Consider the following 66148-nt stretch of genomic DNA (forward strand, 5'->3'; position numbering starts at 1 on the left):
CTAGAAATCTCTCTCTTTCCTCCCAAAGAAGGGGAGAGGTACGCACGCACACTACGAAACTCCGACGTACCAAACTCCCTCCTTCTTCTTGTTACCGAAGAAAATATTAATGTCGGAGGTTGTGATAAATGAAGCCCGTCGAGCTTTAGACTATAGAAAGCGGTCTCGAGGGACTTGTAGGCAAACTCGAGTTTAAACTGTCAGTATAAGCCAAAATGAATTGCTCAGGTTTCTTCAAAATTATAAAATCAAAGCTGGGGCAAACCAGCGGCTTTTGACATGGCTTGACATTAGAAATAGTCTATTGACAACCTAAAATAAAAAGTGGAAGGCCCACAGTCTTACTGTACTTTGAAATTTAGATCGGAGTATTTTTATTAAAACCAAGTAGGAGGTCAAAAGTATTAAAAGACTGTAACATGTAAAGACGATTAAATAGACAGGGCAAAGGCTGTCTTTTAAGATTTAGAAGACAAAAATAAGGCTAAAGTCGTGTTCAGTGGAGACTGAATACAAAATGAAGAGATTTAGGTTATTTTTATCATAGAGTGTGATAAAAATAAAAATATAGTTTTAGGCCATATAATGTGGAAGACAGAACCGAGGGCTTTCCACTAGCTAAATAAGAATGTTAGCTAGCACCGCATTATGGAGTTCTCGATCAGGTACGGGTTTTACTGCAGTATGCAGAGGTCAAATAATTCAAGGTTGTAGGCCTACCCGTAATAGGTCAGCGGATGAACGTGACCCGTGCTGCTCGTGAGGTACATCCATAACTTATTGCTGAGTCCCGGAAGTTGAGCGGTGAACGGTGAACGAAGATACCCATACAGTACGTACGCACGTTTACGAGATGATTACTTGCTTACACACCGTGGACATAGATTGTATCGGGACTTCGCTTGAGGTAGCTAATCTTGGTATGGACGGTGTTACAGTCCGAGGAGCCGAACCCACCTGAGGAACCGAACCCGGACTCGCCGCTTATGGGCAGGCGAACCGCGACTAGCTCAGTGGAGGCCGACCGCGCCGTAGTCACGCGCAGGGCGACTATGTCCTTGTATACCCCGGGGAGGTACTACTCCGCCCCCACGACCTCAGCTGCGCCGACTGCCTCATTTGCTCCGGGAACAACCTGTCAGCGCCGAATACACGGGAAGAACAGGCGTCAGCATTGTAAATGGAACTGCAACGAATGTGACGCCGCGAGCTACTGGGGCCGGAGGTGTCTATTGCGTAACGATACCGGGTGCCGGGGTGCTGACACTAGCGCCTATGAAGCCCCCGGAGGACCTTGGTCTAACAGGGGCGCTTGGTGGCGTGCTATCGAAGGAGGGGAACAGAACCCCCAGGTCGGTCGTCGAGTGCAAGGAGGGCGTGCACCCGTAGAGGTACGAGACGGGTGTCTCGAGACAGTTTCTGAAGCCGCTTTCAGCACTCGAACTTGTTGACGTGACGGGCTATATAGGTGCCAGCTTCAGGGGCGTTCTTGGTAAGCCGGGACAGGGGCAGTAGAAATTGGTGCAGACCCTGTGTCAGATATGATACCCTCTTGAGGACGAGCATCAAACGATGGCTTGCTAGGGGGACAGAGTTAAACGCTTTAAAGAGGAAGTTGAAGGTGAAGAGCCACAATCCCTTCATCAAAGGTTTGTGAAGTAAGAATTTGAGGAGGGTCTCGTAACCACCTTCCAGTCTCCCGGCTAGGGCGAAGTTGACGAAGGTGGTATGGAAGCGACGGAAGAGCTCCGTTACCCACCGCTCCCCATGGAACAGGACGAGGTTCCTTATATCCCCAGGAGTTTCTCCCAGAGGTATCTCAGTTAGATCCTGAGGTGGTGGCTGCCGAGGTGGAAGGGGGGAAGTTTCCAACCACCGAATTTGAAGTACTTAAATTAATCTTTGCAGTCGCGTGCGAGGATGAGGTGAAGGAGCCGGCAGCAAAGCCCACAACGGCTTGGGCTTCGACAGCCTCCGCGTGAACGGCCGCCCCCTGTCCGTCGGTGGTCTTGGCGGTGATATGGGAGTGGGAGTCGGCGATGGCCGCGCGCGCGGCTTCCACGCCCACCTAGCGCCGAGAGACAGTGACAACGCCAGCGGCGGCGGCGGCAAACGGCGAGGTGCTTAGGGACCTCGCCGAGCTTGACCCGGAGGATCGCGACGTAGCGCGGGTTGTAGCGTCGCTGGACGAGTGCGTCGAGGACGTGAAGGAGGCTAGAACCGACGAGCCCGATGCGTCTTCCGCCATGGCCTTGTCTGGATGCATACATTGCAGAACCCCTGTAAACGAGGACTTTTCGTTGTTGAGCCAATCAATAGAATTAGGCTATTGAAGAATTGCAAGTGTTTTAATTTGCTGAGCTGCTACTTTAGCCCGCCTTCGTGTGTTCACAAGATCAAGACCTGAGAATCGCAGCGCAGCAGCCGGCGGTTGTGTTGGTGATGCTCGGTTCTTTGCTCACAGTGAATCTAGGCAGATATAAGTGTCGATCTCTGTATTGTAGTAGAGGCTGTGTTAGCTAGTTGAAGGCGGTGGCGGCACCCAAGTGCAAGTGAGTGCGGGGATATTAGAATCCCAAATGGTTGGATCCCAGAGGATCCAGTAGGATATGAGAGAGAAATGAACGAGAATGCGAGACTATGGTGAAATAGACAGTGCGGGGCTCTGGCGGTGGTTAAACCAGGCCAAGCCCGTGCAGCCTGTCTGCGACTTGCCTGTCCTGGAGGGGACAGGCGGGTTCCGATTCGGTTGTCTAGTACATATTCTTAAATGGGTCCTTTAGTTAAGTATTTATGTGCTAGTGTTCCTCGTGGTGGTCACGGTTGTTTATTCTCGTTCTATGTTCATACTATGTATGTTCATTTATTTCTCTCTTTCAGATAGATAATGTAAGTAAATTGAATTATGTAAATTAAGGTAGAAAATGTAAGAAGGTCTTGTATACATGTTCGTGAGAGTTTGGAGTGGGGATATGTAGTAGATGAGAGTTTATCTTTCCTACTGTCGATTACGTTTTTCCATCTATGGATTACGTTGATCCCGCGATCCGGGAATGGCGCTAGGAGTGCGAGCGGTCCCTGTGAGCTTGAGCCTGGACATTTTTCACCCCACTCTTGATAGAAGGTATCAAGGGTCACCCAAGCCGGCGGCTGAGGCGGCCAGAGGGGTGATCCAGATTCATCCGTGTTCATCTATTTGTCTATCTATCTAAACCTTTCGATACTTTTGTCCTATCATTTCGATGGGATGACACGGGCTTAGTATATATACATCTTACGTATGTGTTGTTTCATCTATTAGTTGATCGGGCAGTATACAGGTTTTTCATTTCGATAAATGAACAAGTAGTTAGAGCACCGAGTGAGTGATTAAGCGGGTGATGAGCGTATCGGTAGAGCTGCGCATCCCTCTGATTGAGTTTGATGCTTAGGCTCTGGCAGACGCCCTGGGGTGTATCCGGTAGGGAGCCCTGGGGTTTATCCGGTAGGGCTAGGGTACCCTGGGGTTTATCCGGTAGGGAGTACTGGCTGAGGCCTCGCGTGATGAACACACCTCGCTGGTAGTGTTCAACCCTTGTCTGTTAATCATGTTAGGTTAAGAGGGTGGAGTTCCCATGGGATAGGAGATCCCGATGATAGTGGTATTCAGTTACACAAATTATATGCGATGCTGAGTGTTACGGTGAGCAAGAAACAAATAATTGTTGATCTACGGTGAGCAAGAAAACAAAGTTGGTAACGTAGTAAGAAAGTAGCGATGTGATATCCTAATGTTCAGAGCTGGGTTAGGAATAATTAGGTGATATAGGGTGTTGATTTTGTATTATACTATAGTCTATCCTTTCGTATTCCTTTCCGTTACGTGTTAATAGGATATTACGTACACTTGTGTTCTACGTTACAGAGTTTTATGATTCTGTATTCTCCCTCGGGCTAACGAAGCTCTACCAGTGGTGGGTGGAGAACCACTACGGCGCTACCATCTTTTGAGCTAGAGCGACGGGAACCAGCTGCGAAGCTGAAGAGCCCAGCTAGGCTTGGGAATTCGAGAACCAAGCCGCTATAAAAGTGTGGGCGAACAGCATAGCTGCTTGGCAGAAGTGGCTGCGCAAGGCTCTGGATCGTTAAACTAAATGCTGGATAATTTTATCTAGTTTTGAGATCTAAAGGTTTTTAGGGCTTAGGCACGGGATCCAACCTTTGCTACCCCTTTAGGCACCACGCTCGAAGTTTACGCTCGAGTTTGGTAGCGGGATCGAAGTTATCCAAGGTAAGTTTGGTAAAGATTCGTTATTTTGGGTTAGAGTTCTTTAGGTGGTACCTACTCAAACTTCGAATGGAGTTATGGTTCGAGGTTCGTACGAGATCGAACTTCCTCTCTCCCTTCTTCTGCTAGAAGAAGAAGAAGAACCAGAAGAGGAAGGAGAAGAAGAAGAAAAGGAAGAAAGGGAAAAAGACGAAGAGAAGAAAAAAAGGAAAGCAAGATATCTCTCTCTCTCCCTTTCTCTCTCGTTTACTCTGTTTACCCTCTCTCTCTCTCCAGGGGGTGGACAGTATATCCGGTAAAATGTTTATCCGGGGAGTTGAAAGGTAGATAATTTGTCGAAAGTGACCCGACTAAAGCGTCACTCCCTGGTCAGGATCGAGCCCCTCTGGCCAGGGGCTCTCGGAAGGTAGAGCCCGTCTTCCCTAAAGCGCAAGCCCTTGACCAGGGACGGACTCTCTGGCCAGGGGCCCTCTGACCAGGAACAGGCTCTCTGGCCAAGGGCTCTCAACCTAAAAGCCCTGAATCGGTTTAAAGCCGATAAGAGCGACCCGATTGCAAGCCCCTGGTCAGGAAGGGACGGTTCCTGGCCAACGGAGTTCTTAGGGGCGTTAGGGTCGGACTACCCTGGCCAGGGAGGGACGGTCCCTGGCCAGGGGCTCTCGTTAAAACGAGATCACGTCTAAAACGTGACGACGAGAGCGCCTGGAAAGGAATTACGTGGAATGCGTAAAATTAGTGGAAGCCTGAAAGGTTTCGGATGTGCGAGCTGTTAATCATCTAAGATTCGCTTCAGATTAGGAGTCTAAAGCTCTTAAGTGAAAGAATGTCAGCGCAACAAAGCGTTAACACCGCCTCAATCGCCCAATTCCACTAATTGGTTCAACAACACAAAGTCCTCGGTTACCGTGGTTCCTCTGTGATGCACACATCTAGGCAAGGCCGTGGTGGAGGGCACCACGGTCTCGTCCGACCTGGAGGCCACCACGGTCTCGGACGACCCGGATCGCTCCACGTCCTCAATGCTCACGTTCATTGACTCGATTGGTCAGTCCAGTTCGCCGAGGTCCTTGAAAACCTCGCCGTCCACCGCCGCCGCCGACGCTGCCGTCAACTTCCGGCACCAGGCGGGCACGGGAGCCGAGCGCGCGGATTACGCCGACTCCCACACCCGTAACGCCGTCGAGGCCGCCGCCGCGTAGGGGGCGGTCGTTCACAAGGAGGCCGTCGAAGCCCAAGCCGCTATGGGCTACGCCGCCGGCTCCTTTACCTCGCTCTCGCAAGCAACTGCCGAGAATATTCTAAGTTCTTCAAGTTGGGTGGTTAGAAACTTCCCCTCTTTCACCTCGGCAGCTACCACCTCAGTACCTAACTGAGTTACCTCTGTGAAAAAACTCCTATAGATATGGAGCCTCTTTCTGTTACACATAGAGCGGTGGGTAACGGAACCCTTTCACCGCTTTCACACCACCTTCGCCCACTTCGCTCTAACCGAAAGACTGGAAGGTGGATACAATATCCTCCTCAAATTCTCCCGCTACAAGCGTTTAATGAAGGAGCTGTGCCACTTCGCTTTTGACGTCCTCTTCAAAGCGTTCAACTCCGTCCCCCTAGCGAGCCATCGCCTGATGCTCGTTCTTAAGAGGGTGTAGTATCTAACACAGGGCCTCCAACAAGCTCTACTGGCCCTGGCCCGGCTAACCAAGAACGCTCCTGAAGTCGGCTCCTAAATATTCCGGCACGTTTATAAGTTCGAGTGTTGGAAACGACTCCAAAAACTAGCTCGTAACACCCGCCTCGTACCACTACGGGTGCACGCTCTCTTCGCGCCCGCAGGCTCTTCCTGTTCCCCTTCTTTGCTGGAACGCCATCGAGCCCCCCTGTCAGTTCAAGGTTTTTCGGAGGCTTCATGGGCTCATCCGTCAGGCTCTCGGTCCCTGGGCACGCTACACATTAGACGCCACCCCTCGTAGCGCGTTCTTTGACACTCGTATTCCGCTCTACCACGAAGTACACACCAGTCCGCCCAGTATAATCGGCAGTCACGGGTCTCCCTAACAGCGGACGGAGCTGACATCGTAGGCGGGGCCGCCGAGGCTCCGTCAAACCATCTCAAGGTGGACGACGGTATAGGTGCCCTGCACGCTACCGCGGCGTAGTCGAACTCCACTGGGCCAGCCGAGGCTCACCAGCTCACAAACGGCCAGTTCGCCTCGCTGGACGACTCCAGCTCCTCGCACTGTAGCACGGTCTATACTCAATTAATTTCGTTAGTATGCGAAGACGTACTACATCTGAATTCTTTAAAGTACGTAAATGGAACATCAGCAAGCGATGATAAACACGTAACCATATCATCCCTGGTTCACTTGCCCAACCACATCTATGCGCTCGTATCAATACACCACTCACATAACGGACGACTTCGTTCATCTCTCGATCTATCGTGATCGTTTTACGACCACTTCTAACAACCTGCTTTTCACTCTGAGCATCATCTCGCTAGCCAATCACCGGTTCATATCCGTGTACCTGGATCATCACGGAGTTTAACTCCACCCGCTTAGCACGGGCACACCGGCCACACGTATCCGTCCCAACGGATTAACATTATGTGACTTGAAAACGTTTAACGCTTCAAGCTCACACACCTTACCACACACCCAGTGAGGATGTACAAGATTTTCCAATCTTGTTCACAAACCTGTTCAAACTCTCACTAACCTTACGTTTTTTATTCTTTTACGTAACTGGACGCTTTAAAGTCGTAAAAGACGAACGACATGGCCATGTCGGTAATGGAACATGGCCATGTTCGACCGTCTAAGCACCGTCGAACCCATAAAACCATTAAAGTGTAACCTATGGATGGATAAACTAGGGTCGTGCCGAGACCCTGAAGTCACCTCATACGTTCTCAAGACCCTTTCGAAGAGAAGGGAAGAAGAGAGAGAGAGAGATCCCAAAAAGAGAGAGATGCAGCTCAAGCGGCTAAAGCGAGCAAAAGCAGCGGCGCACGCAAGAAGCGATAAACTTGTTTAACTCAAATGACTTATTCATGAACAGTAATATGCAATAAAAAAAAAAAAGAGAGAGAGAAATAATACATATTCATCCGACATAGAAGGAGAGGAATCTGCATTAACAGCTTCAATTAGACAATTCGAAAGTTTTATCCGATGACTCCATTTTGCCATTCTGTATCGAAAAAATCTCCTAATATCATCTATAGTCTTCTCGAAAGAGGATAAAAGAGGGCCTTAGACCAAGAATAGTCTCTTTCCTTTTATATAAATAAATAAAATTAGAAAGAGTTCAGAAATTTTGGGATGATATTGGCTATGATAATAATAAAAAGACTCACTTTCTAAAGCAAAGCTTTCTATCCTCCTTTAGGCTATCAACGAAGCTTTAATAACCAAGAGGTCTTGGCTTTTATTACATGCATACCATTATTTATTTGAAGTTTGATAACTAAGAGGTCATTGCTAGCTTTTATTACATGCATACCACTATTTTGTATTTGGGAGGTGAGAGAGGAGCAGTTTTGGGAGATGAGAAGGTAGTAGTTTTGGGGATTCATTTAGTTTTATTTCTTTTATTATGTTATATGCATGGAGTTACATGCTTATATATTTATATTTCAAAACAGTTTTGGGAAATGAAGAGGTAGTAGTTTTGGGATTCATATAGTTTTTTTTTTTTATAAAACTTTTATTATGTTATATGTATGGAGTTACATGTATATATATATATATTTATATTTCAAACCATTATTAAAAACTTTTATTATGTTATATGCATGGAGTGACATGCATATATATATTTATATTTCAAATCATCATTAAAAAATATGAAAAATCTAAAAAAAGGAGAGCTTGCCATGTCATCATTCTTATTGGGGATTCATATAGAGTTATAGATTAATTGAATAGTATGATCTAACGGATGAAAATGATCAAAGGGGTAGATCTAACGGTAGAAAACTCGATATCACCAACGCTTGGTATTATCGATAGTATAGTAACCGAACTCTATGGGTGTGTTTGGTTCGAAGTCGGAGTCGGAATCGGAATCGGAATCGAAATAAGCTGGAATCGAAATCGGAATGACTCATTACCTAATTCTGTTTGGTTCATCACCTGAATCGGAATCGGAATAAATCATTCCTATTATCAGTGTTTGGTTTAAGTGGATATAAAAACATAATCAAATTAATATACTAACATTATCTTTATAATATATTAATTTAAATTCAAATTAAATGTTAAATATTAAATATTTACATCAAAATTTTGAAATAATGTCAAAATTTTAAATCTATTTTTTTTAAAAAAATTAAACTTTGAAGTTGAGTGGATAATTCAAAATATGAAACTAAATTTTGATTTATTCAAATTCAAACTTAAAATTATAATTTTAATTTTAATTTTAATTCATAAATTTAATTTAAGTTTGAAATAAGATTTGAATGAACTTTATATAAATTAAAATTTAATTTAAATTCAAATTCATAAGTTAGATTCGAAATACTTGATTAAATTTTAATTTTTAATTTAAGTTCAAATTAAAATTTAAAATTATATATTTAATTTTTAAATTTTAACTCATATTTTAATTAAAAAAGTTGAAAAAATAAATTTAATCCGAATAAATATCTATTCCGTCCGGATTCAACTTTCAATCCGGCCTTTTAGGCCGGATTGAAAAAAGGGTGATTGAGCGATTCCCATTCCACTCGGGAATCAGAATGGGAATGGGAATGGGACTCCCACGTACCAAACACCCATAAATGGATTCACTCATTCTCATTCCGATTTCATGGTAAAAAAAAAGCGAACCAAACACGCCCTATATATATTTCTTTGTTAGTTGACCAGTTAAAACTAACTTTTCTTTTACTCTTAAATAAATATATCTTTAATCATATTTAATAGCATTTATTAATTTTAATATTTTTATTCCGATGTTTACGTCATTCCACGTGAACATATTTAAATTATAAAAACACTTTTAATAAAAGTTTTTTTGTTTTCTAGGCAGGCAATCTAAACGCTTGCCTAACGTGGTCACGCAATTCGTGCTGTCTCTGTAGTTTGTTTGTTAAAACGAAGCGGACCAAACCAACGTCTAAGCACTACTTTGGGTAGGAGAGAGGTTTAGACGTTTTGGTGTGTGCGTGTATGTATATATTTTATGTACATATAGGTCAATAGAGTTTTAGACACGCAGTTTAGATTTTAGGTAATCGCGGTTTCCCAGTTCCTATCAGCTTGGTAACTTTTGCTCGATAACCTTGCCTCAGGCTATGCGCAGTCTTCGGTAGAGATGAATAACCGGAGAGGTTTTTAGGCGTAATGATAAATGAAATTCACTTTTTATTTCTAGCGCATTTTAGAGGTAAGATTAAGCAAAAGAGGGCTTTGAATTGCTCATGAAAACATTAATTTTATGTGTGTTTTTGTATCAGTCGTCTCTCAAATTGATATGACGGTTTAAGAGTCAGGAATATTACTCTGTTGTCTCGGTGAACGTTTAATCACGTTCAAAAAAAAAAAAAAATCAACCTAATTAACAATATAATAAAAATAATCTAATAACATAATACTTTTAATAACATTTGTAACTACCTACGTCTGAGAGAACTTGTTTTAACTATCTCAAGAGAACTTAACTAACTAACTAACAAAAAAAGAGTAGTATCAAATCAAATAATCTTTATACTCGAGTTGGCAACGTTAAATTATGTGGGCAACGAAAATATCAAAATATTAAAAAACTACGAAGCTTTAAAAAATACGGGATTAATCCATCAAAGGAGCGTTGCAAAAAGATGTAATCTACAAAAAGTTCATAACAAATCGAAAAAACGAGTACTATAAACGTTATTGACAATATGTTATATGTTAGAAATACAACAACTGATAAACGCACGAATACGAGGAAGATTACTAAAACTATCAAACTATAAAACATCCGTAAAACCAACTAACGTCAAATTCAACTAAAAAGAGAAGTACCAAAGTGTATAAGTAAGGAAACAACGTAACTAGTTTTCAGAATATGAAAATACGAAGAAAGAAAAATTTTAAATCAAAACGAAAAAGACCTGTCCGCAAAAACGAACGAAAAAATCAAACTAAAAAAAAAAAAAAAAAAAAAAAAAAAAAAACGAACGATGACAACATATAGTAAACAGAAAGATAAAAAAGAATGAATACACTGAGAACGATAAGGAAGTGGTAAACCACATTCTTACAAACACTTCAAACTAAATATGCGACTAGATTTTTCTAAGTACTCATAGATATATCATTTTTTGACGATACAAAAATAAAAATGATATGCATAAACTAAAGAAGAAAAAAAAGGAGTATTAAAACGAAAATAAGAGAAGAATCTTAACTCCATAATTTTTCTTTAACTTCATCTCAATCCTAAAAAAAAAAGTAATTTTTATTGTAATGTTCATTTTATTTTGTTTTTTTTTAAAGTTTGAGATGTTATGATAGTTCCTTTATTTTCGACAACCGCAGGATATAACGATCCCAACAACTAAAAGGATAGTTCCCGAAACGTTTAGGGAAACGGCCTAAAGTTGTTCTTCTCAATATTCGGTTCATTCCGTTAACAGGTCTCGTGTTTCCTGTAGTTCTTGAAAAACTAAGACTTTTTCTATTATTTGTAAAACGTTAAAAGATGGTTAAATAATAACAGGATAAAATGATATGGTTTAATCCGTTTTTCCATCTTAAAGAAAAGTTGATAGACATGTGTGATCCAAACCCACAACATAAAATGGTCGAGCGAACCGTAAAAAATAAAGAAAGTATACAAAGTGATTATAGATCTTGAGGAAATTACACTGTGTATTTAGTTATTTCTAAAGTATCATTCCGAAAACTTTTCACTAAAGAAGACGAAATAATCCTAATATGAGAAAGTAGGAGTATTAATCTCAAAAAGTATAAACACAAAAATAAAAATAATTAATGAACTTATTTATATACGATGTAACTATAAACACATCGTATAAAGGTAAACTTCAAAAACATTAAGACATTCAACTTTTAAGGATGGGTCTGAAATTTGTTCCTTCGTTAACAGCTCGATTAATTTTCTTCAATTGTCTCGTGACGTTAACGTCTACACTACAAGTTACATCCAAATAAAGAAAAAAAAAAAACAGCAAAGGTTTTCTTACTGTTATATAAACAAATTACAATAAGAAAACTTAAGAAACAATTTAATCACAAGAGAAATAATATAATTAAAGGATTGTTTGAATACTTTTTACTCACTAATGATAAAACTAGAATCAACGTCCTACTTCAATGTGGAAGATTCTTAAATAAGGTAACTAAAGTAAAGAAACAACAACCTCAATTTAGTGTTTCATTTTAATAGTTCTCGTGACTAATTCAACAGTATAACGTAGTTGTTCAATTTATATTATATGTTCAATAACTCAGACCACTTTTTAATTTAAAAATGTTAAATCGCCGTTCAGAATAATTTTATTTTTATTTATCGACTTTGATTGATAAAATGAAAGTTTAAAATTTGTACCGGCAACATATAAGGAAGTATGAAAAAAAAGTTAAAGAAAACATAAGGCATGATTAAGACATCACCATATTAGTAAAACTACAGGTAAACGTTCAGAATATTAGTAACTAAAATTCTCTTTAGACTAAACCTAGTCCTTTCTCTTATCCTGCCTATTTAAAAAAATATACTAATCAATTTACACTTAAACTTGGATAAGTTTAAAAGGAAAACAATAAACAATAAGAAGAAAGCGTTTTAAAGTTTATAAAAAAGTTCTATAGATACGTAGTTTAAAAGAAGAGGATATCAAAAAAGCAAAACAAGAGAAAGAAACAAGAGGTAACCCAACATAAGAGTAAGATTTTGTAAAATTATATAAAAAATATAAAAATTGGTTAGTTTACACCAATATAAGATAACAAAGAATAAATATAAAAACAAATAAATAAATTTAACATTTAAAAATCATACTATTTAAACAAAAACAAACAAATATAATAAGTATTTAAAGTAATACTGTTAAGGATAAGCAGCGTAGCGCGCCCGAAGATGTGATCATAGATAATGAGAAATACTTAAGGGTTACGAAATTCGACTACACAGTATTGGAGGATTAAAACTTTTTTTTAAAATAAATCTTACTCGGTAAAATAAGAGAGAGAGTTAAATGCAGAAAAGTAGAGGTAGTAAATTAAAAATAAATCTTACTCGGTAAAATGAGAGAAAGAGAGTTGTATGTAGAGAAGTAGAGGGGGTAAATTAAAAATAAATCTTACTCGGTAAAATGAGAGAAAGAGAGTTGTATGTAGAGAAGTAGAGGGGGTAAATTAAAAATAAATCTTACTCGGTAAAATGAGAGAGAAAAAGTTGTATGTAGAGGAGTAGAAGGGGTAAAATAAGAGAGAGAGTTGTATGCAGAGAAGTAAAGAGGGTAAATTAAAAATAAATCTTATTCAGTAAAATGAGAGAGAGAGAGAGAGAGAGGTAGCAGAGAGGTAGCAACCCAAATATAGACGACGGATGTCACTCTCTGAAAGCCATCTACATGGTTTACTCTATATGTTTTTTTATAAATTATAAAATAATAATAATTAATGATGATGTCAAAGATGGGCGACGTGTCGTGCTCGGAGAAGTGATCATTAATATTATCACGTTATCTAGAAATAAAAGAAAATAAAATTTAACACATTGTATAAAGAAACAAAAAAAAAGAGAAAAAAGCGATAAGAAAGTAGAAGGGTTAGAAGAAGAAGAAAAGAAAAGAGGGAGAGGGGGTGGTTATTAAAGTAAAGGGAGAAAATAGTGTACGTCCTCACATCTCAGGTGGGGCTGCTGCACTAGTAGTAGTAGTATGAGAGACGCACGAGGTCGGAGTGTTCCTAGTTTTACTGTTGGATTTTCCCCGTGATGATCTTTTAATCAGTAATCATTGTAAATAAATACGACGATTTTCTAGTTGCTTACAGCAGTTTTCAAAATTATCGTATACTATGGTTTATGACAGATACAGTTTTAACGATTTTTATAATCGTCGTGAATATTACTTACGGCGGTTACATTTAACAGTAATCCTTGTACGGCGATTTTCTCTAATTTACAATTAAAATTCAACAAATAATCACGTACCGTGTATTTTTATTACGGTGATTATATTTATAGATTAAAATCTTTGAGTTTAAAATTTTATATGTTTATAGATTAAAAATCCTGAGTGTGAAATTTTAAAACTAAAATAAAATCTAAGTTAAAATTTATAAAAACTCTCTTTCCATCGTACGATGCGCGAAGAAAATAAAAAAATCTTTATTTGAATCGACTTTTACACTTAATTAATCCTAAGCTTGAACTCTGGACCCCATGGGTGGTGGTTCAGGAAACGGTGAATGCGGTCTCTGATAGTTAATATATATAAATTTAAAAAAATTTAAAATTCAGAAGTTAAAATTCTAAAATTTAAAATTTAAAATTTAAAAATTTTAAAATTTAAGATTTAAATCTATGATTTAAATTTAAAAATAAAAATTTATAGTTTAAAATTCAAAGTTTTAAACATCAAAATTTAAAATTTAAATTTTAAATTTTATGTAAATTTTAAAATTTTTGATTTTTGATTTTTAATTTTAAAATTTAAAATTTAAAATTTTAAAATTTTAAAATTTAAAATTTAATATTCAAATTAAAAATTTTAATATTCAAAGCTTAAAAATTTGAAATTAAAGTTTTAAAAATTAAGATTCATTTTTATCCTATATAATTATTAATATATAACTAATCATTGCTATAAATCGTTATTTACGACGATGAAATAATGTAAATCGCGGTAAGTGATTAAATGAGAAGATTAAATAGGATAAACGACCATTTAATAGTTTAAATCGCTGTTAATATTTCATTATAACAATTTATATAATTAATTGTACTGAATTTATTTATAACGCCTTATTTACAGCGTCATAAATCGTTATTCGTGACGATGAAACAATGTAAATCATAGTAAAAAATATTTTACAACTTTTAAAGTCGCCGTAAGTGATTAAATGCGACGATTAAATATGATAAAACGTTGTAATTATTATTTAATGAAGATTTAATAATTTAGATCACTATTAATAGTTCATTACAACAATTTATATAATTAATCATACTAAATTTATTAACAACACCTCATTTACGGTGATTCAGTACTTAAACAATATCATCCCCCACTTAATCTAAAGATTTTATTTTTACGTTATTTTAGTTTAGGTTCTTTAGGCATTATTTATTTTTACTCTTCTCAACCTCTTTAACTTTGAGTTTCTTCGTTCGCTAGTTAAACAGAACTCCAAGCTGTCAAACGGATGTAGGGACGACTGAAGAGTTGTATTCTCTTATAATCTAGATGTTAACTACTATGAAAACACCTGTTCATGACGGTCTGGAAATATGATTCTTGAGAATAAGCGTGTTCTTCTAGAGTGCTAATATGAAAGAAAAGAGAAAAAATATTTAAATAGAGTGATGTTATAAGTGAGATCGAATCTCTCTCATTTCTCAATCCTCATAACCTATGACAATTAATGTTCGAGTCTCTATATCTAAACTTGGTAGTTTCGGGGAGATATCATCGGTTTTAAGTTTTTGGTCAGTAAAGTTGTTAATACTCGAAAATCCGCGGGATTATCCAAAGCCCCGCGAGTGAAGACGTTATTATGTTACGGTTGTAAAATTTTAACGTGGAGTCTCATAAAAATCTGCAGGTCTTATCCAAAGTTCGTGGGCCAAAACCGTTGTTGGAGAATAGATGAGACGTGTCACTTTTTGGTTATACGTTGAAAACTTTAAGTTCGTGGGTTTAGTAGGTTTTGACAACTTTAGTTCTAAAGCCAAGAATTGTCACTCGGATTTTGTGCGTTTGAACAAAATTTAAGTTTAAAATCCTAACTCGCGGGTCCTGGTGAACGCCTGCGTGAATGGTACCCAAGCCCGCCGATCAAGGTTCTCAAGCCTAAAGAAGATGGATAGGCCTGCAGGCTTTGTAATTAGACACGGTGTTTGTGAAGACTTACGTGTAAGCCGTTTAGGTCTAGGATCGACCTACCTAGATTTCAGTCTTATACATGTATAGGATGGAGGCCCTCAAACCAGATATTGAACTTTGGAGATTAGACGACTTTAAATTGGAATTTGTTTAAACCTACAAAAATCTTTTTAGAAAAAAAACCTAAATTCTTTAATAGTAAATACCTAAAAAATCAAATATTTAACGTTATCTTATCCTGAATGGTTCGGCAAGTTAAACCTTAGCTTGAACCGGACTCAACCTTTAAACCGGGCTAGTTCAAGCCGACTTAATTAAGTGTTGAGTTTGAATTTGTTTGAAAATCTGAGTTTTAAATTGAAGTTCGGTTCAAACTTGTTGTCGTTTTGAGTTTATCGCCTTAGGTGATGTAATGGTCATTTTTAAGAGGATATTACATAAAGTTACATAAATCTTAACTTATTCTAAAAAGTCAAATTAATAGATAACAGAATTGAAGAACTTGTTCTGATTAAAAAAAAGAAAATCCATTTATCTTATTGCTTAGTTCTAATCAACCAAAAAGTCGTATATTGGCTGTCTAACCAAACCACACAATCAAACAACCAGGAAGACGCCTGTAGGGCTGGTATGGTATTTTTCCTTTTGTGTTCCCTTATTTTTACCCGAAAAAGTATAAATCGGGGGAGTTTTTATTTTTATAAATGTTTATTGGGATTGTTTAAATATAAACATATATAACCAGGAGAGGAATATCCCTACGTTTCCCCCGACTAGACCCCCACCCTCGGGCGGGGCGGAGGGCGGGGCTCTGATCGTTTTAGGGCGGGGCGGAGGACAGGGCATATGCACTACCCAATTTTTAAAGTAAGGTATTAGGTGGGGCGGAGCATTGACGGAGGGCGGCCGCGGGGCTTAGGCGGGGCGGTTGATTATAAAAAATATTTTAATATTATAATAATTATAAAACATTTTATATTTTATTATTAAAAATTATTATAATATATATTAAATTGTTATAGTTAATATTTTTAGTTTTTATAATTAGTTTTAAGTTTTGTTTTAAGTTTTTAAAGTTTATGTAATCTTTACTCTCATGATTGAATAAATATAAAACTTGAAAAAACATTTATGTAATAAAAAATCTTTATAAAAAAATTTTATATTTACTAAAAGCCCCGCCTAAGCCCCGCCCAGTTTTAAAAAGGGCAAAAGACGGGGTTTAGGCAGAGCTTAGCATTTTAAGTGGGGCAAAGGGCGGGGCTTAGGTAAATAAAAGAGGGTAAATGACGAGGGTAGCCCCGCCTAACCCCGTCCTCGAGGTGGTTGGGCCTAGGCAAACGTAGGGATAGAGGAATGGTGCGCTCACGATGCAATCGTTAAAATTCAACTTGTGCCAATAATATAAGTGTAAAATCTGGTAAAAAATTTAATCTCCGTTATTTTTTATGTTTTTCTTTGTGCCGCACATGTTGAATTTTTACGGTGTATCCGCAAGCGCAACATTTTTCTCCCGATAATACGTTTATATTTAAACAATCCGAGAAACATTTTTTTTTCAAAACTCCCCGGATGTATGATTTTTTTTTCGTGTTATTTTTATTTCCTATTAACGTATACACAGAGAAGTTTCGATTATTGAACGTATAAATAAAGATGTTTTAAAATAATAATATATATACTTCAAAGTTAATAGTTATAGCGAGATTGGCTGGCAGGGATCTCGTTTACCGTTTCTCAAACTACCAACCATGGGCTCCAGGGTTCAAGCTTAGGATTAACTAAGTTTAAAGGTCGATTCAAACAAAGATTTATTTTATTTGCTTCGTCCATCGCACGATGAATAGAGAGTTTCTTTTTATATAGCGAGATTTCGTAGTTTTATACGTTTAAATAGAGATGTACAACTGGTATAAATCAACCAACAATTTAAAAATAGCAGACTTGACAATATAGACCTNTAGTATACTATTATGAGTATTGGAGCTCTCGTACTCATAAGTTGTTTTCGATAATGAAGCTTCCGAATCGACGATCCACTCCATTAAATATGATCTAGAGTATTTGAAACTTCTAGAAAATAAATTTCGTAAATTTTTAAAATAATAATAAAGTCCATCAAGTGGGCATAAAATGAATGGTCAAAATCGAACGACGTCCTAAAAAAGGATGATCGGATCCTTCAATTTAAGATCGGAGTTATTGATCTTTATCTATGTAGTGAATAGAATTTTCTATCAAAAATTCAACAAATTCTGATTCTTTTACATCGTTAAATTAGCAAGTATCCCATACCGGCCGTTAAAAATTGTTAAATTTTTGACCTCTTGATCATAAGGTAAATGATGTCGAAAAATTATAAAATTTGATTTCTAGAAGTTTTAAATGCTGTAAATAACATTTAACGGTGTAGATCGTCGATTCGGAAGTTCTATCATCGAAAATAACTTATGAGTACGAGGGCGATCGTACTCATAATAGTATAGTAGCCGGACCGTATATATATATATATATATAAAATGTTTTAAAAAACTATATATTCTGTTTTATTTGGACTCCTCGTCCTCATCTTCCACTAACTTTCCGACACGTGGCAAAGCTGCAATGCTGTTCGTAGCCGCACACCCTGACACTGCAAGGATCATTTTCATTTTTTCGTCGAACAAATCAAATCCCTCAATCGCTCACACAGGGCGAGCAAAAAAGAAGTACAAAAATTTATATAGAGCCCATCGAAGGGCGCCCGAGGGTTTCCCTTTACTTCCCTCCTCTTCCGAAGCATATTATTAGAGAGAGAGAGAGAGAGAGAGAGAGAGGAAGTTAGGGGTTCGAGATCTGGGGTTAGGGTTTCGCGGGCGTCGCACTGGTTTGGGAGGAAGAAGATGAGCAGCGCGAATTCGACGGCCGCGAGCTCCCATGGCAACCTCGATGAGCAGATCTCGCAGCTCATGCAGTGCAAGCCTCTCTCCGAGCCAGAGGTTCTTCTTTTCCCGACGCTCCTTTTCTCCCTCTTCGCGATCTCCTTTCCATTTGAGTATTTTTGTGCGTTTTGTTTGGTTTTTGCTCCGATTCTCGCTGTTGGCGCTCGAATCGAGGTGGGTTTCGGTGGATCGGGAGGGGTGCAAGCATTTCGTGGCGGAAAAGTTGGGGCTTTGTGGGCGATTTGCTAGGGTTAGGGTTTCTGCTTTGGTAAATAGTGGGGTGCCGGCGATCTTGGGGTTATTGCAAATGGTTAAGCATTAAGTGTGGTGGATCTGTTCTGTAATCTTCTCTCTTGGGCGGAAATGGTTCGTTTTGGCGTTATTGCCGTGGTTCTGTCGAAATATCGAGAGATCTGAGACTTTATTTGGCTCGTCAAGATAGGTTGTGAGATTCTGTAGTGTCAATGTGTCATTGTGGAGATTCGCTTGTTGCATTCAGTTAGCCGTTTGTATATGCCATTCTCGGTTATGTAAGATAAGATTCTGAGTTGAGCGGTCTTTGGACAGCATGTTATTGTACTTCAGATACTGCAATTTTGTTGATTCGTTCATCAAGGGCCTGTATTTTCTTTCTGCCCACTTGTTTGAAGCCAATATGAAATATTAGATCACAACGCTGACAAATGTGCTAATTCCAACTTATGAATTTTGGACGAAAGGTCCTTGCTCAAAAATTTGGAATAAAGCTTGTCAAGAGGCAAAAATCAAGCTTTTTGCATCCAATCACATAAGAAAATTTTCATGCTGAATAAGTTATTCAAGGATAACTAATTCCGAAATCCAAAAAGGGCCTTAGTGTTTTGTCTAGATTTAGCGTGGACAATTGATGGCTGGACTCAACATATGTGCATGCGATTAAATGCGCCCATCCTTTAATATATCCCAAGCTCTTATAAAATTTAATTGGTGCCAAAAAAACATCGTTATGCTTTATTATCCTTAAGTGAAATAGATTTATTTGCAAAATTGGTTTTATAATGTCAATAGTGGAAATGCCTATGTTGTTTATATAATGTTCTCTTAGACGTACTTTAATTATATGATTAGTCTATATGTAGGAAATTGCCTGTTGGCATCATGTAAGCCTAATGTAGGGAGTTGAATATCACATACCATTAGCCATTTCTATGCACTATGAGCGGCTGCACATCTGTATCATGCTGGTTTTGTGTCAATTTTTGTTCCTTATATTTTACAGTTAAACAATACGATACCTCACTATTTGTTGTTTATTTTTTTTGCTTTTTTTCATTGGATATTCTCTTTTGAAAATTCTTATTCCAAGTGTCAAATCGGTTGATCCCATAAGCTATACTTTAGTCAAATATGGCCCAGTAAATTTCAATATATAAACTTTCTAATTACTGTCAAAGCTTCACAGTTACTTCTTGCCTTGTCCATAGGTGGACTATGCTGTCCTTATCCCAAATAATCATATTGCCATCTCACTGGTTTGTTAAATTCGCTGGAATCTTTACTGGTTTGTTAAATTCGCTGGAATCTTTAGTGACATGCAACTGCTGCAGCCATATTCTAGCTGCTGGTGTGCTTTTTGATGTTGATCTTCAGGTTTTGCATTGGTCCGCCACTTGGGAGGTGGTTGACTGTATTAGGAGGAATTCTGCTTTGCAGGCTGAAATGTTACATGGTTCACATAAAATAGTGACCCATCTTCTTCCATAATTTTATTGACTTATTTTTTGCCTTTTTTGAGTGGAGATGTCAAATTTTCTGTAAAGGGAACTCAGAGTCTCTAGAAAATGTGGCACTTGGCTGAAGTTTCCTTTTGAACTTTTCAAAGGAGTCATATGGTGGCTTGGTGCCCAATTTTTTAGTGGATGCTACAGATTTCTGATCAAAGATTACTTAACTCCAGTTGGCATAATGACTTTTATTTTGGCTTTTTATAGTTGGCTTCACATCATTGATTACATTATATGAATGTTGCGACTACTTAAATCTCTAGGATTTCATCATGTATCTTGTTCACTTTTATCAGATCAATTTTCATCTTCAGCAAATGGATTTCGTCATGTATCTTGTTCACCGTAAATTACTCGGCTGATGTTTGCGTGTCGCTTATGCAGGTTAGAGTGTTGTGTGAGAAGGCAAAAGAGATACTGATGGAAGAGAGCAATGTCCAAGTAAGGACTCTTCAGTATTCTTTTTTACTTTCTGCCAAGAAATGCAATCAATACAATCTTAATTGCATCACTGCCTCTGCTGTTCTCTTTATAGGTAGTTTTTGCTTTTATAAATAATGCACAAATATGACACTAGCCGCTGCATATAAAAGAGATTCAAGAACAAGTGTATTTTAAGCTTCTAGTACTAAATTTGTGGTCTCTTCTCCTTTATTACTCCTTTTTCTTTTTTTTTGTGAAGAGGCGATTTCCTTTGACACCAGTAAACTATTATGTTTATCATCAAGATACCTCGTTATTTTGGGTGGAAAATATCATCTTGAAAATAGTGATTCCTCAAAGTTTTGGATTTAATTATGACTTGGCTATTCAAAATATATTTGTGTTCTTCTCAATGCTAACATCCTAGCCTAGGTTTTCATCACTTTGGGTGAAAAACTAATTGATGAGATTAAGATGGCTTGGACATGTTTGATGGTGACAGCGTGGTGCACCATGAAGGCATGAAAGGTGATTAATTCTAGATAAAGGTCCCTTGAGTGGTAGAGTGGACTGAAAGATATTTAAGAAGCGATAATGAAAGGTATGACAACATTTAATTCGATGGGGAGTCTTGTGCAAGAGAGTGTTAATGACGCATGAGGAGTAGAGGGTCCTTGTAATTAGAAGGTGCGGTCAACTTCATGGAAGAAGAAATTGAGAAACCATGAAATGCGAGGCTGATAGGTCAATCAATTAGGAATGTCGATTGGTCAGTTCACATGTTCGCTTCTCTTTTGCTGTAGGTTTCTCAGGTAAATTGGGCAGTTGGTTGGTGTTGAAAGTTAAAATTCCATAAATCTTGTGCGTGTATTTATATTTAATTTCTCTGTAGGTTTGTTAGGTAAATTGGGCAGTTGGTTGGTGTTAAAAGTTAAAATTCCATAAATCTTGTATATATGTGTGTGTGTATATATATGTATATATAAGCTTTAATTTCTTCCAAGCTAGGGATTATCTTGATGGGTAAGAATTTGGTAATGCTGGCAGAACCTTTTAGAATGAATAATGGTGGATAAATAGTGGGAATGTTACTGATAAATTTGTATTGTAGTGAAGCAAAAGGAATAGTAGAAGAAAGAGTGTAGATAAGTACCGCTCAAAGCCTGGCCAAAAGAGCAGCTAAGATTTGTTTATTCCATTTAAAAAGGCCCCAAAATTGTGTCTTTTTGTATGTTTGGTTCTGTAAATAAATTTTTGAGGGAGAAACCATTTTATTGATTCCAGGGAAGACTGCTCTACTGTTTCCAGCTTTGGGCTGTCTAGAATGATGAAAATGAAAAATAGGAGTGCATTCTCCGATCGGAGAGCCTATTTCTGGATTTTTTTCCCTTTTCCTTTTCCTGTAAATTGAATAAGAATGCCCGGAAAGTACTTTTCCTTGGAAAATCTTTTCTTTGACGATTATATTTGACAATTTTATTTGGAACCAAACTGATATTTATGTTAACCAAATTAGCACTACATTGCACTGTGAGGCCTTAACTACTCATAAAGCTTAACAAATAGTTGTGCCGGCAAAGACATCTTAAAAGTTGTAGTTGGAAATTGAATGAAGATTGCAGTGAAGAAATGGAGCTTTTGATTTTAGAGCTGAAGAGGTTATTTCAGTTTTCTGCTAGCAGAACATCAGGCTTTTTGTGTGCCAAATGGCTGTCTGTTGCTTTTTAGAGTACAGCTCTTGCAAAAGTGATTTCATAAATGCACTTAATGTAGGAAATAGGCTGCAAAATACAAATTCATTTTGATTACTGGTTGTAGACTTGGATTGGCTCATGGCTTCTCTTTTGCTCCTCTGCAACCTTCCTATCTTGGAGGAGATAATCCTCAACCGCTGCACTTTCAATATTCTTTGCTTTATGAGTCTCGTCTTTGAGATTTTGTTGGTTATGACAAGAGCGTTTGGCATTTGAATGAAGACTTAAGAGTTAAGACTGCTAAGTGGAAGGTTCCTAATCAAGTAGCAAATCACTGCTTCTTTTAAGTTTGGCTACCCTTGTATGGTCAAAAGTGTGGATATTCTTCCTATTCCGGTAGCCATTAACTACTAACATGTTATGTGAAACAAAATGGAAATAAATTTGTTTAGCTATTTGCTTGAAGACTTAATCTTCTCTACAAGAGAATGCTGACACTTGTAAATATTTGCCTTCCAGTTTGGAAAGTAAACTTGGTTCTGGCTGTTTCCTGTAGATATAATCTTTTATTTGTGCCTAAAATTTCACATAAGAATTTTTTTTATTATGATAATATTAACGATAGCACTAATGTACTTTTAGTTTGTGTAAATAAGCAGTCATTTTCTTTTTATTGCAGCCTGTCAAAAGCCCTGTGACAATATGTGGTGATATTCATGGTCAATTTCATGATCTAGCAGAATTATTTCGAATCGGTGGGAAGGTTGGTTGTTTTTCTTTATCATATTTAGGTTTCTACTAAAGTTCTGAATAATATAATCGCATACATGCTAAGGTGCTAGCATAAGTTTGGTTCCCTTGTAACTTGCCATAGTTCCTTATAATTCATGCTAACATGCTGTCCTTATTTTTGCTGTATGTTTGATGATATTTTACTTTGTTGGTAGTGTCCAGACACAAATTACCTATTCATGGGAGATTATGTAGACCGTGGGTACTATTCAGTTGAAACTGTCACGGTAAGAAAGTGCTAAAAATCTGTTTACTCTGCTGTTTTATAAATAACATTTCAAGTTGATGGTTTCTTGAATTGATTGTTGAATATATTACATATATGCATGGTTCATGGATCTGAAGCTGAACTTCAATTCGTAGATGTTTTCACTAGAGCACTACCATATTATTTATAGGTGAATTTTATGAGTTTTCACTGTGCACCATGGTTGATTTTTATTTTTTTTGCCCTTCTTTCTTTTTGACTACTTTTATGGTCATTGAAGCTAACAAATTGCAGATGTAAAAAATCTGGACCACCTATTTTAATTAGCAATGAAGATGAACTTTTGGGTCTGCTGAACATTGTTAGATAATGCTCTCTGTTCTCAAGCGTACTGCAGGATGTTAATTAAATCCTGTGTCTGTATTACTAAAATCTTCTTGTTCTACACAAAGACAAAGTAGACTTGAACTTTTGGTTCTCTATACTGGGACAATGTGGAATTTCATTTAGCCCACAGCTCTTGCACCTCATAATGTCCCGGTAATACCATCTTTTTTCCTAGCTCTAATGCTGATCTCTCTCTCTCTCTCTCTCTCTCTCTCACACACACACACACACACACACAGAGAGCCATCTCCTTTGCCCCTTATCATGCTTTCATCCTTCTTTCCTAACAGCCACCCTCTTCATCCTCACGAAACTCTATCGAATTCTCTCAGCAACCTTTCTGTTGGTTTCGAATTTGAAAGATAACTTTTTTTTTCTTTCAGTTAGCAAGTATGAAATTACAAAATGGGCAGAGCTAGGAATAATGTATCCCAAATTTCACGAGTCCTTTATATGCTGTATGTGTATATATATCACCTTAGTTACGCCAATATCTAGAATTTTTACATCAACTATTGAATTTAAAGATACATATTAAAAAAAGAAAAAAAATGAATCTGGAAATATGGATGTAAGATATGAAGTGAAATTGCCTTCCTGGAAATAATATATCTTAGTCTTTGTTGTGTTTTTGTATCTGTAATGTGTTATGTGTATGGAAACTGTGACTCACTATGTATCTTCATATTTGTTTTCGTTGCTCTTTTGACTACAGATTGGATGTTTTTAATGTTTCTTGCTTTGTTACTCTTCTTTGCTGGTCAACTGTTTGAACTAGTAGTGAATAATTGTTCAGGAGTTAGTCAAGTGGTATTTGTGACATCACATTCCATCTTGAGGATTTCAATTTGCTTTTCAATGAAAGAATTAAAAGAGAGGCTGAAGGGCTTTGGAATAACACTTTTTTAGTCATATTGTGGCTTCAGCTGGGGTGAGATTAGTTTTTAAGACTTTCTGCTAACTAAACCAGTTTTTATTCAAGCTACTTGGGGGCACAGAGCACCCAAACATTGATTATGATTTACTTGTCACTCAAACCAACATCAAGCAGATTTTTTGAACTGTTCGTTAAAGGGGACATTCTTTTTCACATTTGTTAGATTAGTACATCTTTGTATCACTTGATAGAATCTTACCTGGCACTAATTTAGTCTGTTCAACCCAACAGCTTCTGGTGGCTTTGAAGGTCCGCTATCCTCAGCGAATTACGATTCTTAGAGGAAACCATGAGAGTCGTCAGGTAATAGGTTTCTTTTTTGGTAACTGCTTAAGATCCATATTTTTCAGTTTTTGCTGATCATCGCTGTTATCAATGTGGTGAAGACCGAGGACAATGACCCTTCATAGTCCTCTAAATGCTGTCCATTTGTTTCTTATCTGTATTGCTTATCAGACAAATAGCTATTTGCCTGAATAGTTCTCCTTACAAATTTGCAGATCACTCAAGTTTATGGGTTTTATGATGAGTGCTTACGGAAGTGAGTTCTTTCTTTACATGTCATTATCTGCACTTTCTCATCTGATTGTTTTCTTGAGTTGTTGGTACACTGACTGCTGAAATTGCTATAGTTCGTCCTTAAATATTTTGCTCCTTAGCTGATCTTTATAATAACTCTATTGAAGAAAATGCAATTGAAATTATTAAGTACATGCCCATCTAACATGTTGTAGGTGTCTTATCTGTAAATTCAAGCAGAATTATATTCGCATAATTAAATCTAGCATACCTAGTTTTTTCTGAAGTAAGAGATCATGTGTCAATGCCGGTTGATCAACCGGTCTCTATGTGTGTAGTTGTTGATGGGATTTTGCGATTTATCTTCCTAAATTTTGTGAATACTTGATGGTGTAGGAATTTGTATAGATTTATCTATGGCGCATCCTCATCATTACTTAGGGCTTGTTTGGTATTGAGGGTTGCCAACACTATTTAGGCCAAAAAAGAATTGGGGCGAAAGCATGTCAAAACATGCCTCCATTTTCCTGTGGAACTGCAGGAATCATATCATAACTGAACCAGTGCGATCTACGACACGTATTACCTCATGAATACAAAAAGGATATTTTCCTATTGCACTTCCTCATCGCATGTAATACATACTCTTGGCAGTTTCAAATGGAGTCTTAGTTCATTTGCGCATGAAGATCTGCCTGGTTGTATATCATCTTAATGTTTTTGGAATACACGATGCACGCCAAGAGACACAAGACAGTTAAGAGTCATTGCATACGATGGTTTTAGGGATAAAGAATGAAAACTTTCAGCATTGACTTCTTATATCTGTGGTAACGCCACCAATGCCTTACAATTACTAGATAGTGATCTTAATGCTCTTGATTTACTGCTTGAGATTTTTTGAACTTCTCAATAGCTTTTGATGTTCAGAAAAACTATGCTTTGTGTGAACCTGTCTCCTGTAGTCTAACAAGTCATATTGACTGGATTAGGCAGTGTCACATCTTCATATCGGATAGAGCCCTTTGAGCCTAGATCAGGACATAGATTCTTAGCTAGGTTGGCAAGGCTGCTAGGGAGTAGGTTCAAGGAGTCTATGAAGCGGAAGAGCTTCTTCTTCCCATGATAGACAACTAACTCGTAAAGACTATGGTTCCTCATCAATGGTTTTAGCCGGTTGGGAGATTCGAGATCAAGAAAGTTGTTATGATTTATGCAAGAGAAAACAAAAGAACTCATAGCTTTCTTAATTGTTTGCTGAATGCTTGTTGAGTTGCGTTGGAGGATCTATGCTTTCTAAGTTTCAATTACCAGGAAGAAGATAAAACTGCTCTGGATATTCAATATCTAAATATGAGAAAGTTATCTAGTGACCTGAGCTCGCAATAAATTTGTGAATGCATTTCTATGACATACCTTCATGATCATTTTTTTTTATCTACTTTGCCGTCTTGTTCTAAGCCCAACCACTTGGCTTCATATGTTGTCCACTACTACTATGACCACCCTTTAACCCTAGTTGCCAGTATTTTTGACGACATCCAATTTGAGTTTACTGTCAAAAATTGAGCTTAAATTTTTGTTATACTTGTACGTCAAGAAATTAGCAGTGCATGCAGCGTAATTGTTGGTACATATAGTTATAATGATAGGAGCGTGCGCCTTGTGATTATGTATATGACAACTAGCAAGTTGGGGGTGTAATGTGGGCTGTGGTTGGCTAGCAAGTTAGGGGTGCAATGTGGGCAGTGCCTGGCCGGCACGACCCACATTAGCTAGGCTGTGCCGGGCCTGAGGTGCCTAGCCTCCGCCCCGGCACGGCCCTTTGGCCCAGAAGCCCCGGCACGGCCCTTTGGTCCAAAAGGCACAGGCCGGCCTCTTAAAGTATTTATTTTTTAATATTTTTTAAAAATTTAGTATAAAATTAAAAAATATAAACAATAAATATTTTCATTTAAATTAATATTTTGATTTTGATTAAATCATTAAAAATTTATAAAAATAATTATAATATAGTAAATATTTAATTTTTTAAAAATGAAATGAGATCGGTTTTTGGTCCAATGGACCAAAGAATAAATTCTTTGGTCCATTGCTCCAAGACCACTCCTCCTAAGGTCTGCTAGGCAGACCTTGGGAGGAGAGCTCCTAGGGAGGAGGGCCAAGTCCCTCTCCCCAGGAGCTTAGACTCCAAGGCCCAAGGGCCTTGGGGTCCCGGGCTGGGCCGCCCGCCTCTTCTTGACTCGGCACGGCCCATGTCCGTTTCGAGCCATGCCGTGCAGGGTTGGGCCATCGGGCCCCAGAGGAGAGGCCTAGCAGGGCTCGAAAGCTCGAGCTGGGCTGGCCCGGCACGGGTGCTACAGTACTTGTGCCGTGCTGTAGACCGCCCCGAGGCCCGGGTGCTACAGTACTTGTGCCGTGCTGTAGACCGGCCCGAGGCCGCCCAGCCTGTTTTACATCCCTATAGCAAGTGTCAAGGGTGAACCACATTTTGCCATGTGAAGAGATTAATTCAAAAAGTAACTTATAAAGTACTTATCCTCTTTTTTCAAAGTCTTCATCGCAATATCCCAAATTATGCTGTATCTCTATTTGATGCGTTCCCAACACCCAAAAGTTTTGGTGCACTTTTCTCTTTTGGCTATCCTGTTTAAACTGAAGGCTTCCACTTTGATAGTTTGAATTTGTTTGAACTAAACTAATGTTCCAAAATGTGGTATGTGGGCGCATATGCAGATGCATATGCGATCCAGTTATTAAAATATTAAAAAATATTTATAGATATTAAAAATATATGTAAATGCTTCCTAACAAAGCTAAATAAATTAAAGTAATAATTTAGAATTCACAAATTAAAATAATTAATTCAAGTAAGACCTCACATGTACAGATGTACCACTAAACTAATAATTACAGTTCTCTGAATTATTAAATTGAGAAGTAAACAGAATTTCAACGCAATGTTACAAAAAATATCAAACAAATAGTAATGTTCTAAAAAGTAGTATGCTAAACTTTTATGAAGAATAATAATTTTTCAATAAACTATCATTTATGTCACATGACAGGCCAACCACTTAAAAGAAATTTTAATAACATCTAACAACTACAAAATTATTCACTAATATTTAAAAGCATAATATTAGATATATTAGGGCTAAATACCTACTAAAATAAGAAGAGCGATAGTTAGATTATATTTATATAAAGATAATTATATTTATATATATTATTGTTAACTAAACTTGTACGAAAATAGATATGTATATGTCTAATCATTAACCAAACAATCTCATTCAATATTGCTTTTTAATACCACCTTAAAAAAAAAATGCCGCATGTGGCCGCCTACCCCATGTGCGGCTGTATATGCGATCGGACCACATACTGCATCGCATACAAGGCCACTTTTTGAAACATTGAACTAAACATGTTTGTTTCACTTCGAATTCTCAGACTTGCTTGGACGTGTCTCTGACTTGGTCTTTGAGATACGCTAATTGCTAGAGGGGATATATTGGTTGCTACTTCCTAGAAATTTGTTAATGCCTTAATGGAGCAATTCTATTCTATTATTCTGACATTGCATTCTTTGGCTATGATATTAACTGAATATATTGTTTCTTGGTGACTTTTGGTGATATCTTCAAATGCATGATGTTGATGTTTCAATTTACGAACCAGATAAGTTGCATCATGCAGGGTGAAATACCAAGAATTATGTGATGTGGTTTAGCACTGTAGTTTGTCTCATATGACATGTAGGTTTTCCTTGTCAAATTGAAGATCATCTCTGGCACTCAGCATTTCAATGCGGTGCAGTAGGTGAATTTTGTGGGCTTGCAAATGACTATGATGCAATATGTATTGTTCTTTATTGTTGTTTTGGAAATTTCAAACGTGATTTCCCAACTTGTAACAAGCTGGCAGGCTTGCATGGTCGTGCTTGCCAATCTAAATTTGTTTTTTCTATATCAAGTTTACTAAGATTAATTTCCACTTCCTTTTGGCAGATATGGCAATGCAAATGTTTGGAAGATCTTTACAGATCTTTTTGATTATTTTCCTCTGACGGCATTGGTTTGTATCTGTACATTTCCTTTTTTTCTTGTTGTTTAAATTATGTTTCAGATATGTTGAGTAAAACTATTTGCTTGATATTACAACTTGTCTTATGAAATGGCCTGCGTCAGGTGCGCTAGATACATGTGCCGGGTAGATTTATTGCGATTATGGGATTTGAACTATATTGATGCTCTTTAAAGAGATGCTGTCATAATTATCCTACCTAACAATATGCACAAATATTTTATAAGAAAGCTTGTTTGTTAAGCTATATATTGGTTCTTTGCATTAGTGCTACTTAAATTGCTTGTGATGGCTTCATACTTGATCAAAGTTTTTTTTATAACTGAGTTAGTTGAAATTACATCCTTGATTACAACCATAATTTGACATTATAGACTATCATACTTGATTTTGGAGCAATATTGATGTCTACTATAATAATCTGTGTTTGTTCTTGTTACTATCTTCCATTAACTTGCCTTGCTGAGAATATATACACATTGAAGCTGACATTCTTGCTCACTTCTGAATTGCTTAATTCTATCCAGGTCGAGTCAGAAATATTTTGCTTGCACGGAGGTTTATCACCGTCAATTGAGACCCTTGATAACATACGCAACTTTGACCGTGTCCAAGAAGTTCCTCATGAAGGCCCCATGTGTGACCTTTTATGGTCTGACCCTGATGACCGATGTGGCTGGGGTATTTCTCCTCGTGGTGCTGGGTATACCTTCGGACAAGTATGACACTTTTTTATCCACCACGACCACTACCACTGTGGCAACCGACATTGTCACCACCTAGCTTGTTATTAAACTATTCTATTCTGATATGTTCAATTGGGTAATTTTAGGATATTTCGGAGCAGTTCAACCATACAAATAACCTTAAGTTGATAGCCAGAGCTCATCAGTTAGTGATGGAAGGGTACAACTGGGGACATGTAATTTTTCTTTCTCCGTTAAATTTTATATCTACGTCAGGGGCTTCAATACTTCCTTTTGTTGATGCAAGTTTCATGATACAGGAGCAAAAGGTGGTGACCATATTTAGTGCACCTAATTATTGCTACCGATGTGGGAATATGGCCTCCATCTTAGAAGTTGACGATTGCAAGGGGCATACATTTATTCAGGTGAAGCATGAATTTTCATTTTAGTTTGTTATCTGATGTTTTGCTGCAATTTCAACAACAAAATTTTGTTTCGATGTTTTGCTCTCTTGTGGCTTGCAGTTCGAGCCTGCCCCAAGAAGAGGGGAGCCGGATGTAACTCGTAGAACGCCTGATTATTTCCTGTGAAAGCACAGCTTATGGAGGAAGAGGTGTGCTCATTTGTCGCAGCAATTGTATGCTTAATTGAGCTTGTGATTGCAGATATTTCTGTGAGATCCTATCGGTCTGATTGACGACTATGGGATGATGCTTATGCTTGGTGGTTTGGTTGGGAATTTTTTTTTTTAATTTCATAATTTAGTAGGAATGATCGTCTATTTTTATACTTACGAACCTTGTGATTGTTTCCATTTCGAGTCAGAGGCGGTAGGACTGGTATGAATGAAGAATCAGCAGCAACATGTATCATCTCGGAGGGGATTGATTATTGGTTTTCCACCTTTCTGTTCTTTTTTTCCTTTCATCTTTCTTTCATCTTTTCTTTGTTCTTGTAGAGGGGAATTTCACAAATTGGGGTCTCTATTTGCAATTGTTAGTTTCTCACTCTACTTCAATATCACATTATCTTCCTGAACTAATGTGGCTAATTGTATGTACTGGGGTTATTTGAACTATTGTAGCTGTAAATGTTCTGTTGTTCCCTGTATGCATGATTCTTACCCTCTTTCATGGTGGGCATTCATAAATTTTGTTACTTTTCCATATTGCTGGCTTTACTTCCTACTGAAATTTTAGTTGCCGGGCTAATCAGGTTTTGGCCATATTATTTACATAACTTTGTCAAATGAAGTTGCACTTGCCTGTGCTGCAGATGCAGTACGGCATTTGTTTTTTTGCTTTTGCCGTTAAATCTCGTGGAAATGACCTTTTTCTGTTTAATGAAAATATTAAGAATGAGTTCTGGAGAGTTAGTTTTTATGCCAAACTCGTTGAATGCTAGAATGCAATAGCAAGGGGATGGGAAATGGAGTCCTTAACTCGGATTGGGCGGCGTGTGGTTACGCTGGATACTTTCCGGTTGCAGTGATACCGATGCATTGTTGCCATTGACATGGCGAGTGCCACGCTATGTTGGTGAGCATAGTTGGCCCGCATGGGAAATCCATTTTTTGGCTAATGAGTTGCTAAGGGGACGATGTGTGCAATGGAAGCAAGACTTTGGTTTAGTGGTTCAACAATAGAATGGAATGCATTGGAAGGAGTTTGGCTGCTGGATGTAACCGGTTCAATGGAAGTCAACGGACGTAAGAATTTGGAAACTGGTTCAACGGAAGTAAGAGAAAATGGTGAAACAAGCTTCGTTGTTGTTGCTGTCGTTTGTAAGAGAAGAAACAAGCAGCTCCTAGTTTGTCATATATTTCTTGACAAGAAGAGTTACATTAGGCTTCCTTGACTCTACATTATGCTGGCAAGTTTTCCTTGTAATTTGTGAGTTATACTATTTTAACCCACGAAATTATTATTCAACTGATATTTTGGCCCATCTTGATGATACTTCTAATTATGTTCCTAACTGGTATAGGAATATTTATTGATTCAATTCATAGAATTGCAGGGGCATGCTTGATATTCGCAGCTAAGAGTATTTAAGATATTCCTACAAATTTGAGAGACGTGCTAGAAATCAGATTTTTAATTTTTATTCTCGCCCTCAAACTAACATAACCTCAAAAGTGATACCAAAAGCAGGCATTTTGGTGTAGGGGTGAAAATAGGTCGGATATCAATGCGTATCTCAGGAAATTATATCTGCATCCATATATATATATATATATATATATAATTGAGCTAAAATATTTTTAAAAGTATCACCCCATTGGTGCTTTTAGATTTCTAGTCCTTGGATCTACTCCTTCATTACTAATAGCATTTGGATCAAACACTATTTCACCTACCATCACCTACCACTATCTACCACCACCTACCACCATCATCACAATCTTACATTTCTCCATCCAATGGTTAAAACTCAAAAGCATCACCTCATTGGTGCTTTTGAGAGTATTCTAGCTTAACTCTCTCTCTCTCTCTCTCTCTCTCTCTATATATATATATATATATAGCTAGGCCGATATACTATCGGTAGTACGGAAGCTTCCGTGCTACCAAGTTTTTTATTAGGGTTTAGGTATCTATATTTTTAAATATGAATATACATCGAATGCTAAATTTTTGTTATCATGTTCAGTAAAAAACGGATAGAGATATGGTCGGATATTTTTTTGGATTTGAGTATGGACTGAATATATATTTGAATATAATTTGAATAATAATATATACTAATATGTACATATAAATATGAATTAGAATTAGCAACAATGCAACTAAAGTTTCACATTCATATTCAAACTTTTTCATATCTATATTTATTGAATAATATTTAAATATTTAACAAACCATATTTTTATATGAAACTCATAATAAAAAAACAAAAAGCAAAAAAAAAAAAAAATCTTATTTCTCCACAAGCATATTATTTTTTCACAACAAACAATCATACTTCTCCTTATCTCCCTAGCAATTGAGCCGCCTTTATCGCCAAAAAAGAAAAAAAATTAAGCCCGTCTTATCTCCCCACATATATATTAGTAATTAAACAATCTAGAATATTTTTTTTTTAACATGTCTAGAAACTTGAAAGCAAAGTACTGGAATAGGGGAATAAAATAGTGGGATATTGGAATCATGGAATTAAGGGAATGAGATATTAGAAATTAATTATTTAATTCATTAGAATTGAGATGTTAGTATCTATATCCAGATTTTTTAGATTGTTGAATAATTTTTACTCCCTAAAATTATATTCTTATTCATATCCAATAAATCCTAATATTCTCTACCTGAATACAAAAAATATCATGTATAGATACAAATATTTTTAGATAGAGTAATGCTATATGTAAACCCCAATTGGGCTGTATATCCTACATCCCACCATCCAATAGGTGGGGTGTTTTTACTAGTTACTTGATGTGACTAATAGTTCAACCCCACCCATTGGATGGGTGAGATATAACTTATTAATCCTGATTATGCTATCCATTTTCACCCCTATTTGGGTGCCTGTGTGCGGTTTAGACTTTTGCTCTCTTTCTTTGGAAAAGGTAAAAGTAATATACATATTACTTTTTAAAAACAGCTGAGTTGACTTTCTAAATAAATTGACTATATTTAAGAAGTATATATTACAAAACTTTTAACTATAGTAGAAAGTTGAATTGCCTTTCTTGGCTTCAACATTGGAAGCCTGAATTTGCAACTATTTATTTTTAGCTAATGAAAAAGGTCATTGGATTTTGGAAATTCCAATGAAAATATAGTGCTTATTTAAATAAACTTAAATGAGACTTTTGCAAATGCTATAGGCAAGCCCAAAGATATTAGTTGCTTTAAAAGGATAAATGTAAATGGAAGCTGAAAAAAAGTCAATGCCGACTTCCAGACTTTGGTACGATAGGAATACAGATCCAATGGAGAAAGCAGCATCGGCTCAATCATTCAAGTTACTCTCTCTTTATTGGACCAAATTTGGAATGCAATATAGCATCCGAATTTGGATGGCCCCAGGGGCATTCTATGGTAGGTCAAGAGTAGAAGATGATGACTTTTGCTGCTCTGCTGACAGCACATTCTTCGACATGTTGTCACCGAGTACTTTCCTTATTTTGTTCGCCCCGATCATAGAGGCCAAGATCTGCTCCTTCTACAGGTCCCATTAGGCATGCCAAATTGTTTTAAGGATTAAGTAAATGATAAACAACTTTATTAATCAAAAGTAAAGAGTTAAAATAAGAAGACTCAAGCATTTCCGCTCAGGTTCTCTACTGTGATTTGACCTCTATGAAGATACACTATGTTTAGCCACTTGACTCATGCTAAACTTGGACGAATGGATCTGGTTGGTCTTCGACTTTAACTAATAAACTCCAAATACTTGAGATTTCGGCCTAAACTTCTAGTGGCAGAACTACTGAGCTAATGTGGTTGCTGCTGCTACTTTTATGGCTATTTCCACTCTCGACCAGAACTACACTATCCTATTTTTATTAGGATAAAGGAACTACTCTTATTTTAGAATCGACTAAATAATTGATAAATTGTTATGGAAGAAGGTATTATCTCTTATTTAGAATCGACTGAATAATTGATATACTATTATTGTGGAAGAAGGTAGTATCTATAGTCTCAGCACCCTTATTCATAATCCGACTTTTCTGATAAGCAAGAACCTCATTTTAAAAGTGAATTGCGATGATTTCGATTGAAATTCGTTTGATAATTGAATCCTATAATCTCAGCTGAATCCCGAAAGTAGCTAAATATTTATCTCTTTTCAAACAGAATTTGCTCATTAAACAGCTGAGATCTCTAATCACTCTAATTCATCAGACGACTAAAATATCGCACAAATAGGACTAAATACAAATTCCAATCTAAGCACATAAAGCATGTTTTTTTATGGATAAGGTAAACTACTCATAAGAAATATAACACAAATAATAAGAAAACCTTCCATAAAATATAATTGTTTTGAGGGTTAAGTTTATACATGTCCTTCTAAAGACATCAATTGATAAATATATTCGTGCAAAGTTTAGTTATAAATTTGTCTCTCCAATGTCTAATTGTTGCATGTATATCTGTCACGCCCCGAGCCCTAGCGGAAGCCCACCGGGCGCTTGCACACCAAGCACCTCCGGTGCACACAAGGCGTCTACAACAACATGGAAAAGAAACAATCCTAACATGGCTATCAGAGCAAGAACATAAGCCTACTATAAGACCAGAACCACAACATCCACCAGATATACCATAGTATATACAACTGGAAAAGAAGAAACTAGTAAGTCTCTAAACAAATATACAGTACACCTTTCAACTAAAAATAAAAAGAAAGATGTCGATGGGTCCAACTATGATAACACCACAGAGGCTCTAGCTAGATGCTAACCTCTTCCCACGATCCCTTGCTATGATCCCTAGCCTCTCCCGCTGCGGAAGGCTCTGAAACAGAAACAAACAACCAATGGGGGTGAGAACTATTAAATAATAGTTTTCAGTAGGTAAGTCGCCGAGAGTGCCGAAATACACCACTAGGTCAACTGAGGCATGCTAACATACAAAATGTGAGTAACATAAGGATGACAGTTAAATAAACAAATTTATTACTAAGTCATGCCTCAACATAATAATGTAAACTAACAGATATGAATTGTTACTGTCACATAACTAAGTAAATGCATATGTAAGTTTACATGCTCATTATCATTAAACTTTAACAACAGATTAAAGAACAATACTTGTCATTGTCATTATAACCATGCATCTATACTAATCAATATAGGTGTAGGTTTACTATCGCTAAAGTTGTGACACCCCAATAGTCTAACATTGGGTAGTTATGACTAGATGTGGGAGTATATAAGCTTGATTGGGCTAGACATAATAGCTGTGCTTAAGCATTTTTGGCCGGTGGTTTGGGCCCAACGAGTTATTATTGCTAGCCGGGTTTGGTCGTTACATTTGGTATCAGAGCCACTTCATCAGCCGGAAGTGTGAGATGAGTCTTGATTGAGCCAGGGTTGGAATGACGGACTAAGCCAGGGTCGGTGATTGACATGCAAAGTCAAGGTCGGAATGACAAAGGCTAGCGAGACAAGTCTCACATCGCCTGGTGATCTTGGGCTGTGTGTGTGTTTAGGGCTGACGACGACGTCAGGGCCTAAACGCGGGGAGTTTGTGACACCCCAATAGTCCCATATTGGGTAGTTATGACTAGATATGAGAGTATATAAGCCTGATTGGGCTAGACATAATAACTGGGCTTAAGCATTTTGGGCCGGTGGTTTGGGCCCAATGAGTTATTATTGCTAGCGGGTCGGGTCGTTACAAAAGTTGACAATACCGATAATGACTAACATAAATGTCCACTTTCTAGAAATGCATCAAAAGAGCCACGAGATAGTAACCCCCTAGTATGTCCATCTACTATATATGCATCAACTGTTGGAGAGGTACAATGTCAGGTTTAATTACATTTACCCAATCAACGAGAAACTTACACGTGATAAAGTCCCGGCTCGTGCCGTGCCTAATGGCCCTGTGGTAGTCAACACTCCTCAAGGCAATCCACTTCGGCGCCCAATTCCGCACGGGCGATCTGTCGTCGCAAGGCTACTCCGGAGTGCCGGCTTGTAGGGAGCGACCTTCACAAGCTTGTGCGAATGAGCACAATGGCAAGCATGCGTGATCAATAGCACGGTATCCACAAATCAAATACTCAATCATTATGTCTAAAACATGAAATCACAATATTGACTCGAAGGTTGGGTACTATTTTATTTGTATCATAACTCGTTCAATTAACTAGGTAGGACTCTACCAATATGCAACGTATCCCAAACATGTAAAGGTCCATATATCATTCAAGACTCTATCTGGTTTCACCTACTCTGTATTCACTATAGTCAAAAGAGTCATTACTAATGCCATATCCAAAGGAATCACAAAGATGTTCACAAAAATCATAATGTATGCCATGTATGCCATGCATATGCTTTGCTACCAAGGTCTCAACTACATGGAGTTATCATGCAAGCAATTTTCATTATATGCGTTTGTCCCTATTATTGTTCGCCCAAAGGCGTTGCAATCTCATTCATCGTGTCTAAAATATTAAATACAGCTAACGACCTAAAGGTCGAGTACAATATCATAAAACTCGCTTAGCCATTCAACTAATTAGATACAACATGTTAACTTTACAATTTATCTCTACCCTGCAGTGGGTCATATTTGCTCTTGCCTAAAACAAGTACATTAATTAGTTTGCATTCGAACTCAATAATTCCACTAACCATGCGAAGTCCTATAGGAATTTTCTTTACTCAACTCTATGATGCATCCTAATGTTGCATAAGAGGAAAATACTATTACATGCCATCTAGTGCCATTTAGTGTACAAGTCCACATGATAAACCTCTACTAAATAAAGTATGAAATTTTTATATGTAGCATGAATGTATCATGCATTCAAAAATTCTACCATGTCACAACTAGCATGGAAATGCACCAAATTATTTCTTTAATAACATAAAAGACATAGAGGGAGTTCACCCATTTCGGAGAGGTCAAACCCATCGAATACACTTCGAACTCCTTCGTTTACTCGAACAAAGTTGCCCTCAGGCCTCCTAGGACCCTAACAAAAATTCTAAAAGGGTTAGAAGCTTCTAATAAGCTTCGCACGAAAATTCTCAAAAATCAAATCGAAAATAGGTAGAAATTACCTTAAATCAAAGAAAACTTGTCCAAAACTCCAATCAAGGTTGGGATACTTCAATTCTCACCTAAAAGAGAGTTTTACAACCATTAATTAGGTTCCAAAAGCCTCAAAACAAGAAACCCCAAATTAAACCCTAGTTTTCCATAACTAGGTTTAATTCCACAAATCTTCACAAAAACACAATCAAGAGTAGTAATTAGATTACTAACCTTCAAGAAAGCTCCAAACCAAGCTAAACTTGAGCTAGGGTTGGAGTTTAATCCTCAACTAAGCTTCTAGCTTCACATCCAAGACTCCTCTAGGGTTCACCAAGCAAGCTTCCATGGAAGGAAAGGAGAAAACAAGACCAAATCTTTCAATTTACATGAGATTAGAGAGGAAATCTAGAGAGAGAAAGAAGAAAAAAAACTACTTTCACCTCCCTCAGGTCTCAGCACAAAAGAAGACCAAGGATGAGGGGTGCTAGGGATATACACTAATGTAACAATCCCAAAAGGCCCCTCAAAAGCTCCCAAATAGCAACTGCACTAAACATAGCTTCAGGAGGGAAAGACAAAAGAGCAAGCAAAGAATAGAAAATTGCATAAAATATTAATTAGGGAGGGAATTAAAGATCGAGGAAAAAAATAACATACCAAAAAGTTGAGCCTTTTTCCCATCGAAAAGTCGAGTGTACTTTTACTGTTTTAGTCAACTTAAAAGAGAGGACGTGGGCCGACTTCAGAATGAGAAGATAAGAGAAACCAGTTCAATGTAGGAAAAATAACCGGTTAAAAAAATATAGCAGTATGAAAAATAGTAAAACTAGATCAACAGAGAGAGAACATGCTCAAAACGAAATAATTGAAAAGGAAAATGGTTCGAAAGAGGTGAGGAGCCAGAACTGGACCGTATCCAAAAGTAAATCTTACAGGTGGGGACCACTCCCAAGAATGAATGTGTTGATACCACGTGTGCAAATTATTGGGGATTAATAGATAGTTATAAAATTATATAATATAAATTATATATAGATTGGATAAGAAAAATATTGTACTACTTGAGTATATATTGTACTATTTGTTAAGTGCTAAAAATTGTAAAATAGTATAGTACTAGTGTAGTGACCCGCGCGATGTGGCGTGTAACCGTTATTGTAACCAATTTTTATCATATCTACTAAATTTTTTCCTTCTTATATGTTGTGTTTTAGAGAGTAATCAATTTTTTCATCTTTCAAAATACCAAAATTTGGTTTATTTTCAACTTATTTTTGTAATATTCGACATATAACTTTGGTTTTCTTACTACAAATTTTGCTACTTTTTTCCTTCTATATTGTATTGTTTGATTTTATTTTTCACTCTGATTCTAATTTTAAAGCTTATTCTTATTCTTCATTTTCACAAAATCATCCTTACTTAAAGATAGCTTAGTTGCAAAGAATATGAAGAATTTTTTTATAGGATTGTGTAAGATTTTTTATTTTTTCATTGCCAATTACATAAATAAGTAAAAACATATACATTAAATTCAAAAATCTTATCAAAACGTAACTGAAAGCATAAAAACAATATTAATATAATTGAAAAGCAAGTGAAAGTATAAAAAAAATTAAATAAATGAAAGATAGTACAAAATTATTTGGAATACATAAGAAGAAAAGAATGAAGTAGAATTAATAGTAAAAATAATAAGAAAAGTAAGCATAATAGTAGCTGAACATGCTAAAAAACACTATAACAGTAATAGCAAATTAGAAGTAACAAAGCAAAACAATATTATCTTTTTGCAATTCAAAGTTATAGTAGAAAAAGTAGTAATAGAAGAAGATTAAGTGCAGCAATACAAAAAATTAATTAGAATATATAAGATGTAGAACTTAATAGTAAAAGAATAATTTGGAAAAAAAAAACAAAAGAGCCATCAGAAAAAAAAGCAAGAAAAAAAAATATGAAGATACAATAAAAGAATTACCTAATAAAAAGAAGAGTTACAGAACCTAACCAGCAAAGATTGAAAAAAGATGAAGCAGCTAAGAACCAGAAGAAGCTACAAAATTAATATAAAAAGAGAAATAGAAGAATAAATTAAAAGGAGCTGATGATATTGTTCAAATTTCTGCTTCTATTGCTGTTGTTTCTACTGCATCTTCAGCTTTTTTTTTTTTTAATTTGTTTTTCTTACATAGAAAGAAAATGAGTACAAACATAAGAAAAATAAAAAGTTGCTTCTGTAATTGTGAATAATGTATATATTATGGACTCCAAAAAGGAAGGCGCTTGGAAATGCCTAGAAAGAGACTAGAAGCCACTACAGAAGAAACCCCCCTCTGATAAGCATCTGGATAAGGATACGGAGGCCCCTCTTCAGCTCTTGGTCCCTCACCTATCGTATCCTTTGCTGTTAGAAAAAAAAAGGACCCTTCGGTATAGTGTACATGTAAAGTAAAAATTGAATAACATTCTAAACCATAAAATTGACAATTACTTATGTTTTCATAGTTGGTATTGCCGCTGATGCTTTTAATGCTGGTGCTGCTCCTCTTAATTTTACTCTAGGCTTAGACATTCAATAAACTTTATTAGTAATCAACAAAGATAATTTATGCATTTTAAATATTATTAATGAATTGTACTGAAAAGTAGAAATTGCCTCAGTAGTTGCTTCATCGATTGTTGAGAGAAATCAATGGTTGCAACAATTGCACAATTGCTATTCGAGCAGCCTTATCATATATAATATTTGTTGATATTTAATCATATAATTATTCATTTTTCATTATTGTCAATAACATAAGAAATAAAAAACGTATACATTAAATTTGTAAAATCTATTAAAAAGTAATTAAAAGTAAAAAAGTAAATATTAAAATAAGTGAAAAAAATTATTTGAAACTATATAGAAATTTCTTAAATAGCTCTCTATAATTGATAACCAAATAATTGAATATCTCACTAATTCCTAAATTAGAGGATGTTTTTTTATTTTTTCCTGATTGTTAATTTTGCCTAGTTGTCAGGGAGCATAGATTTAGTGAAATAAACTAATTTTTCTATTTTGGATATATGAGCGTGCACATCTAATTTGAATAGCTCTCTAATCCCTAAATTAGAGGATTAATAGTAGTTTTTATTTTTTTTCTAAAAAAATATGAATGTAGTAGGTAAATTAAACTAAATATAAAGGGATTATGAATAGGAAAGCTTACAGATTGAAAACCGAATGATCGCAAAAGCCAACAAAAGTATGCCGACTGTAAAAAAGAAAAATTCAAATTTGTTAAAGAATATATATGCAGTAGGCAAACCAAACTGAGTATATATAAAAAGATTACGTGCAGAAAAACTTATAGACTCAAAACCAAATGACAGCACAACAACCACCAATAGTTAACAGATTCCTAAGTCAAAGATATATCAATATTGATTTTTAAAAAACTTTATATGATAGATAATCGAAGTTAACAAATAAAATAACAAATAGAAATTAACGATAACCTTGAAAAGAGAGGAACTGTTGCAGCCAAGTATTAAAAAACATTATGTTGTGGGCAACCTAAAATATTGAAAACAATATACGCATAGATTTGAGATTTCTCATAGAAAAAATTTTAGATTCTATAGTAATTATCTTTATATATCCATTTGAAACTAGATAACAACATTAGAGTTTATAGTGTGATCTAATAATATGTTCTTTGATCGGAGAAAGTTTAGGCAATTAGAGGTTCGCAATTGTCTTGGCATCTACATTGACCACTTAATGACTTGAAATTCAAGCTTCAAAATAGTTTAAAATATTTAAAAGGCAAGTGCACAATTATTGTTGTTCAACTACAAATCAGCAACATAAAAACAATAATCATAACCAATAACAATGGAATAGTGATTATAAAAAATAATAGTAAGAAGTAGCTATCTAAGAAGCAACTATCTATGGAACCTTCAAAGTGTCTAGCTTGTACCCTAGTAGAAGGCAAGCACTACAAATACCAAATCATTAGATGAAATAGGTTATCCAGCAACAAATATTAAAATAAGAATTCGTAAGTAGATGCCTTTAAAAGATAGATATGTAATTATGCACACATACCATCTATATCATTAGTCGTGCTTTTGAGATGCTTGTTCTAATATTCATCATAAGATTCATCTACTTGACAATTATAGCAAAACCAACGGCGTATTGTACTCTCTTCTTCATGCCTCTAATTTGTGGTGCACGTACCGCTTAGACCAGGCAGTATACCAAATCATTAGTTATTATGAAAATGGTAAAAGATCGAAAACACATATTAAGAATCAAAACAAAGTAAAAATAAATGTGAAAAAAGGCACTATCATTAACACTTAGGTAAAAAAAATTGCAGATTTTCTATGCATGCAATGGAAATATGGCTCCAAAAATTTCAAAGCATCTTTCCCAACTTACATGTCCTCTCCTTCGAAATATAAACTATCTCATTAACCATACTCACCAAACATGTTTTTGGTTCCCGAATAATCAGAAGCAAAACAGATCGGTAGCTACAGATTCTAAAATCAAAAGAAAAGGAAAAACTAATAGATGCCGACAGAGCCCGATTTTATGAGTTCGAAATTTCAACATGGTAGAGAAAGCACTCTCCTTCCTCTCCAAGGGGTGGTGTGAGATGCGCGAATCTGCGGGCGCCGACCTCCGCCTCATGCGTGCCTGGGCAAGCTCCTTCAAGTCCCTCGTCGATCGTGAGCTCGAGAATCTCCTCCACTTCGCCTCTGTGTTCTCCGCCCCGCCGCAACTGCTCGTGGCGGCGGCAACATCGTCGTTTTCCTCGGCGGCGATTGGGTCGTCCTCGATCTCGGAGCTCGAGATCGTGAAGCAGATCCAGCCCAAGCTCTCGGATATCCGGCGCGAGTACTCATCGCCGGAATTTAGCCGGAAGGTTCCGGAGAGGTGGAAGCCTAAGGCCTCGATTCGGATCGATCTCCCGGCCATCAGGAACACTTTTTAAGGAATTAACAGGAGACGAACAGTCTGGAAATAAAGCGGTTGCAAGTTAGGAGCCGAAGCGTCTGTCCATGTAGTAATCCGTCCGTGTAGGAATCACCCATTCACGAATAAAGAAAGGTGGTGGGTCTCACTTGCAAGGTTAAGAAGAAAAGTAATCACTACAAATAGGTGGGCCCCACGTACAAAAATTAAGGTAATTATGCCATGTGGATTCAATTATGGGGATTAATAGTTTTTTTATAGATTATAAATATTGTCAAATAGCGCAACATATAGTCAAATATTATAATATTAAAAAATATTACACAATGATTATATATCTTACACTATTTTACCATATTGCACTATTTTTGTAGTCTGTTGCATTATGGCTTGTTTGGTTTCTTGGAAAATAGTAAACAATTATTTTTAGGGAAAAAAGTTTTCTGTGGAAAAGATAATTTTTAATTTCTGTTGTTTGGTTCGACGGAAAAGAAAAATAGTTTTCAATATATGGGTGTTTGGATGATAAGAAAAAGAAATAGAAAACACTTTTTATTTCTATTTCACTTATTTGGTTAGTTTAAAATTTCAGTATATAAACACCTTTTGCAAAAAAGGGTAAGATTACCAACCTTTTAAAATTTAACATAATACTCATAAACTATTTATAATATAAATAATAATAAGTAAATAAAATAATTTTAAGTATATTTTGGTATAGGTAAAATAGTTTTACAAAGGAGATAGAGATGATCGACATAACTAGTAGGAGATGGAGATAACTATGCTGTACGTGTGTGTATATACATGTACACACAAAGGAAATGGAGATAATTAACATGACTAGTAGGAGATGGCGATAATGATGCCGTATGTGTGTTTATATATATATATATATATATATATATATATATATATATATATATATATATATATATATACTATAAGATCTGATTTCTCTGACCTGATCAATTTTGTATGCATTTCCTAAACGNTGACGGATTGGATAGTAAACGTATATCAATATATTAGAAAAAATAAATTTCTTTTTTACTTCTCAAAACGTTCGTAAGAAAAAAGTTTTCGTTTTCCGAAAAAAAATTTAAAAAACGAAAAGAGAAGTTTTTCATAAAATATAAAAAATAATTTTTCAAAAAATCTACTTTTCTTACAAACCAAACACACGGAAAAAACTTTCCCAATTTAAAATAAGTTTTCTGGGGTATTTATCAAGGAACCAAACATGCCCTTAGTTAAATAGTGCAATATTTAGTCAAATAGTATAATATTTTATTATTTTTAAAGGAGAAAGAATAAAGAAAATAAAATAAGAAGAAAGAGGAGGAGGATAATAACGTGCCTTCCTCTCGCTCCCCCCTCCTTCTCCACTAGCTCCAACACCCCACGGCGTCCTGTTACTTCAGATTGTGTCATTATCCATGCTTTCACCTCCCTACTTCGTGTCTCGTTGAAGCCGGCTCCGTCGTCGTAGAAGTCAGTGGAGAAGTGGGCGAGGTAGGGGGAAGGAGCATGACGGTGACATCTAGGCTGTGAAGGAGAAAGAGGGAGAAGAAGCAGAGGGAGGAGGAAGAAAGAAAGAAGAGAGAGAAAGGGAGAGAATAATAAGATTTTGATCCATATTTTTAAAATCCAATTCGAATCTGCAAAATTGAAAAAGAAGGCTTGATTTTGTAAAAATACATAACCAACAAATTTTATAATACAATTGATAGTCCCTAGTGTAAGTGGCAAAGGGCTTAATGGTTGGTACTCAAGTTCTATATTTAAAACCTAGTTGTTTTATATTTTCAACTAAGTTCATTTAAAAAAATAAACGAAGTAAATAGCATGCTACCTTTCTCTCTCTTTTAAAACAAAATAATGCAAAAGGCCAATTTCAAATGATCAACTTTTTGTGCATTGGCATATTTCATCTATAATATTTTAAGAAAATAAACACATATATTACAATAAGATTTTGTAATGATTGATACTTATTATTTTGTCCGTGATCAAAATGAGGTGACTAAAGCTCATTTTTCAATTTTGATCTCAAGTTTATACTTTGGAAAGTACAATTTATCTCAAGCTTGAGTTTTTTTATCTGACAAAATACACTTAACCAAATTAATTATACAATTTTTGTTGTTTTATATTTTTTAGTTTTATTTGAACTTGATTTTTCTGAACAACTGATGGTGATAAAACTATAATCAGCCTGAGTTTTCTACAATCCACTGTGTAAAATTTTTGTATGCACTGTATTACACCTAATGATCACTCAATTGGAATTTGTCTTAGACTCCGTTTAGGATTGCAAAAAGACTGTGCTCTATAGGTAAGAAAATAAGAGGAAAAAGTATTTTATTTTTTTTTGTACGTATTATCGCATTTGATATATCAATATAAATTATAATTAATTAAGATACATTTATGCGGTTCAGCTGAAAAACACAGAATCATATTTTTATATACTTTTGCATTAATTCTATTTTATCTAACAAAATTAAATAGGCTTCAATACCAAATAAGCTTTTAGTAGTATTTCAGCCTAACTCAATTCTATAGTATCTAAAGTTATGATAGAAAAAAACTAATACTCAAGCCTAACCAAAGTGACTGCCCAAATCCTAGATGGCCAAACCAAACCAAACCAAACCAAACTAAATCAAAACCAAAATAGCAAATTCAAATCCTAAAAAATTTAAAAATCGAGTCAATGCACGAACCGCACGAGCCACCACCAGAGCACAAACCCCACCTCTCCCCAAACGGCGCAAACCCAAACACTCCTCTTAACCCCTCCATTACCAAGCGAGAACCCACCCCAACGCCACTCCCTGATGCTGCTCCGATCCCTCCTCCGCTCCGCCGCCGCCTCCTCCGGCGGCGCCGCCGCCGCCGCCGCGACCCGGAGCCCCTTCGCCCGCGTCTCCGATCTCCTCTACCCAGGTGGCGCCGCCGCGTCGCGGACCTACGCGAAGGCGAAGGCGAAGGCGAAGGCGAAGACCACCGCCGGCAAGGGCAAGGTCCGCGCCAAGGACCCGCGCGCCGTCGCCGGCGACAGCGCCGCTGCCGCGGCTGGGCCCGACGCCGCCCCCTCCGCGGACGACGACCTCAACGTGGAGTTCGAACTCCCCACCGACCCCCTCCCCGTCTCCTACGACCCCTCCCTCGACGTCGGCCCCGGTGGGAGGCCGCTCTTCTCCTTCTCCAAGACCTTCTCTCCCTTCTTCCACAGGGATGCTCGTGTCTATGTCGACTTCAGGTATGTTCATTAAAATGAGGTAAAAAAGATGTACAAGATGATTCCTCAACTTTTGATTCAAGTTTTTTTTTTTCCCCCGCAGCATTAACATGGGGAATTTTAGTAAGTTTAATGATGATTCCGTTAAATTTAGCCATTCTACACTCTTTTCCAGCTGATGAACTTGCAGATTTTGTAACTGTTAATGGCTGCTAGCTAACGGACCTGTTAATTCTGAAATTCTCAACACAATTTGGGAAAATAATTCAAATCAAAGCAGCTAAAAATTGAGGGGTGTCAATAAAAAAAAAAAAAATCTGAAGTTGAAGAGTCAATTAATAATAGGTGACAGCTCAGGGGGCCTGCATACACTTTTTACCTTCATTTGGGGCTGAAAGTTTTCGAATCAAAAGTTTTTTTTTCCCAGCAATTAAATTGGAATTTTGGAATGATGATTCCGTTAAATTTAGCCATTTTGAACACTCTTTCAGTTGATGAAGTTGCAGATTTTGTAACCGTGAATGACTGCAAGGTAACGGATGTGACACCCCAATAATCCCACCTCGGATAGTTATGGTTGGATGTAGGGGTATATATATAAGCATGATTTGGCTAGACGTAATAACTGGATTTAAGCAATTTGGGCTGGTGGTTATGGCCCAACGAGTTATTATTGCTAGCTGGTCGAGTCGTTACATTTAGTATCAGAACCGGTTCACCAGGCGGAAGTGTGAGATGAGTCTTGACTGAGCCAAGGTTGGAATGACAGACTAAAAGGTTGGAATGACAAACTAAATCAGGGTCGGTAATTGAATGGCTAAGTCACGGTCGGAATGACAAGACCAGCGAGACAAGTCTCACATTGTTTGGTGATCTTGAGCTGTGTGTTTGTTTAGGACTGACGATGTAACGACCCGACCCGCTAGCAACAATAACTCGTTGGGCCCAAACAACTGGTAAAAAATGTTTAAGCTCAGTTATTATGTCTAGCCCAATCAAGCTTATATACTATCGCATCTAGTCATAACTACCCGATGTGGGACTATTGGGGTGTCACGGACTCTCCTCGTTTAGGCCTGTGACTCTCCCCGTTTAGGCCTACTGGGGTGTCACAGACTCTCCCCGTTTAGGCCCTGACGTTTTGGTCAGCCCTAAACATACACAACCCAAGATTACCAGGCGATGTGAGACTTGTCTCGCTAGCCTTTGTTATTCCGACCCTGACTTAGCCTGTCGGTGATGTGAGACTTGTCTCGCTAGCCTTTGTTATTCCGATCCTGACTTAGCCTGTCAATCACCGACCTTGGCTTAGTCTGTCATTCCGACCCTAGCTTAGCCAAGACTCATCTCACATTTCCGGCTGATGAATCGGCTCTGATACCAAATGTAACGACCCAGCCCACTAGCAATAATAACTCGTTGGGCCTAAACCACCGGCCCAAAATACTTAAGCCCAGTTATTATGTCTAGCCCAATCAAACTTATATACTCCCACATCTAGTCATAACTACTCGATGTGGGACTATTGGGGTGTCACAAACCCCCCCTCCCGCCCCCTCCCGTTTAGGCCCTGACGTCCTCGTCAGCTCTAAACACACACACAGTCTAAGATCACCAGGCGATGTGAGACTTGTCTCACTAGCCTTTGTCATTCCGACCCTGACTTAGTTTGTCAATCACCGACTTTGGCTTAGTCTGCCATTCCGACCCTAACTCAGCCAAGACTCATCTCACACTTTCGGCTGGTGAACTGGCTCTGATATCAAATGTAATGACCCGACCCACTAGCAACAATAACTCGTTGGGCCGAAACAACCGACCCAAAATGCTTAAGTCCAGTTATTATGTCTAGCCCAATAAAGCTTATATACTCTCACATCTAGTCATAACTACCTGATGTGGGATTATTGGGGTGTCACAAACTCTCCCCGTTTAGGCCTATTGGGGTGTCATAGACGAGGACGTTAGGGCCCAAAACGGGGGAAGTATGTGCCATTCCAATAATCTCATCTCGGATAGTTATGGCTAGATGTGGGGGTATATAAGCTTAATTAGGCTAGACATAATAACTGGGCTTAAGTATTTTAGGCCGGTGGTTATGGCCCAACGAGTTATCATTGCTAGCCGGTCGGGTTGTTACAACAGACCTGCTAATTTTGAAATACCTAAACAAATAACTCAAATCAAATTGAGGGGGTGTCAATCTAAATCTAAAGTGGAAAAGTCAATTTCGGAATAGCTTATAGTTGGGAGAGCCTTCATTCATTTTACCTTCGTTTGAAGCTGAAAGCTTCCATTCCTATAGCGGAGTTGTGATTTTGATGGTTGTTTTGTTTGTGATTTTTGTTGGTTTGTAGTTTGGATGAGTGGAAGGCGATGTTGCCGGAGGGGCTTCCTGTGGGGATGATGAAGGAGTTTGAGGAGACAAGGCGGTGTGCCGTCATGGTGAGAGAGAGTTTTCTTGATCTTCGTGATAACTTTCGGAGAATTGCTGACCCGCCGATCACGGCTAAACGTAAATGTATGTTCTTGCTTCTGGCTGCAACTTAAAGGCCTGTTTGTAAATACTCTTAATTAGTCTCCGTTTGCTTATTTCGTATATTGTTTTATGGGATCCATTTTATCCATCTCTTCTACTTAGTAATTTGCTAGAGTGATTGATAGATTTTCATAACGGAAAAAAGTAGAGATCTTGTAAGATAAAAGAAAACCTCAGGATATATAATCTAAGGTAAAATTTGCTTTTACCTCTAAGGAAGAGAGTGCTAAATTGATAATGTTAAACTACAGTTAAAGCTTCTAGTTTAATATTGGCTTTGCAATTTTCATCTAAGGAAGCATTAAATTAAACAAAATGGAGACATGTCTAATAATGTCTTATACTAAAGGAAGTAGGTTTAAAATTTCGTTTGTCAACATGAGACTTATGAATATTACTGTTGTTATTAGATGCATTAGAAGTCTGGAAAGTGTTCTGCAAGTTCTTATCGCTACATGTATATTTACATGAAGTTGATTTTTTATTTTCTTTGTTGCTAGTAATGTTAGGAACTGGATGGATCGTCCTTCATGCGCTACCAACACAGATGCACGAAAATAGACAAAATCGAACGGTAAAAGAAATAAATGCAGAAAGAAGGAATCCGGATTTACGTGGTTCGATAATTACCTGCGTCCAAAGGGAGAGCGAGAGAGATGTGTTGCACTCTATGAAGAAATAGAAGTACAAGTTTACACCTTATGTCTTCTCCAGATAAAAAACAATAGCCTTATGCTGAACCCCACCTTTCTTTTGTTTCAAAGAAAACTCCAAGAAATAACCGGAAAAATCTTTCGGTAAAACCGTAATAGAGAAAACTAAATTAGAAAATATAGAAATCTCTTACCAAACCTTTTTTGCCGTTGCTTCGAAGAATCCGAACCACTTAGGCAACTAGTCGAGAACCGCTGCTCCGTTGCCAGCTTCAATCTTGACATCGCATGTGGAGTTGCCAGACAACTCTTCCTCTTCACGGCTGCCGTACATGCCTCAAGAGAGCAGTCAATCACTTTTAATCAGTTAGCTTGCTAATTAATTTGGCCGCATACTCTCTTCATGTATGCTATAGCTGTCAGTCTTATCCTACTAATTCAAGTCAAACTTGAATTAGGAGTACTACATAGTAAACCGATTCATATTCTAGTATAATTACGAGGTTTGCTATTGCTGTAAAGAAATTAACTTAACTCTTATAGTTAATTTCCATAAACTGAATGTATGGACCAAGTCAATAATAATAAGATAAGGCATATTCCAACTATCGAAGGCTTGAAGTTGGTTCGTTTATTCTGCTTATGCTATATGTAAATGACATGCTTATAGTGGCTAATAATCTAGAAGAAGTGCAATAATTAAAGAATCAGTTGAGCCAAAAATTTGACATGAAGGATCTAGAAGGCGCTAGGAAAATCCTAGGTATGGAGATTATGCACGATCGCATGCAAAGCAAGATGTGACTATGGCAGAAGGCATGTATACAAGTTATTATAAAGCAATTTAATATGTTGGAGGCGAAGGCGGTGAAGACTTCATTGGCCCAACACTTCAAACTTTTTGAGATATGTCATAAGACGGACGTGGAGGTTACTTCTATGTCAAAGATATTATATGCTAGTGCAGATGGTCGTTTGATGTATGTTATGATTTTCATTAGGTTTGATCTGTTACATGCAGTTAGTGTTGTTAGTCGATATACGTCGAATGCAGGAAAACAACACTAGGAGGCCGTGAAGTGGATTTTGCAGGATACATCAGATATCGGTATTCTTATTCAAAAAGATTTCGGTAATAGTGAAGTAAAGGGGCTTGTAGATTCTGACTATGCTGGTGATTTGGACAAGCGTAGGTCTATTACAGGTTGCGTTATTCTGTTGGGCGGCGGACCTATTAGTTGGAAATCTATGTTGCAGCGCACTGTAACCCTGTGAACTATAGAAGTAGAGTATATGGCGACAATTGAAGCGGCTAAGGAAGCTGTCTTGCTCAGAGGCTTGGTTGGTGAACTCAGGATCATACATGATAAAATAATTATCAGTTATGATAGTCAGAGTGTTATATGTCTTGCCAGAAACTTAGTTTGCCATGGGAGGACAGAGTACATAGACATCAAGTATCACAAATTATGAGAACTCATTAATGAGGATGATGGAGAAGTTCGGCATATAGAGGTTTCCATGAAGGATAATGTAGCTAGCATCATGACAAAGCCAGTAACAACCGATAAGTTTAGGCCCCGCCTAGATTTGGCTAATTTGCATGATTGCTATTGACTGAAAGCCTCAGGAAGAGGGGGCGATAAAATGAGAGAGAGTGATGAAGTACACAAAAAGTCATGGTAGAGAATGTTAAGAGATTATGTCATCTTTTGTTTAGTCTGCCTAGACCCCATCCATGGACATTTATGAAAACCTTGAGGTTTATTCCTATTGGGTGGAGCTCTCATGTGAATTGAAGTTACGGGTACAAATTTAAGTCTAATTTGTTTGTGGGGCCCACTATGAATGTAGTTAAGGTTGAAAGGTTGAAAGTTGAATTTGATCAGGATTTCACAATTCCTAGTTGGACTACAATGTGATTCGTGCAATGTATAAATAGCTTTTGGCATGCAGCCCGAGCTGTGTAGCCAAATTAATTAGCAAGCTAATTAATTAAAAGTTGTTGGCCGGTCTCTTGAGGCATGCACGACAGGTGAGAAAGGACGGTGTTCGGCGGCTTCGCATGTGGCATTCAAGCTTGAAGTCGACAACGAAGCGGCGGTTTTCAACTAGTTGCCTGAGTGGTTCGGATTCTTTGAAGCAACGGCATAAAGGGATTGGTCAGAGATTTTCTGCACTTCTTTCTCTAATTGGTCTTCTCTAATTAAGAAGAACGTAAGGTTTAAGCTTGTACTTCTATTTCTTCATATAATGGAATACATCTCTCTCGCTCTCCCCGTAGACATAGGCAATTGTTGAACCACGTAAATCTTGGTCTCTTCTTTCTATGTTTATTTCTTTTATCGTTCAGTTTTCTCTGTTTTTCATGCATTTGTGTTGGTAGTGCATGACGGACGTTCCATCCAGTTCCCAACTAGTAAGCCGTTATAATGTTGTCTTGTCGCAACAACTTACATTTAATGGCTAACTACCCTTTTCACTTAAGTATTTATGACACATTCAAAGCTGTGAACTCCAATTCGACCAAGTTATTTGATGTGTAAACCACCATTTTCATGTATATCATTTGCGTAGAATCCTTGGGACACATTCAAAGCTACAAGCTCTAATTTGGCTGAGTTATTTTTTATCCAAAGTTAATTCATTGGGTTCCCTCTTCTTCATATGTTTGTTTTAGATGTAGAAGGCTCTTCATTGTGCTTGTCATCAAGTGCCCGACAACCAGAATCCATGGCACCAATTGTATTATAATTTTTTTTCCTTTACTCCATGAATATGGTATGATTTTGTAATCATTAGAAGTGATTTTCCAAATTAATCAAGTAATTTTCCAAATTAATCATCCTACTTTACTTTGTGCATATTATTCTTTTAAACCTCTTTGGCAATAAGTTCAATTGTTTTTCTGGCAATCTTGGTATAGGGTTCTAAAATACAACTTTTCATTGGACATTTATCACTTCTCTCTCTCTCTCTCTTTTCGTTTTTTTTTTGAACCTTTAGAACTGCTTTTCTTTCAATATAGGGATATATAATATGAGTAGTTTCTTTTGTCCTCCCAGAAGTGTACGCTTACGTAATGTGGGTAAGATATGCTTCACTTGCTTACAGTTGGTAAGACCAAATAGTCGACGTTCTTTTATAAGTTGCTAAGGTTTACATCCTCTGTTTGAAATTAGAGTCGCAACTTTCATATTATGCCTGTGTGTGATTCACATGATTTCTTACTCCTAAATTTCCAAGTTTCAATTCCTTTTCAATCATGTTATGATTGGTTGGTTAATAATGTGATTTCGTAACTTTTACGTTTCTCTTGCTCCCGTCCACTACAGCGACAAAAAAGCAAATTGTCTTGGATGGTCCTGTTAGCTGTGGGAAAAGTGTTGCACTTGCTATGCTTGTTCACTGGGCTCGTTCTGAGGGATGGCTGGTCTTTTATGTTCCGAAAGGTAAGGAGTGGACTCATGGAGGATTTTTCTACAGAAACCCCTATAATGATCTTTGGGATACCCCCGTCCAAGCTGCAAGAATTTTGCAGGTACTGTTTCTACTTCAGCAAGTAGTTTTACATCATGTTGTTCTGTGAATTTTGGTTCTCTTGAAATTTATATATGTTATGCTATTTGCAAGATTGTTCTCAACCAGGGTCCTTAAAATTTGGTTTGAAGGTCCAAAGAAGCTTTCATTATTCTGTTAATTGTTGGTGGTTGTCAGAGACTAGCTTTTAATGGTAAACACAATCCTATCTGCAACTTTGCATCCTTACAGTCTTTATCACTCTGAATGGACCAATTAAAGTTACAGGTGAGGTGGGTAAGCACAAATTTCGCATGTGCTTATACTCCAATGGATACCATTGGTTGGCGTTGCCTCTTAACTATATATCTCTTGCTTCTAGTGTATTGGATATATCTAGCTGCATTCCACTGGATCTCGATTGAACATCATTCACTTAAACCAGAAATATTAGTTGGAAAATCTAGTGAATTCTTCAGATTCCTCTAGGTGAGTTTTTGACTTAAGAGAGGTGCAAATGCACTAGGGCATTTTTGATTGATCAATCTCAAAAGTAAATGTCTTGCAAAATGTATTTCTTATTCTGAATCTTAGGTACAAACTATCTTTGTTGAACTGGACATGGAATTGATCATGGCTAGATCGAACTACTGGCTTAAGTTTAGGCTATACGATGATATAAAGTTAGGCAATAAGCGCGCCTCTAAAGTTTATGTTGGACCTCCTAGTTTAGTTGTCATCAGAAGCTAGGTGTATCAAAATCGAGAGGTGCATTTTCCTTTTTTTCCTTGCGAAAACCTTAGCGATCATCAAGAGTTATTATAGAAGTATTTGTTTGTAGTCTAGCTTATTCCATGTCTAGATGATTTCCTAAAGGTTCTTTCCTGGGTTGCATGGGCATAAATTGAACCCTGGTGGGTAAATTACTATATTGTTCAACTAGTCTGCTGGCTTTCATGACAACTTAATTGCCTGATTTCATTTTCGTCTAAATTATGGTGCTGATACTACATATTCGATGCTAGATTGATGGTTGATCATGAAAGTTTGTCAATTCTTTTTGAGCTTTCGCATCTTTGAGTTGACCTCTAGCTAAACTGATATTATTGGGAAAAGACTTGAGCCTGCAATATTAGAAAGAGCGTTCATAGGGAGAAGAATTTTTTCTTAATTTAAGACGAGATCTTGTTGGATCCAAGATGAACATGTATGAATTCCTATTACTTGCCGTGCTCATGGAGTGGTATGCTGTCTCACAGGCTAAAACTGTGTTTTATATCATTCCGCCCATCCTTTTGTTGTTTGGAGTTATTGCTTGACTTAATAATTTTCTTCTAAAACGGTTTTGAACGGCACTCCATATCTAAAATTAATAAGTTAATGAACCACAAATGGTCTTTGTAAATTCTACTTATTTAGAGTGACTTCCTGTGGATGTAGTTTGCTCTTTGGCTTCCATTTTGGAGTTTTGAGCTTATGCACCAACTTTTGTCCATGCTTGGTACTAGTTTGAAAATATTAATCAATGTCAAGGTTGTTGTCAACCTTTGCTTACATTATTCACATTGTGGTAGTTCTAATTGTCACAATGATGCACTTTGTCAGTTTCAGATCTTTGGTCCATATGCTAAAATCTTAGCTGTTTTATATGTTGTCTTTTCCATTATTAACCTCCCTTATTCTCGAGTAAAAGAGTAGGATTTGGCTCATCTTTTTTATTGGATTCCTCCTACTTATCTTCATGTTCATCAGTTCATGGATGTCAACTCGACTTGATGTCAATAAAAGAGGCTTATCATCTGACTCGCTTCAAACTGGAGTAGAAATTTGACAAATCAATAGCTCTTCAGCATCTAAGTTCACTATAAATTGGAGTAGAATCTTGACAAATCTTAATTGGAAGAATCCCCAATTATAAGGTGACAATTAGATTGTTCTTCGGTGGGAGTCTTTCTTGGGTATTTCTTTTCAACTCACTGTACTGATGGCTTTGATATTTTAGAGCCCTATTCTTGGGGATCTTTAGAGATCTCCAGCATCCAGTACTCCTGAAACTCTGAAGAATGCCAGAGTTTGTTGAAATAGGAGGTCTAGATGGTAAAGTCCATTATCTGATGGATATAACCTTGATTGTATGATGTGTGACAACTCAGGTCCAACATGACCCGGGAAGCTAACTGTCCTCTTCCTCTTCTTTCCAAGAGGAAGAACTACTTGAGAAGATTTGTTCATGGACTTTTCAACTTATCTCTGAAAATTTCACACTATGGTTTGGACTCGGAGCCTCTTTGGCCCCTGCTTTGCTTCGTCTTTCGATGGCAGCAATCTTAGTAAAGCATTTGGCAAATAGAAAATATCTGGAGCTTTTGTTGGCGGGAAGCAAATTAAGATTCTGAGGCTCAAAGGCAGAAGCTCCAATTAGGTATCTTTGATTCCACCAGTCTACGGAGTGTGTTTAGAGTGTATCAATATGGTGCTTCTTTTTGTAGCGCTACTTGGACAACACTTCATTAAAATAGCACTACACCCTACAGGAGTCCAAAGAGGCCCTAGATCTAAGAAAAAGAAAGTTTGTGAATAAGAATCCCGTATACACTTTGTCGTCAGACTAACTGGGGCATCAAAAGATGCTGATCCTCTTTTCTGAATAATAAATGAGATGTCCTCTTACAGGTAGGACACTGCTCTTTGGTAGATAAATCCAGGAACCAGTAATCAGTTTTGCTTTGAGATATTGATAATTGTGAGGGTTTAGGATGATGCACAAATGTTTGCTTTGTGAAGGCATTCTCTGTCATCTCACCATACAATAACTTAATTTGGAAAGAGGTGCTTGTTCTTGTGAGCTGTGTCTCGACTGGGAAATTTTAAGAAGAGTTTGTTTTTTATTGCATGGATAATCATCTTTAGGAGGCTCTGAAGTTAATCATCTTCAGGAGGCTCTAAAGTAAACTGTAGAATAGGCTCTACATTAATGAGTTTAATATTAATGAAGCATTTGAAGTGAGTTATGTATTCTTTATGTTCCCGTACAAGTGTTTGTTATTGATTAGCTGTTTTCACAGAAGACTAATTAACCTATTTTATTCTTGCTATTGTTGATGCGTACCAGTGTCTTGATCAATGCTTATCCATAACGACTTCATTGATTCTCCAGGATTTCCTGAAATTCAATGAGTCTCGCTTGCAGCAATTACCTTGTCAAATATTTGATCCCATTCCATTGGGAGAAGGTGCTGGTGTTGGCATGATGAAAGGAGTTGATTCCATGGCAATGCCTGAAGGTTCTACATTGTATGATCTCATTCAAACTGGAATTACTTACACACATGCTGCTACTGGAGTTGTGGTTCGTCTACGGAAGGAGTTATCGCTTGTAAAAGATGTGCCTGTGCTCTTCGCAATTGATCAGGTACAGAAACAGAGCCATTGATTGCTCACTGATCAAGAACGTTGTTTTTTGATTAACTCTAATAACATATATTCCTTTGTTCCTTCTTTCCTCTCTTGTCCAGTATAACAATTGGTTTACATTCAGTGAGTATCAGGAGCCTGTAACTGTTCGTTCCTGCCGGCCCATTCACGCTAGAGAACTTTCAATGGTTAGTTTCATTTTTTGAATTTTTAGAACACCATTGAATCAATTTTTTACACATAATATTTTTGTGATATCAAGCGCTGTGGGCTGTTTACTCTCAGAAGTTCAATAAACTCATGCTGGAAAAGTAGATATTTTTTTTCCATTTCTGTGGCACTTCCAGTTTTTGGCTTAAAAATATCATCAAAACCTTTTCTTTTTAAACTGTCTGTTTTTTTTCTACTCCTTTCTATTGTGATCCTCTGTCATCTAAATGTATTGTATCAAATATCTTAGTTGTTCATCTAAGCAACATTGGTATGACTCATAATACATAGCAAGGATCGCCATGCTGGTTATCAGTATTGGTACATATTGACCACACTGACCATGCTAATGTCCCAACGGATAAAAGATGCACCGCATACGGTCTACGCTGGTGCCTGGCTGTGCTGGGTGTCGGCAGTTACTGTGCCGGCAGATCAGCATTGTACCATGCCACGGCACGGAATACATAAGCCTCACTATCACATACTTGCTGGAAATCTAGATGACTCTTGAATCTTTTATCACGTTATCTCTTTTCTGTCCATGTTGCGGGCCTAAACTCTGTAAGTATGAAATTCACTGCTAGCATACCAGTTGCATCTGTATTTTGTCCTTTTTCTAAGCAGCTTGATACCATCTGAACAGAACAGGCCAGATGGTGGAGTATACGTCAGATGGTGTAGTAAATGTGAAATACTATGTCTATATTTTTGTCACAAAGATAAATTAGAAAGGTTAAACTAAGGCTAGAAAATGGTATGACTTGGGTCAGCATTCTTAGTGCTCTCTTGTTTACTTAAACCTTATCTCACCACTTATTCTTCTTCGCTAGGTGAATGCATACAGATCGATGATGCACGATGATATGATGATAGGAGTCTTTTCTAATTCAACAGCTGTGGGCAAGCTGCGTCAGGAACTCCCGGATGTTCCACTTGGTGCTCGTGTAATGTTTCCTCGATATAACTTAGATGAAGCGGCCACCGTCTGCCACTATTATCTAAGGTATCCATTATAATTACAGTGAGGAGGGAATTCCTTCATCAGAAAGAAATTTGTCAAAAGTTCATTTTTGTGGCAAGTCTAGTTGTGTTCTGACAAGTCAATTACAGAAAAATTCAAAATTGAGATATTAGAGGATGATTGTACAAATACTAGTGAGTCAGTAGTTCCAGTAAGAAAGTCTTTGTGATAGGATATCTATAGATGCTATATAGCCTAGGCATGAGTTTGTAAGTTGAGTCAACAACTTATGAAGCTTTATCAGATTTGAAATACCAAGCTTTTGAGTAACTAATTCGACTAATTTATTTTGACTTCAATCTTTTCATCATTCTTTTGTAAGTCATATAGATTTTAGTTTGTACATACTCTTATTGCTATTGGAGTACAATTATTGGTCCTGTCTTGACCTCTTTAGTCACTGAACAAGTCTTAGCCTGCTCTGTATCATTCACCAGTATGTGTCATTTTTTTCCTGCTTTTAGATAATTGTCTATTGTAAATTAAATTTTCTTTTTTGTATCTTTTGAGCACACAAGCATGATACCTTGGTAGTTTGTACTGTGGTTTTCTTCACCTCCATATGCTAATGCTTCATTATGAGTATATAATTTACTGTCATTTCACATTATTAAAAATGTCTAGTTATCTAGATGTTGATGATTGTTAACTCCACCTGTGTTTTGCTATTGAGTCAATGAAGTGAGTTAATTTGGAATCGACTGGATAAAACCCATTGAACATGAGATGTTGCTAGCTGAATTTCAAGTGCGATTAGACGGTTTGTTTGGAATTCACTAGATTAATTCTGTTTACTGCTAAGATTTCTGAATGGCATTTCATACAATATCTAGAAGACGCACTTCGTCAAATTGGACTACTAATGCTTCACTACAAGAACAGCAGAAACCATGGATCTAATTTAGACTCTTCTATAGAATTTTTTTGGTGATTTTTTGCTTTCATAATTAAGTCTCATTGTACCCCTTTGTTGGCCAGGCAAAAACTCATACGGCGAGAGGGATTCTCAGAGGAGAAGTGGAAGAAGATATACTATTTGTCCAATGGAAATGGCTCAGAGATGAGGTGGCTGGCTCCTTTTATATAATAGTGGAAAATTTGAGGTATATGAGTTTCTTTGTTCATGGGGATTATTTTCACAGCATCGCCAAATCCATCTAACTACTATTGTAATCTTTGTGCAATAAATTCCAACTTGTTCTAATGCTTTTTATAAGTTCATTTTCTTTGGATATCCATTCAGCGGAAGAGCCTTTCATCTGCTTCGGCCATCGAATGCTGCTTCATTTTTCTCTGACCTACTCTACCTCTTTCATGCAACATAAGGTCACAGTTCTAAATGTAACTTCTCTAATTACCGAACGATATACAGCTACCTCATTCTGGATTTGATATCTTTTGGGTACTGAAAATCCTTACACTGTTCAGCAAAAAAACAGCTCCAATTTTTCGAAGTACTTGTTGATCTTTTTGTGTAAGCTAGTTGTAACGGCGAAGCGTTAGTGATCAAATTTTGAGTTGGTGGTCCTTATTTGTGGATGTTACAATTGAGATCGACTGAGCTGTTAAAACACATTAAATCTGTATAATAAAATGTAACAGGACTATGGCCTCTGATGAGGAACTAATTTCATGTCTTAACTTACATAAATTTCTGTGACAAATGTGAGGTTGGTGATTGTGAAATTAATATGCTGAATAGCTGTATCTGTATATGAAAATTTCGTGCTGAAGATTTGGAACACTGTTGTTATCTATACGAAAAATGGTGTGGTTATTTTTATCGAGTTTTGGATTATGTAGATTGTATACTAGGCAGTGAAATTAGAAACTGTTGTAATTATAAATAATTTGTTTAGTTGCATGTAATTAGATTTTTTTTTTTTCTTTGGTCACTTTTATATGTTGAGTAATGAGATTGCTCTTAATTTAGAAGTAAAAAAAGTAACTTTTTGTTCAAAAGGTAATTAGGCTGGTCAGCTTTATTGATATAGTTTCAATTAAAGTAGTTAGATTCAAAGTGTTATAAACCAAAAGACAAATTTGGATTTATATGCTGTTAAAACATTGGTGTAGTTACAACCGTGTGGAACCAAATGATCTTTGAGGGCCTATATTTGGTTGTGCGTTGTTGTAGCGGCACTACAATTGCACCTGCATGCATATTCATATTCGGTGATTGAGTTGATTTATTTGAATTTAATTGGTGCAGTTGGAACTATGAGAGGAGGCTCAATTGTAACGGCTGGAAGTTGGAACTACGTCCGATTGACTATAGTTCCAACTGTAAAAGTTGGAAAAAGTAATTTTAAATCAAAGATAAGTTTAAATCTCCAATAACCTTTTAAATAAAATTTCATTTCTTCTACGTAGGAAAAAATTATCATCATAAGTTGGTAAATACACTTCTTAACAGCATACAACTACATGGAACATTTATAGTTGTAGCTTCTTTTACTACTAGTGTAGTGACCCGAGCGTTACGGCGGATAGATAATATTCGATATTTAACTTTAATTTTTGTACTAAATTTTTTTCTTACTTTTCTTTAAATTATAATATTCGACTATTTTCGTTACTATCGTACTTCAAACATAGAGAACAAACAAGGAGAAAAAAAAATAAAACTATAAGAGAAAAAAATTTGATGTATAGATAATTCGAAGAAACATTTGAGATCTTGTAAAAGAAGTTAAAGGAAGACAAAATAGTAAATACATAAGAAAAATTAAAAAAATTTAAATAACAAACAAATAAAAGTAGAAACAGCTGAAACAACAGTAGTAGAGCAGTTATAGATACAATGAAATTTAAAATTGTAGAAGTTGAAAAAAAACCTACAAAAGTTGGTTCAAAGAAAAATTAGTAGTTAGTAAAGAATGAAGGAAAGAATGAAATAAGACTAATAGGAAAAGTTTTAAAAAATATTACTAACCGACTGTCCCAAAAATATACGACTTCAATAGTACAAAAATTAATAGTAGCAAAACAAAAATACAAATATTCTTTTGCAACCTAGATATGCGGTAGAAGAAATAGTAGCAACAATAGATTAAGTGAAGCAGCTAGAATATATAAGTTGCAGAACTTATAGTCAAAAAAATAATTTTAAATAGAAATAGTAAAATAATACCATCACAACAATTGAAAAAATAAAATATTCAACAAACAAATGAAGCATATTATATAGGCAAAAAAATAATCTCATTCAACGTAAAATGACCCTTTGGATTCAACAAATATAAATATCCGAGGAGTCGAAGAGAGCGTAGAGAATGAATCCGAACCATTTTTGCAATCGAATGGGGATTAATCGGCAGGAACGAAGCGTTGCTAACAAAAAAGGCGCGACGGGAAAAAGGACCGACAATGAACTTGGCCCAATTTTCTGTCTAGGAAGAACACATAAGGAGTCGGAGAGGCATCTAGAGGGGCGAGCAGTATCTAGGGAGGGAAAAAAAATCGCATTCAACGTAAAATGACCCTTCGGATTCAACAAATAGAGGAGTCGAAGAGAGCGTACAGAATGAATCTGAACCATTTTTGCAACCGAAGGGGGATTAATCGGTAGGAACGAAACGTTTCTAACAAAAAAAGGCGCAACGGAAAAAAGGATCGACAATGAACTTGGTCCAATTTTTGTCTAGGGAGGACGCATCAGAAGTTGGAGAGGCATCTAGGGAGGCGAGCAGCATCTAGGGAGGTAATTTAGTATAATGAACTTGGTCAAATTTTCTGTCTAGGGAGGATGCATCAGAAGTTGGAGAGGCATCTAGAGAGGCGAGCGTTATCTAGGGAGATAATTTAGTATGACAGGTAGGCCCCACAAAAGCCTAAAATTAAGTTAATATCGCCACATGGACGAAAAGGCATGGGTTTTCATAGGAATTTATAGATTATAGATTTACAGATATCGAACTAAACAAGTGTACTTATCTGTAACTACTGTGTTTTCAATTGCATACATTTTTAATTATATTGTGTTCCTCTTTTGCACCCGCATGATGCCACATGTACATAAGAACACTTCTCATTCAATGGCTACACTAGAAGAAATCATCAATGGTGAGTTGGACTGCAACGACCCGACCCGCTAGCAACAATAACTCGTTGGGTCAAACCACCGGCCCAAAATGCTTAAGTCCAGTTATTATTACTAGCACGTAGGCCTCATATAAACTGATCGAAATCAGTATCCCATCAAATGTGGGACTATTGGGGGTGTTACAAACTCCCCCTGTTTAGACCCTGACGTCCTCGTCGGGTCCAAACCAGATCACAGACAGACAGGCCAGGATCGAAATTACCAGGCGATGTGAATTCTAGAGGTGGCTCCTACGGGTTCAAGAGGTGGCTCCCACCAAATCCGTTGGTGTAGCACTTTGTCCCGCATAGCACTTAGCTCTCACACTTCCGGCTGGTATTCGTCTCTAATACCAATTGGAACGACCCGACCCGCTAGCAACAATAACTCGTTGGGCCAAACCACCGGCCCAAAATGCTTAAGCCTAGTTATTATTACTAGCGCGTAAGCCTCATATAAATTGATCGAAATCAGTATCCCATCCAATGTGGGACTATTGGGGGTGTTACATGGACCGTAAATGAACTGAAGAATTAAGGTAATTAATGCTAAAGCTATAGCCCAAGCTTGTTCATAATAGAGCTGAAAACTAGGCTAAAGTTAAAGCTCATTTAACTTCGAGTCAGAATATCGAGTTAACTTATGCACAACTTTTCTAAGAATTAACCTTGGAGAAAAGATCACTAAGATTTTAATTTGTATGGAGTTTTAATCACATATCATCTATTAAACTTGATTTGTTTTTACATGAACAACGATAACTTGAGATTTCTTCAGTAAAGAGTATCCTAATTAGGATATTTTTTATAGCCCTCTCCAGACGTTGGAATAATATTTTTAATATAACTTATCCAGTATGATTCAGTAGAAAAAATATATTTTACTTATGAAGTAATTTATTTTATCTTAAAAAAATAATTTGTAGGTCGAATATTGTATTATTTTAGATATTTGATCGCATTCATTTATCAAATACTATAAGGCCATTTTTGGATGCATGAAAATCTGATTCCATATATTCTCTTAGGCCCTACTTGTATATTTGATCATAGGGGTTTAACCTCTTTCTTCAATCCAAGCAAAATAAGAATGTTGAAAATAGATCTATTCTTTTAGAAGAAATATGCCTTTTAAAATATTTTTTAAAAAAAATAATGATGAAATTCTTTTCAAAAACTGCATGCAAGAAATAATCTTAACAATACATAAATTAACAATTTCTGCAATCCATGTGTTGCGCGCTCCTTCCTCACCACGTGTTGTGCGCTCCTTCCTGCCCCATTTTTTTCCTTTTCCCCCTCTCAATATCTCCCTCTCTGCACTGTCTCTGTATCTCTCTCTACCCTCTCTCCTAATACCTTCCTCTACCCTCTCTCTTTTTCCTCCTATCTTGCCTCCCTCTCTCTCTTTTCCCTCTCCCGATACCTCCATCTTTCTCTCCCCCGAAGCCTCTTCTCTTGAGCATCCCCTTCTCTCTTTCCCCAATCTCGATACCTCTATCCCTCTCTCTTTCTGTCACTCCCTGGATTACACGTTTCCCTGGGCACGCCAACAGATCCGCCATATACATAGAAATTTTTTCTGTATACGAAGCGATAGCTGTAACTGTAAATAAATCAAGCTACAACCACAAGGTAATGAGCTGCTAAACTGAAAAATATATATATATAAAAACCTCGAGTGGTTCAAGTACATATAAAAAGTCTACAACATCACTCCCTCCAGCGAGTACCCAGACAATAACCATATGTACAAAAATACCCCAAAACTACCTGTGGAAGGTACTCCTCTAGCACTGCAACCCGTCGGAAAGGGCTCAGAATCAGAAACAACAGCATCCGCAGAAGAAGGCTCTGCAAAAAGGGGTCAACAACTGGGTGTGAGAACTACTGCAAAAAGAAGTAGTCCTCAGTAGATACCGCTACCGATCTCAACGGCTCATCCATTAAGTCTACAGAATGTATGCTGGAAGATAGTAAATGAAGCTGGTACAAACTCTGCAGCTATATGCCACTATACTATCTCTAACCAACACTAGCTGTCTGTAGATGTAAACATGATGCAATCTCTGACCGAATATCACTAGGGACTGTGAACACACCCGTCCCGCCTGCCGAAGCTACACCAACCACCACCACGCTGGGTTATTGGTGGAGAGCAAGTCCAACCAGGACACTACGACAACAACGCAAAAGCATTAAGCCCGACGTGAAATATATTATGAATACCGGCCAGTCGTGGGGGTAGAGCAATCCTGTAGGCTATTGGTCCGACTCGCTTCAATAACTCAAAAGGGCCTACAAAATGTGGACTGAGCTTTCCACGTACTCCGAATCTGCGTATCCCTCGGGACGACGAGACTTTCAAAAATATATGATCTCTAACTTGAAACTCTAAGTCTCGTCTCCTGATATCGGCGTAGCTTCTCTGTCGACTCTGGACTGTCAAAATATGTCGTCGTACAACCTTAACATTTTTCTCAACCTCTATCAGAATCTCAGGTCCCAGAGTCTTCCTCTCACCCACATCACTCTAATGCAATGGGGATCGACATCTGCATCCATACAACGCCTTAAACGGTGCCATCTGAATACTCATTTGATAGCTGTTTTGTACGCAAACTCAACCAGTCTCAAATGTCGATGCAATCCTCCTCCAAAGTACAGAACACATGCTCTCAGCATGTCCTCCAGAGTCTGAATGGTTCACTCATACTGACCATCCGTCTATGGGTAAAACGCCGTGCTGAAATGTAGATGTGTACCCAAGGCCGTCTGAAGACTCCTCCTGACCCGGCTCGCGGAACGTCACTATCCTCGCTCCGTAGTCGATCATAGCATAGTACCGCGCCAGCCAATCCATACCGAGTACTACGTCAAAGTCCTGTAGCTGCCCTAACACCAACAGGTCTGCGGGCATAATCCACGAGCCCAACTGCACCGGACACGACCAACAACACTCTACTACCTNGGTAAAACGCCGTGCTGAAATGTAGATGTGTACCCAAGGCCGTCTGAAGACTCCTCCTGACCCGGCTCGCGGAACGTCACTATCCTCGCTCCGTAATCGATAGTAGCATAGTACCGCGCCAGCCAATCCATGCCCAGCACAACATCAAAGTCCTGCAGCTGCCCTAAGACCAATAGGTTTGCGGGTATAATCCACGAGCCCAACTGCACCGGACACGACCAACAACACTCTACTACCTACAAAACATGGTCGAGGATCTGCACCTCTCGTGCCTGCAACAACGGCCCTACCTCTAGACCATGTAATAATGCAAATGCTCGGCTAACAAAAGAATGCGATGCACCGGTATCAAATAAGGTACGAGCTCGAATATCAGAAATCAAAATGATACCTGCCACTACCCGGTCGGTTATTGTAGAGTCCTCCACCTGAGCTGCGTATATTCTGCCACTCGAGGCCTGCTGTCGCCGCTCACTCTGCCGCGGCACAGATGCTCTGTCATCCTGGCGGTCACTCGGTGGTGCTCCATAAGATTGCTGTGGTGCCAGCGGTGCTGACGCCATTGATGGTGCTGGTGATGCTGCTCGGGGACAAACTGCCCTCATATGTCCAGACTGTCCACATCCATAGCACCGGCACTCTCTCTGCTCACACTGTCGGGGCCAGTGTGGTCCCCCACAAATCACACACTGCGGAGTCCCCTGCGATTGTGACTATCTCTGCTGACGAGGTTCTCCTGAACACTGACGCCCCGAAGACCCACGACCCTGAGAGCGTGATCGTGGAAGCCTCGGTGGACGCCTGCTGTTCGACTGTCCTCCATCATCTGGAACTGAATGCTTCCTATCTTAACTCTGCCCCGGCACCTGAGCCTGCTCACGGATCGATACATCTCCTCTCTCTACCCACAATGCCTGCTCAATCGACGTATCCAAGGTCCTCAACCTCTGCGCCTGCACCAACCGAACGATCTCTAGCCTCAAGCCTCCCTCGTACAGATATACCCTGTGGGCCTCATCCCTAGCTACAAACGGTACACAGTTCAAAAGCCGAGTAAACTCACGAATGTACTCCTGAACTGAGCGTTGTTTGAAGTGAAAAAAAAAAAATTGGGGCCAATAATTATAATTTAAATCCACAATAGGCCCATTCATAGATGCGAGTTGGTGGGCCTCTTGAAGGCCCGTTAAAATTTTAAGCCAATGTAATAATTTGGTCCTCATTTCAGCCTAATAAATATTATTATTTGTGCCCAACAAATTTCATTAAAATGGGCTAAATCAATGACGGCCCATATCCACATGCTAGAAAATATCTATTATCCTAACAATCCCATTCGAAATTCGATTTCAAATTGCAACCGATTCAAAATTCAATTTCAAATTTCAAATCCCCAACCAACCCACAAAAATCTCCCAACCAACCACATCCATTCGAATTTTGAATACCTATCCATCCAACAACCGATTCAAAATTCGATTTGGAATTTCGAATCCCCAATCAACCCCCAAAATATCTTCCAACCAATCACAACTGATTCAAAATTTGATTTCGAATTTCGAATCCCCAACCAACTCCCAAAAATCTTCCAACAAACCACATCCATTCGAATTTTGAATATCTATCCATTCAACAACCGATTCAAAATTCGATTTCGAATTTCGAATCCCCAACCAACCCCCAAAATATCTTCCAACCAACCATAACAACCGATTTCGAATTTCGAATCCCCAACCAACTCCCAAAATATCTTCCAACCAACCACATCCATTCGAATTTTGAATATCTATCCATCAAACAACCGATTCAAAATTCGATTTCGAATTTCGAATCCCCAACCAACCTCCAAAATATCTTCCAACCAACTATAACAACCGATTTCGAATTTCGAATCCCCAACCAACTCCCAAAATATCTTCCAACCAACCACATCCATTCGAATTTTGAATATCTATCAATCCAACAACCGATTCAAAATTTGATTTCGAATTTCGAATCTCTAACAAACTTAAAATATCTCTCGCCG

The 66148-nt window shown here is 37.4% G+C and overlaps 2 protein-coding genes and 2 long non-coding RNA genes across 9 annotated transcripts; 2 read left to right on the forward strand and 2 right to left on the reverse strand.

Annotated features, from left to right (window-relative positions):
* On the forward strand, window positions 18008-30926 carry LOC109715268 (serine/threonine-protein phosphatase PP2A-2 catalytic subunit). 2 transcript variants are annotated; one of them, XM_020240197.1, is made up of 12 exons: window positions 18008-18316; window positions 20407-20463; window positions 22819-22902; window positions 23087-23158; window positions 24695-24766; window positions 24964-25004; window positions 28996-29062; window positions 29599-29790; window positions 29904-29993; window positions 30078-30185; window positions 30285-30373; window positions 30586-30926. In XM_020240197.1, the coding sequence occupies exons 1-11, from the start codon at window positions 18221-18223 to the stop codon at window positions 30348-30350; spliced, it is 945 nt and encodes a 314-aa protein (XP_020095786.1). In that variant the 5' UTR covers window positions 18008-18220; the 3' UTR covers window positions 30351-30373; window positions 30586-30926. The 2 variants fall into 2 exon arrangements, with proteins under 2 accessions (XP_020095786.1, XP_020095785.1); XM_020240196.1 differs by having other exon boundaries at window positions 30285-30926.
* LOC109715754 lies at window positions 34725-38044 on the reverse strand. Of its 4 annotated transcripts, none has more exons than XR_002217754.1 (5): window positions 37928-38044; window positions 37719-37826; window positions 37514-37573; window positions 36287-37425; window positions 34725-35228 (listed from the first exon to the last, which is right to left on the reverse strand). It is a non-coding gene; the product is annotated as an uncharacterized LOC109715754 (long non-coding RNA). The 4 variants fall into 4 exon arrangements; XR_002217753.1 differs by having other exon boundaries at window positions 37922-38032; XR_002217755.1 differs by lacking the exon at window positions 37928-38044 and having other exon boundaries at window positions 36287-36430; window positions 37341-37425; window positions 37719-37915.
* Window positions 39728-41793, reverse strand: LOC109714977. Its single transcript, XR_002217472.1, has 4 exons — window positions 41584-41793; window positions 40700-40744; window positions 39979-40050; window positions 39728-39891 (listed from the first exon to the last, which is right to left on the reverse strand). It is a non-coding gene; the product is annotated as an uncharacterized LOC109714977 (long non-coding RNA).
* Window positions 45194-58781, forward strand: LOC109715500. Of its 2 annotated transcripts, none has more exons than XM_020240534.1 (8): window positions 45194-45730; window positions 48067-48230; window positions 52237-52442; window positions 55578-55832; window positions 55936-56022; window positions 56878-57050; window positions 58047-58173; window positions 58283-58781. In XM_020240534.1, exons 1-7 carry the CDS (start codon window positions 45306-45308, stop codon window positions 58153-58155), a joined length of 1419 nt encoding a protein of 472 aa, XP_020096123.1. In that variant the 5' UTR covers window positions 45194-45305; the 3' UTR covers window positions 58156-58173; window positions 58283-58781. The 2 variants fall into 2 exon arrangements, with proteins under 2 accessions (XP_020096123.1, XP_020096124.1); XM_020240535.1 differs by having other exon boundaries at window positions 58047-58171; window positions 58312-58781.

The sequence above is a fragment of the Ananas comosus genome, linkage group 9 (assembly GCF_001540865.1).
Source record: "Ananas comosus cultivar F153 linkage group 9, ASM154086v1, whole genome shotgun sequence".
Lineage (NCBI taxonomy): Eukaryota > Viridiplantae > Streptophyta > Magnoliopsida > Poales > Bromeliaceae > Ananas > Ananas comosus.

Coding starts and splice junctions, on each gene's coding strand:
- LOC109715268 (XM_020240196.1), top strand. CDS start 18,221: ATGAGCAGCGCGAATTCGACGGCCGCGAGCTCCCATGGCAACCTCGAT. Junction 22,903..23,086: donor TATTTCGAATCGGTGGGAAG/GTTGGTTGTTTT, acceptor CTTTGTTGGTAG/TGTCCAGACACAAATTACCT. Junction 29,994..30,077: donor AAGGGTACAACTGGGGACAT/GTAATTTTTCTT, acceptor TTCATGATACAG/GAGCAAAAGGTGGTGACCAT.
- LOC109715500 (XM_020240534.1), top strand. CDS start 45,306: ATGCTGCTCCGATCCCTCCTCCGCTCCGCCGCCGCCTCCTCCGGCGGC. Junction 48,231..52,236: donor GATCACGGCTAAACGTAAAT/GTATGTTCTTGC, acceptor CGTCCACTACAG/CGACAAAAAAGCAAATTGTC. Junction 55,833..55,935: donor TGCTCTTCGCAATTGATCAG/GTACAGAAACAG, acceptor TCTCTTGTCCAG/TATAACAATTGGTTTACATT.